The 70,870-nt window shown below is 33.8% G+C and overlaps 7 protein-coding genes, 1 long non-coding RNA gene and 2 other non-coding genes across 12 annotated transcripts in view; 3 read left to right on the top strand and 7 right to left on the bottom strand.

The window, feature by feature from the left end:
- Positions 1-15,655: 15,655 nt before the first annotated feature.
- Positions 15,656-20,415, bottom strand: LOC132054058 (basic leucine zipper 61-like). Its single transcript, XM_059446131.1, has 4 exons — positions 20,249-20,415; positions 19,302-19,392; positions 16,695-16,821; positions 15,656-15,729 (listed from the first exon to the last, which is right to left on the bottom strand). The coding sequence occupies exons 1-4, from the start codon at positions 20,413-20,415 to the stop codon at positions 15,656-15,658; spliced, it is 459 nt and encodes a 152-aa protein (XP_059302114.1).
- Positions 20,416-27,154: 6,739 nt separating this feature from the next.
- On the bottom strand, positions 27,155-30,341 carry LOC132054703 (basic leucine zipper 34-like). The gene is made up of 4 exons (XM_059446674.1): positions 30,049-30,341; positions 29,321-29,411; positions 28,521-28,647; positions 27,155-27,534 (listed from the first exon to the last, which is right to left on the bottom strand). The coding sequence occupies exons 1-4, from the start codon at positions 30,213-30,215 to the stop codon at positions 27,317-27,319; spliced, it is 603 nt and encodes a 200-aa protein (XP_059302657.1). The 5' UTR covers positions 30,216-30,341; the 3' UTR covers positions 27,155-27,316.
- Positions 30,342-34,181: 3,840 nt separating this feature from the next.
- LOC132052933 (SAGA-associated factor 11-like) lies at positions 34,182-36,914 on the top strand. Of its 2 annotated transcripts, none has more exons than XM_059444676.1 (4): positions 34,182-34,336; positions 35,161-35,267; positions 35,567-35,878; positions 36,312-36,914. In XM_059444676.1, the coding sequence occupies exons 2-4, from the start codon at positions 35,229-35,231 to the stop codon at positions 36,489-36,491; spliced, it is 531 nt and encodes a 176-aa protein (XP_059300659.1). In that variant the 5' UTR covers positions 34,182-34,336; positions 35,161-35,228; the 3' UTR covers positions 36,492-36,914. The 2 variants fall into 2 exon arrangements, with proteins under 2 accessions (XP_059300659.1, XP_059300660.1); XM_059444677.1 differs by having other exon boundaries at positions 34,218-34,373.
- An 896-nt stretch (positions 36,915-37,810) lies between these two features.
- On the bottom strand, positions 37,811-37,926 carry LOC132054971 (U5 spliceosomal RNA). The gene has a single exon (XR_009414443.1). It is a non-coding gene; the product is annotated as a U5 spliceosomal RNA (small nuclear RNA).
- A 3,802-nt stretch (positions 37,927-41,728) lies between these two features.
- LOC132052935 (uncharacterized) lies at positions 41,729-42,398 on the bottom strand. Its single transcript, XR_009414044.1, has 3 exons — positions 42,161-42,398; positions 41,950-41,984; positions 41,729-41,799 (listed from the first exon to the last, which is right to left on the bottom strand). It is a non-coding gene; the product is annotated as an uncharacterized LOC132052935 (long non-coding RNA).
- A 2,173-nt stretch (positions 42,399-44,571) lies between these two features.
- Positions 44,572-47,289, bottom strand: LOC132054057 (uncharacterized). The gene is made up of 4 exons (XM_059446130.1): positions 47,126-47,289; positions 46,399-46,540; positions 45,576-45,702; positions 44,572-44,842 (listed from the first exon to the last, which is right to left on the bottom strand). Exons 1-4 carry the CDS (start codon positions 47,287-47,289, stop codon positions 44,625-44,627), a joined length of 651 nt encoding a protein of 216 aa, XP_059302113.1. The 3' UTR covers positions 44,572-44,624.
- A 4,682-nt stretch (positions 47,290-51,971) lies between these two features.
- On the top strand, positions 51,972-56,248 carry LOC132052934 (SAGA-associated factor 11-like). Its single transcript, XM_059444678.1, has 4 exons — positions 51,972-52,124; positions 54,405-54,516; positions 54,876-55,187; positions 55,616-56,248. The coding sequence occupies exons 2-4, from the start codon at positions 54,478-54,480 to the stop codon at positions 55,790-55,792; spliced, it is 528 nt and encodes a 175-aa protein (XP_059300661.1). The 5' UTR covers positions 51,972-52,124; positions 54,405-54,477; the 3' UTR covers positions 55,793-56,248.
- An 803-nt stretch (positions 56,249-57,051) lies between these two features.
- On the bottom strand, positions 57,052-57,167 carry LOC132054973 (U5 spliceosomal RNA). Its single transcript, XR_009414445.1, has one exon. It is a non-coding gene; the product is annotated as a U5 spliceosomal RNA (small nuclear RNA).
- Positions 57,168-60,206: 3,039 nt separating this feature from the next.
- LOC132054056 (putative RING-H2 finger protein ATL36) lies at positions 60,207-63,051 on the top strand. Its single transcript, XM_059446129.1, has 5 exons — positions 60,207-60,244; positions 60,353-60,698; positions 61,858-61,928; positions 62,042-62,065; positions 62,724-63,051. The coding sequence occupies exons 1-5, from the start codon at positions 60,207-60,209 to the stop codon at positions 63,049-63,051; spliced, it is 807 nt and encodes a 268-aa protein (XP_059302112.1).
- A 1,819-nt stretch (positions 63,052-64,870) lies between these two features.
- LOC132052931 (6-phosphofructo-2-kinase/fructose-2,6-bisphosphatase) overlaps positions 64,871-70,870 on the bottom strand; it is a 16,974-nt gene continuing 10,974 nt past the window's right edge. For both annotated transcript variants that reach the window (XM_059444675.1, XM_059444674.1), the window contains exons 16-23: positions 70,836-70,870; positions 69,083-69,158; positions 67,589-67,651; positions 67,411-67,502; positions 66,690-66,758; positions 66,516-66,579; positions 66,360-66,425; positions 64,871-65,427 (exon numbers count right to left, since the gene is read on the bottom strand). The exon at positions 70,836-70,870 is cut by the window's right edge and continues 63 nt beyond it. In XM_059444675.1, coding sequence (XP_059300658.1) covers positions 65,353-65,427; positions 66,360-66,425; positions 66,516-66,579; positions 66,690-66,758; positions 67,411-67,502; positions 67,589-67,651; positions 69,083-69,158; positions 70,836-70,870 — 540 coding nt within the window. In that variant the 3' untranslated portion in view covers positions 64,871-65,352. The remainder of the gene's footprint in view (positions 65,428-66,359; positions 66,426-66,515; positions 66,580-66,689; positions 66,759-67,410; positions 67,503-67,588; positions 67,652-69,082; positions 69,159-70,835) is intronic.

The raw sequence follows: 70,870 nt of genomic DNA, 5'->3' as shown, positions 1-70,870 counted from the left end.
TTCAAGGGCATGGTTTGCCTCCTCCTCCATCTCTTTGGCCTGGTTTACCAGGGCCGGAAGATCGGAGAATCCACTCTCGGCTTCTTCGAGGGTGAGCCGCCGAGACTTCCACTTCTCGTACTCGGCGACAATGGCAGTATGAGCCTCGGCCGCTTCCACGCCTTTCCAAGCTTCTTCCAAATCAGCCTCGACTTTAGCCAACTTAGCTTCCAGCTCAGCCCGGTTTGCCACAGCAACATTCCGCATGTGAATAGTATTATACCCCATTTTAACTGGGTTAAATTAAGGTACAACATATTGGTGATTCCTATTAATTAATTTTAAGGAGTCGCCACCTAATTGATTTTAAGGTGAATTAGGGCACCTAATTATTAACTAAGGTAAAGCTACCTAAATCTCCGTTAATGGTCTGTTTAATCAGCGTGATTCTAGGTAAGGGTTCTAATTATCCTAAAGGGAAGGGGTAGGCATCTCTAGATCCGTTAACTACGGTTATCCGGCCAAACTTAGGTTAATTAATTAAGGCTAAATATAATGTTTAAATTTTAGAAAATGGCTTACAATTATTGCTAAAGTTTTAAAGGAAAATAATGTTAGTTAAAATAAGATTTACAGAAAATATAATAATTTGTACAAAATAAGAACTTTAAAGGCTATTTTACATATGACTTATAAAGGTTGTTAAAGTTTTGAAGAAAGAATATAATGGTGCTATTTACATAATACTTATGAGTATTGCTAAGGTTTTGAATAATAATGCCATTTAAACTAAGATCTGCAAAATATAATGATTTGCATATAAGTAGAAACCTTTTAAAAGAAGGCTTAGCAAATTTGAATTTGGGATAAAACTATATTACTGTGATAATGCCAACTAAAATCTAATTTTATTATAAATAGGGTACAGAGGACATGAGTTTCTTTTTTGTTGACTTTATTTAGTTATTTTAGACTAAAGTATACCTAGCTGAATAAATCTTAAAAATAATGTTTATAAAGTATACTTGGATTAGTACTTATATATTAGGGACATCTTGAAAGTTTTAAGATAGTAAAAGTGAGTCATAATTCTTTTAATTCAAAATATGTAGTCATGCTATTTTAAAAATCAATTATTCTAAGAAAGATAAATATTAGGAACATAATAAATAACTTTAAGAAAGAGGAAAATGAGACTTTATGAAATTACTCATTAGTTTTCCCTTAAATTAACTACCCTTTATACTAAAACTAAATCACTAGTTTCACTAGAATTCGTCTAAGTTAAGGAAACGAAATAAGACAAAGTGTTAGCCATACAAAACAAATCAAAATACACAGCAATAAGATAAAAGAGAGGGAAAGAAAATTTAAACGGATCTGGCCCATTTTCCAAGCCCGACTACTAATGCCGATTCAAAGCCGTCACCGGGCCTAAGCCCGTAAATTCATATCGTTGCCGCGGCCGTTTGTTGTTATTGGGCTTGGCCTGATCTCGTTTTTCCCTTTTTCTTTGTGACGAGAGGAGGGGTTGACACGGAGGAGATCATGTTGGGCTTTTGGCCCAACACCAAAATGCGGAGAAGATAAGTCCGAGGGACTCGTATGCGATGTTCGTGCACAAATAACAAAGGAAAAGGATTAGTATATGATCAATAAATAAGAAACAAATTCCAAATCAATCGGTACTCGAATATAAAATAAAATTGATCCCACAGACAATGAACATACACAGATTTGATATTGTTTGACTCTTGCATGTGATGACCATTGGCAAACTTTGAACTCGCTATGATAGATCGAGTCGCTCGGTTTATTTCTAAAACACATCAATATTTACAAGTATTCGAATAGGACGATTCCGAACTCGTCTAGTCCCATATTTGAACAACTAACGCATTTATTTAAAGGAGCCGCCCATCATTTTGGGTTGGAAAGTATAATGGTAAAGTGTGCATCCCCTTCCTAGTCTAACCCAAGTTTTCCGAATCAAACTAATGTTAGCATGCTTGGGGTTAGTTATGATGCTTGAATCTCGGACCCGTAATCAGTTCCGGGTTCATTATCGTATACTAACATATGCTATGAACTAAAATTGGCACGAAGTCATGAGTCAAGGATCAGATTTTGCTCACGTAATAAGAAAGTAAACAACATAAGTTCACATACTAGTCATATATTGTTCCGGCTATCAAACCAACAAAGTTAGCATTTCGGGCCAATGTACCAACATATGCATGACTTGAATAACAATTGCGTTAAAGACAATTTAGCATAAACAGATTAATATTCTAACGGGGACAACTAGACCAAATAAACATAAAGAAAGCATTTTGAGCTCACTAATGGCTTGGGACTATCCTAACAAATATATGATGAACGAGAACTAAACACAAACTAAACATGCTCATAATCATCCCTGGCAAGCACATCATTAACTATGATAGCTAAACACGGCGAACCTGACCAAGCAAGCAAAAGAGCCAAACATCATAGCCAGATGGACCTTGAGTTGAGCTCGAATATGACAATCCATCTTTGGTCCTTAAAATTAACTAGTATTTCAAACATATGAAATGAAGGAGCATTCTATGGGCCATTCTAAAACCAACATATAATACATGCCAAATCTTAAACGTTATTTTCTAAATGCACTAACAGTTTCAACTATAGGACGTTGATATTTCATCCGTTTGGAAGGAGTCGAGAGAGATAAAGGGTCGAGAATCATAATATAAGCTTAACTATATAGATTCCCTCAACACGAATGGCTCAAACTAAAGAAAAAAAAAACGGGACAGAGAATAGGCTAGTAACAGAAATGAATTTCGATCACCTAAGCTGACTTGTCTTGAAATTGTCATAACACTCAGCAACCCAAAACAACGCTCAAGATCAAACACTATTCTTTTAACATGGAGAGGACTCATATATGCCTGTCGTAATCAACAATAGTCACACACGCACAGATTGACTAAACCAACTTACATTAAGAGACTAAACTAAGGCCGACCCAAGATCAAAGGGCGTAGCTATCAATTGAATATATTATAAACCAAAATACCATACAACTAAGTAAAATTGAAAGCTAAACTGAGGTAAGATACAAACACTCAAGTACTCGTTAATTACCAAACCGGAATCAAATTGAAACTAGACTCAACAAACGGGGCCATGCATAATACCACCGGGAACGCTAAACCGAATTTAAGCCAACTGAACAACAATATACACGAACATATCAGGAACTTTAGATTCGAAATTAAAGCCAACACACGACCTTTTGTGGGTACGGTGAAGTGGGGATGTCGGTTCGGATCTCTACTCGACGCGACAAATTCGAACTCGAAAAAGTCCTTCGAATCGAAAATTTTGATAGAACAGAATACTTTTTTAAGTTTTGATTTTTCAATAATCTCAACACATCGCAAAAGAGAATCCTAATCGGTGTTCAATCCCCGGACATGAAAAAAGTAGGGTTCCTCCAGCCGTTTTTGCTATCCAAAAGACTCTCGCATTTAGAATAGTAATGAAAATAATGGGAAAATGTTGTTCGCAGTTCCTCCCTCCTTTTCTACGTCGATTTAGAGACGTATTTATAAAAGTAGAAAAATGGCTAGGGTTTCGATTTGCTCGGATTTTAGGCGGGGTTTTGAAAGTTGAAAAGATTCGAAAAAGGAGTCAACTTGTTCAAATCCGAACGTTGAAGTTTTTCATGTGGTTTGCTTTAGATCTTGCTCAAAAAGGACAGATCTTCTCTGGTATTGAAGATCGCCCCGCGTCTCGAAGCCACAAATGGAAGATTCTCCTCTGTCAACGACAGAGTAAGCAGGTGAAGCAGATGTGGGGATGATTCTTTGTGCGAAAATGGTGAGACGCGGCTGTGTAATATTAAAGAAGGACTGAGGTTTGTTAAATGAAGGGGAGAGAGAGAGAGGGATAGTAGAGAGAGATATTGCACGAAAATAAGGTGGCAAGGTCTGTGATAGTGAAAGGGGAGCTGAGCTTTGCCAAAGATGGAGGGGAGAGAAGAGAGAGACGAGAGAGAAGGGCTGAGGCGGCGTTAGGTTAAAGGGTTGGAAGATGAAGAGGTTAGGCCGGGTCGGGTAGAGTATTGGGCTGGATCGGGTTGAAAAAATGTGGGCTGGGTATTAAAATGTGGGTTGATTATTATCTGAATTTGATCCTTTCTTCTAATTAATCATTTTGGGCTTCTAATTTGATAATTAGTGCAAAATGTATTATGATAAATTATGATTAATAAAAATAAAGGACTTGATAAAGGATAATTAATTTATCGAAAATAAAGTGACGACGAACCCTTTTGAAATTTGTGATAAAGTAATACTATTAATATTGGTAGTAGAATAATGAAAATGAAAGTAATGGTATTAATAGTAGTAGAAATAGTAGTGAAAATAAAATATTTAGATTTAATTAATTTAAAATCCCAAGGGAATAAATTGAAATAAAGGAGGGACAAAATTGGGTGTCAACAAATAGCAGCTTCTAGCTCGGCCTTGAGAACGTCATTAGCACTGGCCGCCTCCCCCAGCTCGGCTCTTAAGCCCTCACATATCCGAGACCGCTCCTCCGCTTTCTCTTCGAAAACTCTCATGCGTTCTTTGTACAGAGCGGTATCAGATTCCAGTAGCCGGTTCCTCTCGGCTAGGCCCATCGAGATCGACCTTCACCGCATCCGCGCTCACCCCGAGTTAGGATATGGTGGTCTCCAGCTCGTCCAGCCTCGACGAGAATTGGGCTTTGTCTCGGCTAAGGCCGATCTTCTCAGCCTCGAGGCTGCGGTTATAGTCGATCATAGCGGCCAGTTCACTCTTCAAGCGATGATTTTTCGTCCCCGTCGCATCGAGCTCGGGACGAAGGTTGGCAAGAACGGCCGCCCGACCCAAATCTTCCTCTTTCTCTCGGAGGAGATGCTTATATTTCTCCGTTTCACGGCCTTGGGCATCTAGTTGGCCTCGAAGATCGTCCATCTCGTGTTGGACCCGGATGAAGGCCTCGTTGACCAGTACCACACTCTGCAAGAAAAACAAACATGCAGAATCAAACGAAGTAAGCATAAAGTCTACCAATATACAAGGGTGGCTGAGGGTCTTACCCGGTTGCCCGCATGCATGCCTTCGTTCATAAGGCACTGCCAGGTGACCCCGGTCATTTTACGCTTGTCCGAGTCGGAGACAAGAGGCCGCAAGTAGCTTGCTACCCCCACAGGGCGCGATAGAAAGCCGCAATCCTCGGGGACGGTGATTACGGCCGATCTTGTTCTACCTGGCTCTACGCTCGGGGCTGGGAAGATGCTCACCAGGTTATCTCTAGAGCCAGATTCTGACTGTCGGGTAGACGACCTCGTGACCCGAGGAATTGGAAGATGGCCGAAACCCGCAGCGTCACCGGTAGCAGGAGGAGTGGATGAAAACATATCTTCAAAATCTTCAACCCTCGGAGCCGGGATAGATGAGCTTGGCGTGGACTCAATGTTTCTGGCAAAGACCGGGGCTTCGCAGTAGAAACAGGTTCATGAACGGGAGACGAACGAGCATGAATGGGGCTTCGGTCCCCGAATCGGGGCAGCCTCTTTCACCACTGCAGGTGACAGCCGTTTCCCGGTCCTCTCTCCTCCGCGGGGGTATCTTCCGAAGAAATTTCACCTGAAATATCGACAAAGTCAACCGACCGAAGAGGAGCCGGGGAAAGGATTCCTTCCGCACCTGAAGAAAGAACGGGAATCAAGAGACCTTCGTTGATAGAGGGCAAAGGCGGAACGGAGGCAGTCTCCTCGGGTGCTGGAGCCATTGGCGGAGCCAGGTCAACCTTTCGAACTATGATGTCGGGCTCCGTTTCTTCTCTCGGGGGCCGGGCAACACTTCTTGCCTTCTTCTGTTTGGACGGTCGCCCTTTCGGAGGGCCGTTTCCTTTTGCGCTTCGGCAAGAACACGGAAAGAACCCGCCGTGTCGGCGGATGCCGGTGCAGGGGAAGCGACCCCCGACTCCGATCTGGATGCCGCCGAGCCCTTCGGCAAACCTGAACCACAAAGACATGGACAGGATTGAGAAAGCTGACGACCACGAATGGCTAAAGATGCAAAGAAAAAAACGAAGGAAAGTCAAACGTTACCATGATTTTGGGCGATCCATCGACCGCGTGACAAACGGGCCCATGTTCGGTCCTCATGAGGAAGTTGGCTAAGGAGTGTCGTGACCCATTCACTCAAATTGCGAATAACCCGGGGGAACAAATCCGTTTTCGCGAAAAATAAGGAAAGGGCAATGAGAAAACAGTACCAAAAGCGGATGAACAAGTAAGAACGATTGCTCAAAGGATCGAACTTACGCTTGTCGTTCCATTTCTCTGGGAAAGGTTGATGGGCGGCCGGGATTATGTCCTCGGTTTTTACCCGGACGTAGCGTTCTAGCCACCCCCTGTCCCGGTCTTCGTCCATCTTCGAGAAGAACGGGTTCCGGCTGCGCTTAGTTAGTTTTATGACACCACCCCGGAATATTCTCGGAGAATACAGGCGTATCAGGTGGCCCAGTGAGAATTCTTTCTCGATCCGTCGGCCGGCCCCCGGAAGCAAGCAACAACCCTCCAAACGATTGGGCCGATCTGTGCCAAAGTCACACCATAGGTCCGACACATATCCAGTATGACCGGGTCGATTGGGGGGTCGAGTTTAAGGGTAAAGGGATAAGTATACACGTACAAGAATCCTTCCGGTGGTCGGTAATGGATTCGTCCGGCCCGGTGCAAAAACCCTTACCGGGCGTGTGTTCCACCCATACCGCTTGACTATATCAAGCTTATCCTCGGTTATGGAGGAGGGATATCGACTCACGTCATATCCCCCGTCCGAGACGGCGGAGGGCTTTTCCGCCTCGAGGTCTTTATTGAAGTTAAATTTGGCCGGTATAATATTCGAGGCCGTAGTCTCGGGGTTGCTCTGTTGTTTAGACGGAGACGCAACCTCGGGAGAAGTGGTCTCAGACATGTTGAAGGAATGAAGGAAGAGGATTTCGGAAAATAATGTAAAGAAAACGAAGGAAATAGTGATTTGGAGAGCAACTGGAGCGAAAAGCAGTTGGCGAGAATGATTTGCTGTAGAAAGGATGAAGATAGAACGCAGAGGAGAGAAAAAATGGAAGAGCAGATCATAAAAGTGAAAAAATGAGGAAATGAGAGGCTTTATATAGGCGCAAGGAGGGGAACGATTATCGAGGACGGCCAATCAGGGATCGCCACGTGTCCCATCATTAATGCGAAGCGACCCGAAACGACGCGCAAAAGGCGGTTGGCAGGAGCGGACCATCCGGAGAAGGACACGTGGCCGGCAGAGGGGAAGACGTGACGCAACTATTCCCGCCAAAATAAGGAGATAAGGATAGGCCATCCGGGCGGCCGGTTGTATGTTTCATCCACTTCCCGTTACTCCGGTGGATCGTTGGTCCGGGAAGTGTGGGGGCTATCTGTATACGGTAAAAATCGAACATGAGTCAGTTCGGGGAAGGTATGGATCGGATGAAGAGAAGGGGCCGGGAATTCATACGGGTGACGTCGCACCTTTCCGGATAAGCGCTTTAATCGAAGCCGAGCAGAGGCGCCATTGGCCCGGTCTCTGTGCCATTGATGGTTCGATAACTCTTTCCGAGGGTTCGTTTGTCCGTGTATCCGTTGGTCCGTTATGACCGCGTCGAAGCGTGTCGGTGGTGTCACATCATGGTCGGCTACCAACTATGCTTGTCAAGCGGCGCCCGCGCCCAATCCCGTCAAATCCGTGCAGGGGCTGTCCTTTTTATTGCTATTTTATTAATTCATGTTGTATGAGGCCCATGGGCCAGCTACTATAAATAGGGTATATCCTCCCCCCTTAAAGGGGTTCTTTTTCTTTCCTTTTTTGGGCTGATCTTCACTTGTCAAGAATATTTGTAATACAAAAGACACATATATACAAATCTTGTCATTTACGTTGTACTTCCTCCATCTACTCGTTATATGTGTATTTATCCTGTATTCGCACCTGTCATTAGCCTATAAACAAGCATCCATATCACCTTTCCGCGATTCATATTTAGACTCAAGTACGCATCCTATACCCACATATAAATTCAATTGGTTACCAAATCCGGGGTAAACAGAGATAGCAGTAGTTGGTTTCCACCGGTGCCGTAATGTTTTTTTTCTTTTTCTTAAACTGAAATAGAGAAACCAACTTCACGTTCTTTTTGTTTCCTCCCTTTAGGCACTCCACTAGTCAGCCATAAAAGGATGTGTTTGGGCCCACTTATTAACCCATTAAACCAAGGGCATTTTACGTAAATAGCAAACATTTGGGATATAATCAAACTGCATAGCTAATATTTCAATATTTACGTTCTGTAGCAAATCAACCTAGCTCCCACATGTGTATTCAATTTTTCGTTTTTTAGCTATATTCATGAATACAACAATTTTTTTTCACTGTATTCATGAAATAACTATCTGTATTCATAAATTGGCTTGTTGTATTCATGAATACAACGAGTAAAAACAGAATACATATACACCAATAATTACACAAATATATCATATTTTCCGATATGTATACAACTGATACAGGTGAAAAATACAGTATAAAACATTCATACACCAAAAAATTAACAAATATGCCATATTGTCCGGTATGTATACAACAAATACAGGTGAAAAATACTGTATACAACATAGATACACCAAAAAATTAACAAATACGCCATATTTTCCGGTATGTATACAATAAATACAAGCGAAAAACATTATATACACGGTAAATATACAAACAAAATAAAGCGAAAGTCTGGACTTTTTCCAGATCTGACCGGAAAAAATTCCGGCGAATACAGCGAAAATCTGGACATTTTTTTTCCGACGTAGATCTGAGTTTTTCCAGATCTGACCGGAAAAAATTCCGGTGAATACGGCGACAATCTGGACATTTTTTTTCCGATGTAGATCTGAGTTTTTTTCATCTTCTCCGGCATAGATCTTAGTTTTTTCAGATCTGACGATGAAAGAGACGAATATTCTGATGAAGAAGAAATAGAAGAAGATGAATATGAACCAAGGCTTAAGTATCAACGGATGGGAGGCAGTGTACAATCGCAGTGGAAGACGAATGATTGCACTTGGAAATTACTTGTGGGCTGTTACTGATAAGACAACTCGCTATTCATTGCACTGAAGGGGCACTTATGGGGAAATTCAATAGAAGTTAGATTCTTCTTTGAAAAATTGGGAGTGAATAGTGTGATGAATATTTTATTTTGTGTGTGTATATATATAGTTATTAAATGTTATTAATACATAAATGTTTGCTATGAGAAGTAATTAAGTTAAACTATAGCTACTAAATGTTAATACCCACTCTATGTTTGCTATGTCATGTAGTTATTCCTTAAACCAATGCAATATTCTATTCACTCTTTACTATTTTCTTAAATATTATTTAGTTAGCCAATTATTAAATCTAATCCACTAACCACTAGTTATTTATGGATAGATCATATATATATACCAGTACTAATCCCTAGATTAAATATACATATACGTACATATTATATAAATATAATCAATACCCGCTTCGATATGTAACCTGTTAAAATTAGATAAACTATAAATAAGGAAGTAATTCTAAATACTTGAAAAAATATCAGGTTGTTCCAGTATTTGAGCTACTTTATCCTTATTTAGGTCAAAGTTATAATCTCTCTTCATTGAATGTTTTACTCTATTTATGTATCATCTACATTAATGAGAAAATTCTACTAAGGATAAAATGGAGAAAAAGGAATTAATTATGTCTTGAATTTCTAAAACAATAAATAATTTGAGACAACTATTTTTAATAACCACGACAAATAATTTGAGACGGAGGGAGTAGCAGTGATTTTTCAAATTTCAGTCATTACGCATACTAGAGTTAAATTTATATAACGGTGTTGGTTAGATATGAAGCTTAACATCTTAATTTGAAACGTGTGTTGAAAAAATAAACTTGTTCACATTATTTAATTTATTCACATTATATTTAATTTAGTTCATGAACTAGTAGATTAATGTATTAGGAGATACATGAATTGGTGAAAAATTCTAGATTAGTCTAGTGAGTTCTTATTCATGTACTTGGAGGATGTGAAGTGTAAAATTATTAATAGTGATACATGTATGCTAGGCTAGATACATGGATGAATTCACCTATAAATAGTCATGTAATCTAGCCATTTGAATCAAGCAAAGTTGAATAGAAAATCATCTTTCCTCTATTTCTCTTCTAGTGAGTTTTGAGTATTATCTGTGTTGTCTTGCTCTCCCAAATTTCCAACATTTAGTATCAGAGCCTGTGTGTTTGAGAGACAACAAAACGTAGAGAGAAAATGACTAACACCAATGGAACTCCATTCCAAGTTCCGATGCTCACTAAAGAAAATTATGGAAGTTGGTGCATCCGAATGAAGGCTTTGCTTAGAGCCTATGATGTATGGGAAATTGTGGAGAGTGGCGTTGATGAAGAAGATGATGCCGCTGCGACAAACAAGAAAGATCAAAAGGCACTCACACTCATCCATCAAAGTTTGGATGAAAAGATGTTCGAGAAGGTTGCAAATGCAACCAACTCCAAGCAAGCATGGGATATTCTTCAAACTTCCTTCGAAGGTTTGGATAAGGTGAAAAGGTTCATCTCCAAACCTTAAGAGGAGAATTTGAATCGCTGCAAATGAAGGAATCCGAATCAGTTTCGGATTATATTTCAAGAGTCTTGGCGGTTGTCAATCAAATGAAGAGATATGGTGAAGAGTTGAATGATGATAGGGTCGTTGCAAAAATATTACGATCCCTAGATTCAAAATTTAATTATATTGTTGTTGCCATTGAAGAGTCCAAGGACTTGGACACCATGACCATAGAAGAACTCACGGGTTCTTTGCAAGCACATGAAGAAAAGTTGAAGAAACCGAAACAAGAGTCGGTTGAACAAGCTTTGCAAGCAAAACTTTCTTCGAAGGAGAACGATGAAAGGCGTGGCTCACAACAAAGAGGTCGTGGGCGTGGAAGAGGTCATGGCGAGGAGGAGGAGAGAGGTGGTAGTCAACCTCCGACCAAAGAAAATAGAAGTCAAGACTCCAACCAAGGAAGAGGCGCGGAAGAGGTAGAGGATGGAGGTCAATCGCGAAGGTATGACAAATCAAATATTAAATGTTATACTTGTCATAAATATGGTCATTTTTCCTGGGAATGTAAAAACAATTTGGAGGAGATAAATAATTTTGTGGAGAGCAAAAATGAAGATGAAGATGACACTTTACTCATGGCATGTAAAGAAGAAGGAAGTGTAGAAAGAAATAAATGGTACCTTGATTCCGGTGCAAGCGTACCATATTTGCGGGAAGAAGCATTTATTTGCTGAGTTTGAGGATTTTAATGGTGGTAACATCACTTTTGGAGACTCTTCAAAAGTTCAAATCAAAGGAAAAGGTACGATATTAATTCGTTTGAAAGATGGAAGTCATCAATTTATCTCCAATGTCATGTATATACCGGAAATGAAAAGTAATATTCTGAGTTTGGGATAGCTTTTGGAGAAAAATTATGACATTCATTTGAAAGATAAAAAGTTGACTATGAAAGATGAAAATGGGAGATTGTAAGCCAAAGTTCCTATGGCTAAAAATAAAATGTTTGTTTTGAATCTTCAAAGTGATGTACCAAGGTGCTTATTTTCATGTGTCAAAGATTCATCTTGGCTTTGGCATATGAGATTTGGCCATTTGAATTTTGATAGTCTAAGGTTGATGAAAAAGGAAAATATGGTGAAAGGGTTGCCAACCATTAACCATCCTAATCAGCTTTGTGAAGGATGTCTTTTTGGAAAGTAGTCAAGGAAAAGCTTTCCCAAAGAGTCATTGACAAGTGCACGGTGTCCTTTAGAGTTGATTCATATGGATGTGTGCGGACCTATCAAGCCACCTCACTTGGTAAAAGTAATTATTTCCTTCTCTTTATTGATGATTATTCTCAAAAAACTTGGATATATTTTTTGAAGGAAAAATGCGAGGTGTTTGAAAACTTCAAGAATTTTAAGAGCATGGTGGAGAAACAAAGTGGCTACCAAATAAAGTCACTTCGGTCCGATAATGGTGGAGAATTCACTTCAAATGAATTCAAGGCTTTTTGTGGAAAAAAATGGAATACGTCATTTTTTTGACCGTTCCAAGATCGCCTAAAAAAATGGCGTGGTGGAGAGGAAGAATCAAACTATTCTCAACATGGCAAGAAGTATGTTGAAGAGCAAAAATATGCCAAAGGAGTTTTGGGCTGAAGCTGTTGCTTGTGCGATGTATTTATCAAATCAGCGTCACACCAAAAGTGCTCGTGGCAAAACACCGCAAGAGGCTTGGAGTGGTTTCAAACAAAAAGTTGCTCACTTGCGAGTGTTTGGAAGCATTGCTTATGCACATGTGCCGGATGAGAAAAGATCTAAGCTTGATGAAAAAAGTGAGAGGTATGTTTTCGTTGGTTATGCACAAAGATCTAAAGGTTATAAGTTATATAACCCAAGAAATGACAAGGTTACCATAAGCAGAGATGTTGAAGTTGATGAAGATGGCTTGGGAATGGAAATCTAAAGAGCAAGATTACTCTTTTAGTCCATTCCTTGATGATGAACATGATGAAGAAGTTATGGAGCGGCCTACTACACCATCTACAACACCTCTACCGCAAGTTCAAGAAGTTGGGGAATCAAGTTCAAGCAGTGTACCTCAAAAGTCTAGAAGTCTTCGAGACTTGTATGACGCAACAGAAAATTTAAGTGATTTAACTCACTTTTGTTTATTGGTGGACAGCGAGCCTGTAAGTTATGAAGACTTGCCGGTAATCCAAAATGGAGAGATGCGATGGATGAAGAAATGTGGCAATCAAGAAGAATGACACTTGGGAGTTGGCAAAACTTCCAAAAGGAAAAAGCACTATTGAGTCAAATGGGTTTACAAGCTAAAGAAAAATTCCAAAGGAGAAGAGAGAGGTACAAAGCAAGATTGGTAGCAAAGGGGTACAAGCAAAAGGCCTAAGTATTGATTATGATGAGGTGTTTGCACCGCTTGCTCGTTTGGAGACAATCTTGATTATTTCTTTCGGCTACTCAGAATCGTGGAAAATCCATCAAATGGATGCGAAGTCGGCTTTCTTGAATGGGATTTTGGAGGAAGAAGTATACATTGATCAACCTTTGGGCTATAAGGTCAAGGAGATGAAGATAAAGTTTTGAAATTGAAGAATGCTCTTTATGGCTTGAAACAAGCTCCACGGGCTTGGAATTGTAGAATTGACAAATACTTCCAAGCAAATGGTTTTTTAAAGTGTCCATACGAGCATGCACTTTATGTAAAAATTAATGAAGATGGTGACACATTACTTGTTTATTTGTATGTGGATGATTTGATCTTGACAGGAAATAATCCAAAGATGTTTGAAGAATTCAAGAAATCAATGACCAAAGAATTTGAGATGACGGACATTGGCCTAATGTCATACTATCTTGGCATTAAAGTGGAGCAGAAGAATGATGGCATCTTTAATTCTCAAGGAGAATATGCAAAGGAGATTCTTAAGAAATTTGAGATGGAGAATTGCAAGCCGGTTAACACCCCTGTGGATTGTGGAGTTAAACTGTCCAAGCGTGAAGATGGAGAAAATATCAATCCCACATATTTCAAGAGTCTTGCTGGAAGCTTAAGGTATTTAACTTGTACGAGACCCGATATTCTTTTTGGTGTTGGACTTGTGGCCGCTTTATGAAAACTCCAACAACTTCTCATTTAAAAGACCAAAAGAATACTCCAAGACATCAAAGGTACACTTGATTATGGAATTTTTTATTCATCTTCCAAGGACTTCAAGCTTGTTGGCTATTGTGATAGTGATTGGGCTGGTGATGTTGATGACCGGAAAAGTACTACCAGGTTTGTTTTCCTTTTTGGAAATTTTGCATTTACATGGAGTTCCAAGAAGCAACCAATTGTGACTTTGTTAACATGTGAAGCAGAGTATGTAGCAGCTTCTTATTGTGTTTGTCATGCAATTTGGCTAAGGAGCTTGTTGAAAGAACTTCACCAACCACAAGAAGATGCAACTAAGATTTGTATTGATAACAAATCGGCCATTGCGTTGGCCAAGAACCCGGTGTTTCATGAAAGGAGCAAACATATTGATACTAAGTATCATTTCATTAGAGATTGCATATCGAAGAAGGAGGTAGAGCTTGAGTTTGTGAAATCTCAAGACCAAGTTGCGGACATTTTCACCAAGCTATTGAAGATTGATATTTTTCAGAAGCTGCGGATGGCGCTTGGAGTAGTGAATCAAGTTTAAGGGGGGATGTTGAAAAAATAAACTTGTTCACATTATATTTAATTTAGTTCATGAACTAGTAGATTAATGTATTAGGAGATACATGAATTGGTGAAAAATTCTAGATTAGTCTAGTGAGTTCTTATTCATGTACTTGGAGGATGTGAAGTGTGAAATTATTAATAGTGATACATGTATGATAGGCTAGATACATGGATGAATTCACCTATAAATAGTCATGTAATGTAGCCATTTGAATCAAGCCAAGTTGAATAGAAAATCATCTTTCCTCCATTTCTCTTGTAGTGAGTTTTGAGTATTATCTATGTTGTCTTGCTCTCCCAAATTTCCAACAACGTGTAGCATTCCAGTGGCAGTACAGAAAGTTAATTTGATAAAGACAACATTATTTAGAACGTTAAAATTTGAATAAATTCATACATTTGAATTTTTAGAACTCGAGAAAGACACATACAACAATTTTATAACGCTCACAATGAAAGGATCGTTATATGAATTGAAACAAATTAATTACTAGACTCGTGTTGGTGGTCACGATTACAAGATTAGGCAATATGTTTGCTTTATCTATATGCCATTCGACAAGATAGCAAGTAGCATGTGGTGTCTTTTTCTTTCGCTTCTTTTTAAAAAGAGACAAACTTTGATTGCCTTTAGTACTACATACATTTTTCATGCAGTTTTTTGTTGCACGGCTTAAACTAGGAATACGATTTAGTTGTTAATGTGGAGCTGAATAAAGGGCAAATGGACTGAATTTAAATGGGTTAAAATGAGATGATTTCCTAAATGGATTATTGTCCAATTGTTTCCAAAAGTTAGCTAAGCTGGAATATGTTTGTCAAGATGGGGTTACATAACATCAAGAAAAAAAAAATTACGCTTATTTAAAAATCTTGACAAGGTTTTTCATAACATTTTCAGATCCAGAAACACCAAGTACACAACATTTTCAAACACTAGGAATGAAAATTCGACCCTTCTGAATTGCATAATGAAAATACACAACCTCAACCCCCCGGCCCCCGCCCCACACACAACAACAAACAACAACACCCCATCACATAAAAGAAAAAGAAAAGGAATAATCCCACAAAGTACATAATATTACTTGTTCATAATTGGTTCATATCACAGTCATTCTTGGGTGGGTAAAAGTTCATGGCATCCAAGCTGAGACACTGGCCTATGCCTTGCTCCATGTCTTTCACTCCACCTGATATTGACTCATAAGAATTGAAACCTTGACCCTTAATCTCCAACAAATGATCAATAACACTATGCTTTTTTCTTCAAAGCCTTTTCAAGTTCCTTAAGCCTCCTCAACTCAGGTTTCATCTCTTCCATTTGCGCTGCAACCAAGAAGTGATCAGAGATGAAATTAGGATTTAAAGTTAATAAGTATTGAATTCTATTCTTCTTTAAGTTATTGGGTTCTAAATTAATAATCTATACATATGCAATGAACTTTTAAGACAAATACAGGATTTGAACTAAAATTACTTGTTCGACCGAACCCGTAACGGACACGCGAATTCGCCCGACAAACACTCCTTGTCACGTTGTGTACACTTCACACAAAAGAAATGTGTTTTTGGGTCGTTCGGTTGATTATATTAATATAGTTAATCTCAATAGAATTCCACGTAAATAATACAATATTTAATTAGCACATAAAAAAGGAATTTGAGTTTTATACACTATTAATGTAAATAATTTTATATCATTAGATTATTCAAATGATATCTACAAAACTACACGAAAGTATTCTTAAAAGGTGAGATTAGATATTTTGAAATAAGATATATTATTTAGTACTCCAAGTAAAGAAGACCTAATGATAAAAATAATATATATTTACTCTATATAAAACTCTAAAAATTAAAAATGACCACTGAATAATTAATGCAATATTTGGTACGTAAGCCATTAAAAAAAATTCAACACAACTAATGCAGCGTCTCGTTTACAGTATGAAGTAATCTCTACATTAGGTTATGTGAGAATACATGTACTATTATTTTATGCGGAGTAATTAGAAAGTAAAATGAGAATACAAGGAGTGGTAGAAATATGTTAATAAACCATTTATAAAAAGAAAAAATTCTTTTAAAGTAAGTAATCTCTACGTAACAATCTCATCATTATTATTTACATCAAATAATAGTTTATTTATTATTAATCATCGTATAATAATTTTAGTAGTATTATTTAATTACGACGTGAATGATCTTTATAATAAAGTTCCCGCATAAGTAGAAAGAGAAAAAAAAAAAAAAAAAAACTTTTTTGTGGGAAAGGATACATATATACGTACCAGTGCGTAGTTTGGATTTGTTAGTGACACTATCCATCTGTTCTTGCAACATTTTTATCTCCAGCCTCAACATCTCATTTCTGCCATTCACATTTTCTATTTCTGGTGTCATGATAGCTAACTTATCCTGCACCAACACATATAGGAAACAAAATATTAGCGCTAATTGAGACGAATGCACCTCAAGGGAATCGTTTCATTCGACATCACTTCGTCGATTTTTTATTTTTTTACTTGTGCAACATAAGATAGAAAAAAATATTATATATCATTAGGTACGCTTAATCTAGCAGTTAATTTGAATTTATGTATAAGCAAGATCACATTTTCGAACTTGTGCACTGAATTTTTCATTTAACAAATGAGTTCTGAAATGACATTGGTTAAATTAAGACTCTTTCTTTCTCAAAAAAATTATAGTCCTAGAATTGTGAATTCAAATCCATAACATCGAATTAACCGTTAAATCTGCGTGATCACTTACACTAAAAAGTGCCCATAACATCGAATTAACCGTTAAATCTGCGTGATCACTTACACTAAAAAGTGTATGTAATTAACTTGTGTCATCGTAAATGATCTAATTTATGCCCAAAGTACTATTAGAATACCAGATTAAAGAATTTGGATTCATCAAGAACAATATATTTATGTATTTGAGAAGCAATTTATATGATCAAGAACAATTGCATATTAATGTATTTGTGTTGGGAAGAAACAAGCAATAACCAAATTTCACGACGAGGTAACAGCGGAAGAAATACCCAACTTTCCACACTATTTGAACCAAGAGAAGACAATAAACACTAGCACAAATGGAAATCCAGGCAGCAGCTATACCAACAATAAAATAGCAAAGTAAGCAAAAATAAATCGAATGGAAGAGACACCAAATTTACGTGGTAAAACCGCTTCAAGGTGAAGAGGAAACATCCACGGGACCTCCGGCCCAGAAAAGCTCCACTATAAAACAACAAGAGTTACAACAATGTTCTCCAAATGTCTACAACAACAAAGCCAAGCACGGAGCAACAATACATAAAAATAGCACCAAAACTAGTGAAGAAAGGAGAGAAATTACCCCCAAAAACGAGCTACTGTTCGTACTCGAAAACTGGAGCTACAGACCACAAAATCCGATCTTCACAGTTGAAATCGAAGAACCAGATGTTAAGAACCCCCAGTTCAAATTTTAGCACGATCCAACGGTTAACGAATCGGGAAACGCAATTTAAAGCGGACCCTCAACAAAAAAAATTTCGACGAAAATCGCTTTTTTCTCTCACGTTTTTTCTCTCTATATGGCTGCTATGAATTCACTGTTGTGTTCTGAAAATAAGACCTAAATTGATCCTATATATAGAGGAAATTTTGGGCAAAATTGGTCTGGTCCAAATTGGATTGAGTTTTATTAATCCAATTCCACATAGGAAGGGAAAACCAAAAAACCTAATTGGATTGGGTTTTATTAATCCAATTCCACATAGAAAGGAAAAATCAAAAAATCTAATTGGATTGGATTTTATTAATCCAATTCCACATAGGAAGGAAAAACCTAAAAACTTAACAATTTGAGTAGCAATTTATATTATTCAATTTGTTACTGTAATAAGAAAAAATTGGACATGCCATTGAGTTCTAACATGCCTCATAAACCAAATGCATAGATAACTCCTTAAAATAGTTACAATATTTCATTTAAACACCTAAACTGAGGCATGTACCTATACGGCACGTTAACCTCAGTCAATGTGTGTGTGTTGAACACAAATTTAACAATCTCAGAAAAAATACGGCGCGTGCAATCATATCTGATGTGGCAAGTTAACAATGAGTGAATGACAGGTGGCAACTATAAAAAAGAAGAAAGATTCATTCTAGACTAAAATCTCACCTCCCCAGCATTTGTCTTCCTATATCTCTATGTATTTCTTCTTCTCCTCCTTCTTCTACTTCTCCTCTTCTTTTTATCGAATCTATAGTTTGAATATCTGATTTATTGAGTAGACTTATTGTTAGTGTTTGGCAGTCTAAATTAGAAATAATCCTCTCCATAGTAGTTGATATAAAGAGAAAGCTATTGGAAATTTGACAATGGTCTCTAACTTCCTCTACCTTGTATTGAAATACTTATATTTTTTCTTACCAGTGATTTCGGACTATGGTGGCTGTGAAGGAAATTATGCTAGTGACCACTAGAGCATTTACGGGCTGATGATGTTTTGGTACTGAATTTGCAATAAACGGATTCGATTTAGCCGCCGGGTTTAAGAGAGAGATAAAAATTAAAGGCATGGAAAATGGAGGAGAGTCTTGTGGTATTGTGGGAGAGTAAGCCAGCGAAGAGGGTCCTTCCATGCGCTTGGGAGATATGTAAAACACAAATTGTGTCGTATCAGCAATTTGTGTTCAATAAACGCTTATTAACTCACATTAAAGTGTCGAATAGGTACATGCCTCAGTTGAAGTGTCTAAATGAAAAATAGTAACAACAAAATAGCTACTTTATTTTGAAAAAAAATTGAATATAGTGTCTCCAAACCAACCATGAAAAAATATAAATGAATCAAAAAATCGTTCAAACAAAAAGAATCATCTAGGTATTACCTCGAGATATTTCACCTTCTTTTCCAATTCAACAATGCATTCATTCCTCTTAATACGGGCTCTTTGCGCAGATAATCGATTCGATATAGTCCTAATAAAAGTCACAATTCAAAAAAAAAAAAAAATTATCTAGCCTTGATCTATATAGCCTTATAAAAACAAAGGAAAATATTATTTACCACACAACTAAAAAAAAAAATAGGAATTTCTGATGGAATTTTTCAGCAACTCCGTTGTAACTTGGATTGTTGAAAACGTGTTTGATCTGATGGATTTCTCATCGGAAATTCCAAATGTCGGGCAAAAAATCACATTTTTCTTTAGTAGTGTCAACGAAAAAATAATTATCTAGTCTTAACATATGCAACCCTAAAAAAAACAAAACATTATTTATCACACAACTAAAAAAATAGGAATTTCTGATGGAAACCCATTTAAAATTGGCTTGTTGAAAACGTTTCCGATACGATATATTTTTCATTGAAAATTCCAAACGTCAGCTAGAAATTCACATTTTTGTTAAGTAGTGTCACTGAAAAATAATAATCTAGTCTTAACATATATAACCTTATAAAAACAAAATATTATTTAACATACAACCAGAAAAAGCACGAATTTTGATGGAATCCATTGAAAAGTGGCTTGTTGAAAACGTTTTGGGCGGACTTTTCATCGGAAATTTTAAGTGTCAGTAAGAAATTCACATTTTTTTTAGTATCAACGAAAAAAAAATTGTATGCCTAATCTTAACATATAAAACTTTATAAAAACAAAGGAAAATAAGTATTATTTACCACACAACTAAAAAAAAATGAATTTCTGATGAATCCGTTGAAAATTGGCCTGTTGAAAACGATTTTAACAAACTTTTTATCGAAAATTCCAAACGTCAGTCAGAAATTCACATTTTTTTAAGTTGAGTTAATGAAAAAATAATTATATATAACCTTCTGAGCTTCTTCAAATCCACGTTGGGGTCAACATTTCCATGCTTCAATTCAAAATCAACTGCTTCATCAAGGGTTAGAACCTTATTGCTTGGTTCCTCTTGATCTGCTGGACTTTTAAGGGACAAATCCAAATCAGGCACCAATCGTTTTCCTTTTTCATCCATTTTCTTGAATCACCAAGAAACAAATCAAAACCCACGAGGAAAGGAAAATAATTGGTAGAAAAAGAAAGAAGATTGATAAAGAAAATGAATTAAATATCAATTGCGTGAACTAATAATAATACCTCTAATTAAAGAGATGTTTCTTTAGATTGTGTCTGAGGTTACAAAGATATAGAGCGGTCTTTATATAGAGAATTTTCACTTGGGCAACCTGTCATGCGGTAAAATTAGATTTCATATAAATTGTAGGCTTAAGTCATCTGCGGCCCCATAAAGTTGTCCAGAGACTCTACTTAGACACCTCAACTCAGACGTGTATCAATTGAACACCTCTACTACTCCGAATTTGAATCATTTAGACACTTTTTGCTGACATGTCTAAGTGGGTATTTTCAACTCTTCTTGAACTCATCCAGTAACTCAAAAATGGTTAATTCATATTCTTTTTTCCTTTCTCTTTCTCTTTCTCTTTTTTCATTTTTATTTCCTCTTCTTTTGCTTGATAATAATATTTACTCGAAAATTAGTTTAGAAAAGTTTCAAAAAAAAATATATTTGATTGGAGAAGTGCATGCCTTGTGGTATTATAAAAAAAAAAAAACAAATTTCTTTTTACCTATGTATTCCAAACATATATTTGGGGTAATTTTCAGGAATGATTCGTCAATTTTTTTTTTGTTATGTCAAAAGTTACTAAATTATTTGTAACGAAAAGTCAATCCACATTGTCTAAGTATCACATAAAGTTGCCTAAGTAACATAGCAATTATATTATGTCCACTATCAACATGTCTTTTTTATGTGGTACTTAAATAAAATTAGTGATTTTTTAAATTAAGTTTTTTTTCATGACGCATAAAATTACAAAAAGAAGAAGAGCAGAGGGGGAGGCTAGTCCCCAACCTCTCCCACACAAAGTGTGACAACATTCAGTTACCTACTAACGTTCTACCCTAATATTCGACCTTCATATTTTTCTATCAAGGCCATGTCCTTAGTCAACTGAAGTTGTGTCATATCGTGTCTAATCACTTGCCCCTAGTTCTTTTTTTGTCTAGCCCCACCTCTCTTAGTTCCTGCCACAACCAACATGTCACACCTCCTCAATGATGCTTCTAACAAGTTACGTTTTGCAATAATGTTACTCACAAAGTCACAAGGATTTCAATTTCTACTACGTCTTATAAATGATTTAAATCATTGATCGCAAGTACTAATTCTAGTTACTGTTACTAGGATAACTTTAATACATCTTACTTAGGGAAAATAAGACTCTTTATTACAAAATATATAGATAATTTTCCTTATTTACAAAACATAACAATATTTTACGAAACATGACGAATTATCATATTTTTTTTCTTCAGAAAATATATTTTTCTTAAAAATATTTTAAACTTTTTAAAAAATATATATATATTTTTTTAAATATTTATTTTTAAAAAAAATTAATTATTTTTTGCTCAAAGGCTTAAAAAATTACCTCAAATTTTTTGTGTATGAAAGCCATATGAAAAATGTATGAAATGCGTATATGTGAGCCAAATTTTTAATATAGTTTTCATACACAAAATTGTGAGCTGAAACTTTAAGCCTTGAATATTGTATGAAAGTTGTTAAAATGTTGTTATAGTTGTATTAATTTTCTAGAAACCTAATATGAACTTTATATACGAAAATTGTGAATGAAATTCTAAGTCTTGAGCGAGCTTTAAACATTTCATACATTTTTCATACACAAAATTTGAGCGAACTTTTTAAGCCTTGAGCAAGATATACACATTTCATACACAAAAATTTGAGCAACTATTTTAAGTCTTGCATGTTGTATCAAAGTTGTATACAATGTTGTTGTTGTTGTATTAATTTTATAGAAATCTAACATGAACTTTATACACGAAAATGTGAGGTAAATTCTAAGCCTTGACAGAGATACTAATTTCATACTGTTTTCATACACACAATTTTGAGCGAATTTTTTAAGCCTTGAACGAGATATACACCTTTCATACATTTTGCATACCGTTTTTATACACTAAATTTTGACCGAACTTTTTATGCCTTGAGCGAGATATACATATTTCATACATAAATTTTTGAGCGGAATTTTTTTTTTTTTTAAAATAAAAAATATTTTTTTATAAAATAAAAAATAATTTAAAAAAAAAAAATCTTTTTAATAAATAAAAAAATTAAAAATAAAATATATTTTTTTAAAATATATATATATATATATATATTTTTTTTTGAAATAATTCTTTTTAAAAAATAATTTTTTGAAAAAAAATATGTTTTGTATAGGGTTTGTAATGTTATGTTTTGTAAATAGAAAACTATCATCACGTTTCGTAAATATTTCTCCTTAATATATATATACACGTACTTTTCACTTTTACTTATGAAGCTAAAGCGCTTAAGGTCTCTCTGGGACCCAATTAGGCAAAGCTGGATTGGGTTAAGTAAATATAATGTCAGAATACTGGCTGCAGGCCTGAACTAAATGTAATGTCAGCTAGCCCATTTCTCCAGCCATTGCATCATTGATAATTTGAATTAGGTGAAGTATTAGGAATGAAGCACTATATAAAGAACATTTATTTGTGGTTTGGTTTAGTTCCAGACCCTTCGCCTAAAACTTTAAGGGGAAAAGAACGTAGATGCTCCCGAAAATAAAATAATTACTCACTCATATTTTCTTAATTTCATGCCCCCGGAACTTATTGCCCGAAATGCTCTCAAAATTATGATATATCATTCTGTCTCTTATATACCCTGATGGTATCATAAAGGATTTCTTTCATTTCTTCAAGGGGGTAAATATTTTGAATTAGGGGTATTTGTGTTGTTTTTCCGAACTTCCATTCCAACTTCCTGCTTTGGGCCGGCCCGTAAGCCTACAAAAGGCCTATGATCCAGCAAGTTAATATTGGATTCTCTATTGACTTGTATACCTCGACATCATACTGTTAACTGCTAACGGCTGAGAAACGCCCATCTTTATCGGCAAATAGTTCTAGTAGCCAAAATGTAAAAAGTCAACTAAAAAGAAAAAATTGAACTACTATATTATACTACCTTTTTTGGGTGCCTGGACTCCCGAAATCTATGAACAAACGGACCGGTACCAATTAGTTAAATAGTTAAAATACCCTGGTAAAGTTATGCATTCTTTTTGCGCGGATCACCTTCATATGGACTGGTCTTTAATTTTTGTCCCTCAAATTGATGGTCTTTAATTTTTATCCATATTTCTCATTTAATAAAAATTTATGGGTCAAAGTACGCGTATACGCTGGTCTATCAAACTAGAGATTCTGGGTTCGAAGACTGGCAGAGTTCAAAAAAAAAAAAAAAAAAATCGCAAGACCAAATTTTCATAGAAACTATGCCTATCGGGGTAACGTTATGCCTTAAGGCATAGTTTTATAGTATCCTACAGAATTATGCCGGACAAGATATATTTCTATGTAGTTACATAGAAATTATTCCTTAAGGCATAGTTCTGTAAAAATTAAGTTTGTATACGGGCAAAACCGAGGACAAGATATCCTCGATTTCCCGACACAAAAATTAAGATCATGATGATCATTGCTGGATCGGACGAATCCCAATCGGGGTCAAGGTCAAGCGTTGGATCGTAGCAAGACCGAGCACATCTGGTCCCGGGTCGTTGAGTTTGGTTGGAACTGAATACCGAGATAGGACGAGAAGGCGGTTAACCATGATAAATGAGGGTCTGAAATATCAGCCATCAGTCGGATATGGTGGCGCCGATCTCGCTCATTAGTTACTGAAGATTTTGTACCTTATTTAGACTTGTACTAGGGTTAGAACTCCTCTACTATATAAAGAGGAGGACCCCTTTTACTTTTGGCCAGTTCTTTCATACGCACAAAACATATTAAGCAATATAATCTGATTCCAAGTGTTTATCAATCTCTCTAAGAATTATGTAATTGTTCATTCATTGACCATTGTAACGCGAGCTCGGTTCCGAGGACTCGAGCCAGCCAATCGATTGTTCCCTAGGACCAATCATTGTTTTGTCGTGGTTTGATTGTTCCAACTTGCTTTTGCACTATTATTTATTGCTCTATAATCTTTTGTATTAAATTAAACCGCATATCCTTTAAACCGCGTATAAATTTAATTGTTATCCATTTAAGAGGTAAACAAAGTTATCCTATAGAACTATGGCGGATAAGGCATAGTTTATATGTAGTTACATAGAAACTATGGCGATAAGGAATAGTTTCTATGTAACTACATAGAAATTGTTCCTTGTTCGGCATAGTTCTATAGGATAACTTAATTTCTATAGAATTATGCCGGACAAAGCATACTTTACATAGAAACTATACCACAAGGCATAGTTCTGTAGGATAACTTAATTTCTACATAATTATGCCGGACAAGACATACTTTCTATGTAACTTTGCTCGGATAGATATAGTTTGCTATGAAATCTTATCTTGCAATTTTTTTTTTACTCTACTGGGTTCGAACCCAGAATTTCAAGGGTATTTTCGGTCACTATTTTATTACTTAAAGTGCCGAAGGGCAAAAATTTAAGACCATCCCAAGATAGGGGCAATCGTGCGAATTGCCCAAAAATATATTTACTGGTTAGTGGTGCGCATTCAAGGGTATGACTTAGCGCTCAATGAAACGGGTGGTGACCTAGTCCCTCTGTTTCAATTTGTGTGTTTGGTTTTGACTTAACGCAGAATTTAAGAAAGTAAAGAAGACTTTTGAATCTTGCGATTATGTTTTTTAATCTTATAGTCTTAAACAAGTTATGTGAAAAATTAGAATTAAAGAGTTGCCAAAAATGGAAAGGGGCATTATTTCTTAAACGTGTTAAAAAGAAAAGTATGAGATTTTAGGTTTATTTTTCTGCACAAGAAGGTACTGAGTGATTTCTTCCCAAGATGTTCAAGCTATGATGGACAGAGAGTAACTTGATACCTACATTATATTGATTAGAGATATTTTGAGAAATTAATCGAGGTGCTTATAAAAATTCAGACAAAACGATTATAAAAAAATAAAAAAAAATAAAAAAAAGTGATCGGTGGTGCACGTCGGATTTGAAGAAAAGAAAAGCAAAAACAATAAAAAAAAATTGCTATCATCATGGTCATGTGCCTGACCAAACTTCAGCTTTTGTTTTGTTTCACTATGGTATCTATGTTTTTTTAATTCTGAAAATTCGATGGTCCAAAAGGAACTCCTAATGCCTATAGTCATAATCAGAATCAATATTCATTTTTCTTATCCTATCAACAAGTTGACGAATCAGTTGAAGGGAGCAGAACCTGAAATAGCAGCTGTTACAAGTAGAATTAAATATTCCAACATATATGAAACTATTTATGTGCCACATATTCTAAAAAGTAGATCAGAAACAAGGATTGCCAATTGTCTTATTGCATTCAATTCTTACGTACCAACAGATTTCTTGTCCATTTAATTTCTCCTTCAAGATAAAATACGCAATACTGAATTAAGATTTAATTGGTATGTACAAATTTTGTGCTACCATGAGAAATGAATATCGCGCGCCTAGTTTTCTTCTTGGTTACTATGTGTCTGTGGAGGTTCCATCAACAAGCTATTCCTATAATGGCGACGACTCGGTTATTTCGAATGGCTCATGTTCGCTGATAATTGTTGCAGTCGTGCTACTTTTTTTGTTATGTACCAAAGCTCTAAGGGAAATCTTGCGTTGTGTTTTATGACACAACACGAGATTTCCCTTCGAGTCCGCATAAGCTGCGGCCTCGCGTTTAGCTTCGAAAGGACTGGACAAAGATGAGTTGAGGAATATTCGAGTTACGGTTTATGAACCAGGAGAATTGAAGATGGTTAGTGTCATTAATGAGTGTCTAACATGCCTCAGAGAATTTCAACAAGGAGAAAAATTGAGGATTTTGCCAAAATGTAGTCTTGGTTTTCATGTTAAGTGTATCGACGAATGGTTTTTATCACATTCATCTTGTCCAACTTGCAGGAAGACGTTGCTTCTACAGCCTACAACGTAACCACAAAGCTCTCCAATGGGAGAAAGGCGCTTTTTTACTTATCAAAAACGGATTCAGAATTTAAAGACACAATGTATAATAGATCAATGTGATTTATTGTAAGTAATGGATACAGCATTTAATTACTTGTTGGTTCCGCTCTAAATGCGTCTCTTACTGATCAGGTTGCCTTACTCGTCTTCTTTTGTTTTATCTAGAAACAGTCTTGAATACCAATACCTAGCTTTTCAAATGCATTTTTCTATATATAAATAGTTATATAAATAATGCTTAAATACTTTGAAAATTAATTTTCTGAAAAATAAAAAATATAAACAAATCTCAAGCTGTTAACATCGGAGATCTCGATCACCTTTAGGTTATTGGATCATGCAGGATGCCCCTTACTATAATTCTGCTGTAAAAAAGCATATTAATATACTGCTAACTATCAGAGATATTCTCAAAAGATATTAAGTTAATACAGTAAATTGATAGTCTATAACGAATTTATGTACTTGTTATTAAATTAATTTAATCAATTATAGTAAGTTATTATTTAATTTTATAAGTTATTATTTAATTTTATTGATACCTTCTCAGGTTTACTATGAAAATTATATCAGGAATTATATAGTAAGTCATTTTCAAAAATATATCAGGAATTAAAAGATCCAAAAACATCAAGTAGATAACATTTTCAAACACTAGGAATAAAAATTTGACCCTTCTAAATTGCACGACGAAAATACATAACTTCAACACGCCCCTCCCCCCACCCAAACAAACAAACAACAACACCCCATCACATAAAAGAAAAAGAAAAGGAACACTCCCAGAAAGCACATAATATTATTTGTTCATAAATGGTTCACATCTCAATCATAATTGGGCGGGTAAAAGTTCATGGCATCCAAGTTGAGATAATGGTCTATGCCTTGCTCCAGGTCTATCACTCCACCTGATTCTGACTCATAAGAATTGGAACCTTGTCCCTCAATATCCAACAAATGAATAGCACTATGCTGTTCTTTCCGAGCCTTTTCATGAAGTTCCTTAAGCCTCCTCAATTCAAGTTTCATCTCTTCCGTATAAGCTGCAATCAAAAAGTGATTAGAGACGAAATCAGGATTCAAAGTTTATGAGTTTCGAATTCTACTCTTCTTAAGTTATAGGGTATAAATTAATATTCTGTCTATATTATAATGAATTTTTAATTAAAACAAATACAAAATTGGACCAAAACTACTAGGTTCGGCTCAACTCGTACCAAATGTGCTAGCTTTGCCCCGACAAAAACCCTTCTTGTCACTTTGTGTGCATAAAAAAAATGTGTTTTTGGGTCTTTCGGTTGATTGTGTAAATCTAATTAATCCCAACATAGAATTCCACATAAATAATACAATATTTATTTAGCACATAAAAATAGAATTTAAGATTTATCTACTATTAATATATCTAATTTGTTTTATCATTAGGTTGTTCAAATGATATTTATAATACTACAAGAAAAGCTTCTTAGAATGTGAGATTAGATTGTTTGAAAATAAGATATATTATTTGTTACAACAGGTAAAGATGACCTAATGATATAAAAATTATTTATTCTTATGATATGTATAACTCTAAAAAAAAATTAAAGATGATCATTACATAATTAATTCAATACTATTTAATATGTAAGCCATAAAAAAACAAAATAATTTCAACATAACTAATGCAGCAACTCGTTTACGATACGAAGATTTTTCTGTATTAAGGTTATGTGGGAATCTGTGGATTTTATATGGGACAACTAGAAAGTAAAATGAGAATACATGTGGTAACAATATGATAACAAACCATTTAAAGAAGAAAAAAATGCTTTTAAAGTAAGTAATTTCTGCTTAACAATCTCAACATTATTAATTACATTGCATATAATTTTTTTTCATTTTTAATTACTGCATATTCTATTATTATTATTATTATTTAATTACCATGTGAATAATTTATCTATCATAATTTCTGCATAAGTAGAAAGTGAAAAGTAAAAAATAAACTTTTTTTTTTATGTAGGAGCGGAGATATATATTTATATACCAGTGCGTAATTTGGATCTTTCATGGGCTATCTCCAACTGTTCTCGCAACATTTTTCCCTCCAACATCAACATGTTATTTTTGTCTCTCTCATTTTCAATTTCTGGTGGCATGATTGCTAACTTATCCTGCATCAATACATATAGGGGGAAAAAAATTAGCGCTATCTTTGTCAATTTCTTTATTTATTTGTGAAACGTAAGAAAGAAAAAAGGATTATAGATTATAATTAGGTATGCTTAATCTAGTAGTTAATTTAAATTTATGTCCAAGCAAAATCACATGTTCGAAATTTGTGCACTGAATTTCTCATTTCACAAATGAACTCTGAAACGACATCGTTTAAATACTCTTTCTTTTTAAATAGTTATAATCCTAGAATTGTGAATTTGAACCCATAACCTCGAACTAACCATTAAATCTGTGTGATCACTTACACTAAAAGGTGTATGTAATTAGCTTATATGATCATTAATGATTTTATTTATGCCCAAAGTAATATTAGCATACCAGATTAGAAAATTTGGTTTAAAAAAATTCATCAAGAACAATTATATATTGATGTATTTGAGTAGCAAATTATATGATTCTTCGATCTGTTATTGTGATTTATTTATTTTTCTACTTCATTAAATTTTAGAATCGTCTAAACAAATTGGGCACGCTGATGAGTTCTAACATGCCTCATAAACTTTTTATTTCCGTATTTAAAACTTGAATTTTAACTGTTTTCAAACCAATCAAGAAAAAAAAAAAAGAAACGAAAAATCATTCGAATAAAAATAATCATCTAGGTATTACCTCGAGATCTTTCACCTTCTTTTCCAATTCAGCGATGTATTCAGTCCTCTTATTCCTGGCTCTTTGCGCAGACAATCGATTTGATATAGTTCTAATAAAAGTCACATTAAAAAAAAAAAAGTTTCAACACATAGTACAACCTTATAAAGAAACAAATGAGAATATTATTTACCACACAAGTAGGAAAAAAAAAAAGGAATTTTTGATGGAATTTTCCGGTGTAATCCATTGTAAATTGGCTTGTTGAAAACTTTTCCGATCCGATGAATTTCTTATCAGAAATTCCAAATGTCCGACAGAGATTCATATTTTTCTTAAGTAGTGTCAATGAAAAAAGAATTATCTAGTCTTAACATATATACAACCTGCTAAAAACAAAGGAAAATACAACTAGAAAAAATACGAATGTCTAATGGAATCCGTTGAAAATTGGCTTTTTGAAGACATTTTTGTCGGACTTGTCATAGGAAATTCCAAACATTTGTCAAAAGTTCAAATTTTTCTTATGCAGTGTCAATGAAAAAAGAAGTATATCTAGTCTTAACATATATACGACCTTATAAAAACAAAGGAAAATACAACTAGAAAAAACATGAATTTCTGATGGAATATGTTGAAAATTGGCTTGTTGAAAACATTTTCGACAGACTCATCCTCAGAAATTCCAAATGGCAGTAAGAAATTCGCATTTTTTAAGTAGCGACAATGAAAAAAGAATTATATATAACCTTCTGAGCTTCTTCAAATCCACATTGGGGTCAACATTACCCTGCTTCAGTTCAAAATCAATTGCTTCATCAAGGGTTAGAACCTTATTACTTGGTTCCTCTTGATCAACTGAACTTTTAAGGGACAAATTCAAATCAGGCTCAGATCTTTTTCTTTTTTCATCCATTTTTCTTACGCAAATTTTCTTGAATCACCAACGTAAAAATGAACAAAAACCCCAAAAAAGGAAAAATAATTAGCAGAAAAAGAAAGAAAAATGATTAAGAAAGTGAATTATGATGTGCATGAACTAGTGTATACCTCTCTAATTAAAGAAATGTTTCTTTAGATTTTGTGTGAGGTTACAAAGCTATAGAGCTGTCTTTATATAGAGAAATTTTCACTTGACAGCCTGTCATGCAAGAAATTAAATTTCTTATAAATTGCATCTTTAGAATAGAAAGGTAAACAAATTAATTTTTCTTCTATTTTTTACTCTTTATAATTATCCAAAAAAATTAAGTGAGGACATGATCTTGAGTTCAAAAACTAACTATTTGATGGGGTTATAAAATAAGTTGATTTTTATAGAAATATAGTTCATCAAATCATTTGAGAGAAGTACTTTAAAAAAATTAATAAGGTGAATAGTAATATATATTTACTCTAAATTTTTTGAAAAGTTTCAAAAAGATATTTCAATGGAGATGTAGTGCATGCCTCGTGGTACTTTAAAAAAAAAAATCAAATTTATTTTTACCTAAGTATTCCAAACATATATTTGGGGTAATTTTATAGATGGTCGCTCAATTTTTATTTTTAAAAGTTACTAAACTTTTTTGTAACGAGAAGTCGATCGATATTGTCTAAATATCACAGAAAGTTGTCTAAGTAACATATAAATTATATTATGTCCACTATCAACATGCCTCTTTTATGTTATATTTAGACAAAGTCGAGTGATTTTTTAGTTAAAATACTCAAATAATAACTTTGGTGTAATAAAATAAAATTTGAGTGATTTTCCACAATGTAATTGGACACGTTTCTCCTAGTAACAACATTTTTCCTTTCAATCACGCCTTAACCTCGTTAAAAAGCGGTGCTGACTCGTTAAAAAGGCGGCGTTCACTCGTTAAAAAGCTGCGCTGACTATTTATCGACATTTCTTTTATATCATTCGCCATGTCATCCACAACACTTCAATGCATCACATTTGGCCGGGCTGAATCCACTTTCACGAGCGATCGCCCTTCGCTCACATATATAATGTCAACGCTGATCGACATTAGTAAGTTAATGAAATTAATATTCCCTCCGTTCACCTTTATTTTTCCACAATGGACTTTGCACACCTTTTAAAATTAGAAATAATAAAAGAAGTATATATTTTACCATAATATACATATAAATTGATGTACTAAGTCTCGGGAAATAATTTTGGAAATAAATAATTAATGTTAAGAGTAAAATATTAAAAAAAAATAGTTTAGTTAAAGTAGAGAAGTAAAAGTAAAATATATTTTTAATATAGGGGACAAGTAAAAGTAAACGAATAGAGTAATAAAGATTACATGGATGGATTACTTATGCCCATAAATAGATTTTCTCAGATTACATACATTTTTGTTGACTAAAAGTAATTTGAGAAGTTGGTTAGTATCATTTTGAAATATTATTCTCATTTGTTTGGAAAATTAATTAGACAACAAGCAAAGACCACGAGTGCCAAGGGTATTGATCCTAAGAGCTTATCTCGAAAGAAGTAAAAACAACATTTTATTGGAATTTAGTGCACTTCCTCGCACAAAAAAACAGTAAAAAGCAAATTAAAGTTGTCACAAACGAGAAACACACAGGTCAATCTACAAAAAGAGCAGTTAAAGCAAGTAATTAAGGAAGCCTAATCATGATGAGTCAGTCAAATGGCGTAGTGAATTGTAGTGAACTCCATAGATTTAGATCAAATATATAGACGATCCCGTTAAAGCTAGACATTATTTTTTATTTTAATATTTTTGTAATGTATGTATCGATTGAACACTCTAATTTATCGAACATACGATTATCACACGTATGGCTCGTTAATAAGTTTTCACTACCTATAGCAGAAGAGTAGCGCATGATCGTCTTCAGTTTATGTTAAGACATTAAACATTATCTTACATCGAAGTAAAAATTATCTCATGCCGAAATCAGTTCAATTGGATCGACAGAATCTGGATCAATCAATGCTCATTTTATCAAATGTTTGAAACTTTTAACACCTATCTAGGTCTTCTGCATGTCATTAATATCTCATCAAGTTGGATAAAACGTGGTAAAAATGATGCGAGCTTACCACTTGTGTCCATTAATTAATTTTTGCCAACGTTTGTAATATCGTTGAATAATAGCAAGTTTTAAATTAATAAGACCTTGTTGCTTTTATCTTCTTCATTTGAAAGTGACAAAAACCAATTTCAAACATCAATATTTTGTTAATATTTTGTTCTAAAAATTGAATTGTCACAGTTCAAACTCCCTAATTCTTTGATGGAGTTTTGAATTTACACGGTTCAAACTCCAAAAACTTTTTTCTGGTTCTAGGGACAAATAATTTTGCTCATTTCAAGATAAGACACATTTAGTTATATGAATATCATTTGCATAAATTCAGTACATGTGAATTGTAAGTTAATGACGAAAGAGCTATAAATTAAACAAAAAAGAAGATACTTAATGAAAATAACACCGATATCATATTTATATTACGATAATCTCCACAAAATTAAACATATTTTTTATACATTTAACTAATATGGATTAGATGAATTGATTTTTGCCATTGCCGTACTAAGCGATATTAGTTCGAATAGAATGAACTTCTCGCCCTTTTATCATGAAGCTATATATTCTCCAACAGAGTGTGGTGTAGATTCACTTGGAGTAGTTTGAATACTGAGATACTAGCATGGACGTCAAATTTATAAAAGTAAATCTCTAGGATAGTATTTTGAAATTCAAACTTATAAAAATCCAGGACAACAGGTAAATGCTGCATGATTTACTCAAACTCAAAAAAGTTTTCGAATGTTGAACTGATAAACGCTCAAACTCTAAGATTTTCACATGTGTTGAATTTTCAAACTCTTGGACAGTGTCCATTTTTTAGTTTGTTCTTTAGCTTCGAACTAAAGGCTCAAACTCTAGGAGTTTCACAAGCATTGAGTTTTCGAACTCTAGGATAGTGTTCCTCTCTAGTTATTTTTTTGACCTCGAACTCCAGGATAAAGGCTCACACTCTGAAAATTTCACATGTATTGAGTTTTCCAACTCTAGGACAGTGTCCCTTTTTAGTTTTTTTTTTGGCCTTGAACTCCTGGATAAAGGCTTACACTCTTGGAATTTCACTTGTATTGAGTTTTCAAACTCTAGGACGTCCCTTTTTAGTATGTTCTTTAGCTTCAAACTCTAGACAAGTAGTTTTGGCCACAAATCCTAGCAATCTATATGGAATATTATGATCAAATTCTGGCGGTCCGACATGATTTGACTAAAATGAATGGTTATAAGGAGCCAGTTTGGATGGGCTTAAAAAAACGCCTTAAATTTTTCGAACTTATAATTTGTTTTAGATAAGTTAAAAGCCCAAACGGGTTTAATTATTTTTTTTTTTTTTTTTTTTTTTTTTTTGAGAACTTTATTTTAAGCACAAAATGCACTTTAAATGTTAATTTGATAGTAGAAACAATTTCAAAAAAAAGTTGAAAACAGCTTATAAGTCAATCCAAATGGGCTCAAGGTAAGTTTTACCCATCAATCTAAAATTGTAACGATCATTTGGATGTCACTACCCAATATCAATCGTAAATTCATTTTTACAAAACTTTTTCAAACGAGATAAAAAAATAAACATTGCACTAAAAAAATCTCGTTTGTACAAATCTCCCACTCAACATTTCTAGTAAGTAGTATTCCTTCGGTCCCAATATATGTAACACTATTTTCTTTAATCAGGCTTAAAAAGATTGATATCTTTCTATACACAGCAACAAGTTAACTTTAAACTTTCATTTTATCCTTAATGAAAAAATTTATAATCATTTAAATATTAATAGCCTGTGTTGGACATCAAATTTCAAAACTCATTTTTTTTCTTAAATTCCGTGCTCAATCATATAAAGTGAGACGGAGGGGCTTGATGGACAAAATTGGCATTATCATGGCCAAAAGTGGCATTTCACTGGGGGGACACAGTAACCGCCCGTAGAGCTCGATACACCAGATCTTCGAAACCCATCTTCCAAACCATTTTTCTTTTGATCTGTAAGTTTACGAAACACAGTAATTCTTTCTCTTATCTGTAAGTCTTTTTTTTTTAATCGTTTTGATGGGTGTTCATTATCCTCTGTCTAATCAGTGATTAACCGCTAATTTGATGAAAAGATTTTAATCAGAATATTGGAATGAAAGGGTTAGTTGATTGATTGGTGCTTGATCATGGTTGAGATGCACTTTTAAGTAGTATTAAATTGACCAAATGAAATTCAGCTTATGGATTAATGGGCGATTGTAATTTTCAAATAGCTAGAATTTCTTGTAGCTCTGTAGAGCTGTCTGCCCTTTATATTTCTGATTGATACTTAGGATTTGTATGTTAAATTTCTTGAAGATTTTAGTTGAAATGTAACTTGTGTTGATGGGTGAGTATAATTGATTTTGTTTGTACAGTCATATAATAATGATGATGACCTCAGCATGTAACTTGAGAAAGTCACGAATCCATTTGTTCGTTAACGTTGTATTTTCATTTCTCATATAGTATACAACAACAACATACCCAGTGTAATCCCACAAGTGGGGTCTGGGAAGGTAGAGTGTATGCGGACCTTAGCCCTAGCTTTGTGAGGCTGTTTTTGATAGACCCTCGGCTCAGATTAAAGCAATAACAAAGCAGGTCAAGTAAAACAGAATTTCTCATATAGTATGTGTATAAAATCAAGAAGATGACGTAGCCAACTCAATTTGGAAAAGTGTTTTCCCTTTAACATATTAATCTACGTATTCTATTTCTTCCCTTTGTTATTTGTTTATATTTTTCTTCTATTCTGTGCTCAATCATGTTCTGTTGTAGTCTATCTGGGTTGCAGATTTTGTTCCTCTACTGAACTTTTTGGTGTGGGTTTTTACTGCTCATTGGATTTGTGAGGCAAGACTCATGTCTGCACCAAATGAGGATAACGTCTCTCAACCGCAGGTAATCCACATTTAAAATGAAACCAAAAACTTATGTTCATTGATTATCTTGCTTAATTGCTATAGAGAATTGTATGCTTCAGTTGTTTGTGAAGGTAATTTGGAGAATCTTGCCTAATATTTGGACGCTATTGTTTCTTCTTCGTATGGCCAAGCATGATTGTGTACTTCTCGTCTTTTCCCGTTGGTGATCGGTGTGTGGGGTGTGGAACTCCGTATTTAAGATTATTTCTGTATGTTGTATGCTGTCAGGATGTTGTTGATATGTAATTTTTAGTCTACTTTGTGATCTATGTGCAGTTGTCGTCACACGTTTTTGATGAGCTTCTTGATTCCATCATTATTGATGTTGCATCTGAGTGTCACCGCGTAGCGAAACTAGGCCTTGATCGTAATTTAGAAGAAGAGGAGGAAGAACTTCGGTTGTCTGCACAAGCTCGGGCAAGTGTAGCCGATCCTAGCAATATTAGTGAAACAAATGGCAAATACATTGTAGATATATTTGGGCAAACCCATCCTCCTGTTGCAAATGAAATATTTGAATGTATGAATTGTGGCCGATCTATCATGGCTGGGCGGTTTGCTCCTCACTTAGAGAAATGCATGGGAAAGGTATATTCTTTCCTATTTCAGTGCCCAGTCCCAGATTACCCCATATCAGTATATCCAAATTATTGACTGTTAATACTGCTATGCACTCTGCTCCCTCTTCCCCTTACCAATATTATTATTATTAATATTCTAGCATTATCTTATTCTTCAAGTTTAACAATAGTATTACTATTGTTGTTTCTTTTACTTTGGCTCTCTTTACTATGTTTGTTGTCAATACTTTTCTTTTCTTCGATAATTCCATCATTGCTTTTTACTCGTGTATTTTTCAAACCTGTTTTGGAAAACGCTTTTCTTGCGCCGAGGGTCTATCGGGAACAACCTCTCTACCCACAAAGGTAGGGGTAAGGTACTACTTGTCTGTCCCTCCCTCAGACACACTTGTGGGATCACACTGGTATGTTGCTTAATACTTCTATGCACTTGACTGCAGGGGAGAAAGGCCCGTCTTAAGGCAACAAGAAGTAGCACTGCTCAGAATCGGTATACACGAGCCAGTTCTGCTTCAACTAACTCCCCTTATTCAAATCCCACCAGCACGAGTCGACAGCCAAATGGAAGTTCCGGAGTTGCAGGTCATGAATACTCAAATGGCTCCTTAGAAGAGTTGTGAGGCCTTGGAGGCAATCCAGGAAGCTGATTCATCTTCAGGTGAAGGATTGAACTGAGAAGACAACTTGGAACTTTACTCTGATGTTTCATCCTCCCCCTTAGTAGTCGTGCTGTAGCTGAGCTGGCGGAAGCAGTTATGCTGGTTCGTCAGATAAAGCAGATGTTGCTCACAGTATGGTTTTGATAATAACTAATATGCAAACATGTTTTCCGATACAAATGGTTTAGTGCGCATTGGTTTCACAAGCCAGAGTTTAGCACTGTAAAGGAGACTTCACTGTCTCAACATTCTAGTTCAAAGTCATAACTTCATTACCAGTTCTTTGGTCCTATTCTTCCGAGGGTTTATAAGCAATATAGAGTGAAAGAATATGTAAATTTTGCACTATTAACAATTGATCCGATCAAGACGGTATGTTTTCTATATTGTCATATAGTCTTTGATATTGAGAGAGTTATACGTAGTTGTAGTTAAGGAAAAAAAGACATATCTAAGAATACGTAATATCTTGAGAGCTATCAAGAAAAGCCTTACCGGGAAAAACCGTGGGACAAAATCGTGGTTAAGGGAAAAAGAGTGCAGCGTGTATTTTACTCCTCCTGATGAAGACCAAATTCAGATGTCGAAATCTTCGCATTTCAATCTTGAATATCATTTTCTCAAGAGTTGAAGTTGGCAAAGATTTGGTGAACAAATCTGCAGGATTGTCACTTGAATGGATTTGTTACACATCAATATCTCCATTTGTCTGGAGATCATGTGTGAAGAATTATTTTTGTGAAATGTGTTTCGTTCTCTCTTTTTATGAAACCACTTTTTAATTGAGCTATGCATGCACGCAAAATTTCTACTAAAGACTGCTCGACCTTGTAAACCAAGTGACCTCTTTAACCCTTTTGCATCAATTATACTCTCTTTCCTCAAAACTTTTTACATGGAGGATATAACAAAAGCAAACCTAAGATACATATTAAAAGAACATTTACACAGGTATATAGGTGGTGAAAGTACATAAGATTGTTCTGGTCATCAAGTGACACAATATTATCTAGTCAGGCGGTAAAGAACACTCACATCATCAACTGTGTGTCACAAATTGTTTTGAGACTGACCATGACTTCCATTTGATAAGGAATTAAATATAAAGGCACCAAAGAAATATTAATTTCCACATAGCTCAGGATTAGACCAGTTTAAGCACAACCTATCAATATTCTGGCATTCTTAAACCTCGGAGGAAAGAAAAAACTCTATCAAACTTCTGGTGAACAATTCTTCACCCAACTTTTCACAAAAATTTTAAACTAGAATTGTAGGGGATCCTCTGTAAAGAGAACCCCTCCAAAAATTGGCGTATGCCACTATTTGCAACGCACACACGGTATTCTTTAGTAAAAGGCGAAAGAATAGTTCGCTATGTGTTCATTGCGTGGCTGCGTGAGTTGCTCTGTGTTGAACGAGCTCTTTATATAGTCCTTCAAGAAGCTCTCTTCTTCACTCAACTTTGATGTGGGACTTCCTTCTAACCAGGTTTACCACTATGGGCCCTGTTGATATGGGCTCTGTTGGGCCCATGTTGGGGATTGAGGACAATAATATTTGGGCCATGAACATGAGCTCATTGACTGAAACTTACTCACAGATCCAGATAGTTTCTTATTCTTCATTAAACAATAATATATTTTTGCTATTCAATTTATACGACAGTAATTTTTTTGTTAAAAAAAAGATCATTCTTGTGATGTTATGTACTTTTGGAGACTTCTAACACGTTTTACAATAATGTTTTACAAGCATTCCAATTTTCGTTACTTTTGCTGGAAACAATGCCTTTTGACATAGTTCTATAGGATAACTTAATTTCTACAGAATTATACTGGACAAAGCATACTTTACATAGAAACTATGCCTTGTGGCATGGACAAAGCATACTTTACATAGAAACTATGCCTTGTGGCATAGTTTTGTAGGATAACTTAATTTCTACAGAACTATGTTGGACAAGACGTACTTTCTATGTAACTTTGCCTGAATAGACATAGTTTGCTATGAAATCTTGCCTTGCGATTTTTTTGACTCTGCTTGGATTCGAACCCAAAATGTCAAGGGTATTTTCGGCCACTATTTTATTACTTAAAGTGCCGAAGGAAAAAAAATAAAATAAAGACTAACGATTTGAGGGGTAAAAATTAAAGACCACCCCAATATAGGGGTAATCGTGTGAATTGCCCAAAATTATATTTACTGATTAGAGGTGCGCATTTAAGGGTAGGACTTAGCGGTCAATGAAATGGGTGGTGAACTATTCCCTCCGTTTCAATTTGTGTGTTTGGTTTTGACTTAACACGGAATTTAAGAAAGTAAAGAAGATTTTTGAATTTTGAGATTATCTCTTTTAATTTTATGGTCTTAAACATGTCATGTGAAAAGTTAGAATTAAAGAGTTGTCAAAAAAGGAAAGAGGCATTATTTCTTAAACTTGTTAAAAAGGAAACACATTGAAACAGAGAGAGTACTATGAGGTTTTAGGTTTATTTTCAGCAGAGGTTTTAGGTTTATTTTTCAGCACAATAAGGTACTGAGTGATTTCTTCCCAAGATGTTCAAGCCATGATGGACAGAGAGTAACTTGATAGCTGCATTTATTAGATATAGTCTCTGAAATTAATCGAGGTGCTTATAAAAAAATTCAGACAAAACTATTATAAAAAAGAAAAAGTGATGTGTGGTGCACGGCAGATTTGAAGAAAAGAAAAGCAAAAAAAAAAAAAAAATGCTATCATCTGATCATGTGCTCGACCAAACTTCAGCTTTTGTTTTGTTTCGCTGTGGTATCTATGTTTTTTCAATTCTGAAAATTCGATGGTCCAAAAGGAACTCCTAATGCCTATAGTCATATAATCAGAACCAATATTCATTTAACTTTCTTATCCTATCAACAAGTTGACGAATCAGTTGAAGGAAGCAGAACCTGAAATAGTAGCTGTTACAAGTAGAATAAAATATTCCAACATATATGAAGCTATTTATGTGCCACATTTTCTAAAAAGCAGATCAGAAACAACGATTGCCCATTGTCTTATTGCATTCAATTCTTACGTACCAACAGATTTCTGTTCCACACCATATTTTTAATCTTCTCCATTTAATTTCTCCTTCAAGATGAAATAATACGCAATACTGAATTGAGATTTTATTGGCATGTACAAAATTTGTGCCACCATGAGAAATGAATATCGCGCGCCTAGTTTTCTTCTTGGTTACTATGTGGAGGTTCCATCAACAAGCCAGTCCTATAACGGCGACGACTCGATTATTTCGAATAGTTCATGTTTGCTGATAATTGTTGCAGTCGTGCTACTTTTTATGTTATGTACCACAGCTCTGAGGGAAATCTTGTGTTGTGTTTTACGAAACAATGCGTGATTTCCCTTCGTGTACGTAGATGCTGCGGCCTCGCGTTTGGCTTCGAAAGGACCGGACAAAGATGAGTTGAGGAAAATTCGAGTTACGGTTTATGAACCAGGAGAATTGAAGTTGGTTAGCGTTATTAATGAGTGTCCAATATGCCTTGGAGGATTTCAACAAAGAGAAAAATTGAGGATTTTGCCAAAATGTAATCATGGTTTTCATGTTAAGATGTATCGACGAATGGGTTTTATCATATTCGTCTTGTCCAACTTGCAGGAAGACGTTGCTTCTACAGCCTACAACGTAACCACAAAGCTCTCCAATGGGAAAAAGATGTTTTTTTTCGAAAATGTTATTTGATTAATTTAAAGACATAGTATATAATAGATCAATGTGATTTATTGTAAGTAATGGATACAGTATTTAATTACTTGCTGGTCCCGCTCTAAATCCATCTCTTACTGATCAGGTTTCCTCGCTCGTCTTCTTTTGTTTTATCTAGAAACAGTCTTGAATACCAATACCTAGCTTTTCAAATGCTTTTTCTATATATAAACAGTTATATAAATAATGCATAAATACTTTGAAAATTAATGTTCTGAAAAAAAAAATAGAAACACATATCAAGCTGTTAACATCGGAGCTCTCGGTCACCTTTAGGTTATTGGATCATGCAGGATGCCCCTTACTATAATTCTTCTGTAAGGAGGCATATTGATATACTGCTGACTATCAGAGATATTCTCAAAAGATATTTAGTTAATACAGTACATTGATAGTCTATAAAGAATTTTTGTACTTGTTAAATTAATTTAATCGACTATAGCAAGTTATTATTTAATTTTTATTTATACCTTCTCAGGTTTACTATGAAAAATTACAAGTTATTGTAAACTTAATCAGATGAGAAAAAAAAAATCTGGACATTGACAATATACATAACTGAAACTCATTTTCAAATACCAGGAATTAAAAGATCAAGAAACACCACACTACAACACAAGGCATATATTGCTACAAAATACGTTGTAGCTAAATATGAAATTTTCCACAAACACAACAATTTTTTTTTTCCGTAGCATTCGTAGCAAAATGTGTCTAAAAGTTAGCTACAAACTTTACATGGTTTGGCTAAGGACTTATACTTATTGCTACAAAAAAAAAAAAAAAGTACCATGGCGAGATAAAATTCTTGCCACGAAAAATATACTTATGTAAGTGGTTTTTATTCTTTTGCCACGACGAACAAAATTTGTAGCTATCTTCATATTGTAGCCACAAGTTGTTCTCGTAGCAAAATATTTAATTTATCTACACAAGCACAAATTTTATGGCTATTTCTATAGCTTAGTCTTGAAATAATAATCATGTTTAGCTTAATTAAAAAATCCATACTATGAATTAAAGTATTTGCCACAAATATTTTCTTATGTAGCTAAGAATTCAAACCTTTAGCCATGAAATAAATAGCTTTATGGCTAAAAGAATTTTTATTTGCTACGGAAAGTGAAATTCCATAGCCATGTTCTTGATACGTGACAATTATAGGAGTATATATGTCTAGCTACGAATTCAAAAACTCATAGCTAAACTTCCATACTTTTTGTCACGGGGGATAAATTGTGCAAAATATTTTCTTCATTTGCTATGGAAATAAAAATGTGTGTCCATGTTCTCTATAATTATATTTATGTTTAGCTACGAATTCAAAATTTCATAGCTACTAATTAAAAAATTTATACAATTATTGTTAGCCATGATAATTTGAGAATTCATATTTGGCATAAAATATATAAACAATTATAGCAGAATATACTTAATTATGTAATAAATGCAAGAAAAAAGAATGATTATTCATGTGCCCGTCGATTTTGATGCTTTCATTACTCATCCAAAAGCTGCAACAACAATTGAAAAAACAAATAAGAAAATGTTAGAATAAAGTATTTTCGTTCAAAAATTAAACTTTATTTGTTTATATGAATACTTTTCTAGAAAAATCACATATTACTAGATTAATAATAAGAAAATATAAATAAATTACTTACTGTTGGATTTGCATCATTTGATTGTTGACCTTGAGCTGCAAGCATTATTTGAATTATAAAATAATTCTAAGATACATAAAATTATACAAAAAATAAACATACAATTCAAGAACAAAAGTTAATACTATGAGTTAACAAAATTGTGCATTGGACAAGAAGTAAAAAAAAAAATATATATATATATATATATATACAAGAACGAGAATATTACCTCTTCCTGATCAGCAACTCCATGCCCATGGCTAACAAAAAATCTGTCGACGTTTCCTAACCCATGTGGGTCATAAAAGATGAAACAAGTTTTCGGGTACAAATATTCATTGGCAGGCGTATTCAATTCTGGATCATAAAAGAGATTAGTTGAAGTTGAGGCTAAAAGGCCTAGTTATGGAGTTGAGAAATTTGAAGATTGGTGACGGCACCTTTCTTTTTCTTTCTTTTGAGTGATTAGCTTTTTAGGGTTTTGGCTCTTTAATATAAAAAAAAAAAAAAAAAAGCTTTGATTTAGGCATAAAATAATTAGAGGGAAATAGTTTGGAGGGAACTCTTTTTGTCTTTGTTTTTGTGTTGTTAATTTAGTGTTCTTTTCAAAGTTAGGCACAACTTTTTCTTATTTATTTATTATTATTAATTTCATAATTTAGAGGGGAACTGTTATGAATTCATCATGTTTCCCTGCTAAATCATGATAATTAGAACAATAAAAAAAAGTTAGCTAAAAATTTTCTTAATAAAAATACATTGTAATTTGATGTAAACTAATTAAATATATCCGTTTTAGTTTATAACTTATTAATCATTGAACATTGTTTGGAGTTAACACTTATTAATTTGATATAATTACTTAATCATAGGTTACATCTAACCATTATGTATTGCTTTAAAAATTAAATTACTCCTCAATTTTGAACAATAAACATTCTCCATCCTTATCCAATACATTTTACTCTTGACATTTTCACTTGTATAAATAGATAAGAGTTTGATTATTATTAATAAAATTATCTTTTTATTCTGCTCATTTATTTCATTATAAAACGTTACTAACTTATATGCTCAATCGTAAGATTTCACTTTTCTTCTTTGGTCCGAAAATAACATTTATTTTTCTCATAGAAAATTTGATACATAGATTAAAAAAAAATAGTTTTTTAAAGAAGTAAAAAAAAGAAGAAGATAAAGGTTGATAATGTAAGGGTATTTAGAAAGGTCAATCGTGAGAGTGTGTGTGGGGGGGGGGGGGGGAGGTAGGGATGTCTATTGTTCAAAATTGAAGGGGAGTTTGATTTTTAAAGCAAAGTTGGGTGATGTAATTTTTATTAAACGTTAATATTACAAGTACAATAATCCTGGAAAATCTAATGTTATTTTGGTATTACATACAGTAGGCATGTATATACATGTTTCAATTATTTCTTTTCTCTATTGTCTGTATAGATAAACGAATTTTGGTTGTCACTAATGAAATATTTTTTAAATTATAAACTTGAAATTTATTTACCACATAAATAGATAATTTTAGAAATTTATTATAAAATATATTCCTATTTTTATATTAGCTGCAATAAATATGTTTGCAAAGCTGTTATTACTTTATTATTTTCACTTGCATAAATAGATAAGAGTTTGATTATTATTACTAAAATTGTCTTTTCATTCTCATTTCATTTATTTCATTATAAAACGTCACTAACTTATATACTCAATCAGTATTTCTCACTTTTCTTTTTTGGTCTGAAATAATATTTATTTTTCTCATAGAAAATTTGATACATAGATTAAAAACACCAGTTTTTTAAATAAGTAAAAAAAAAAAAGATAAAGGTTAATAATGTAAGGGTAAAATAGGCATTTAACTTGTGGCAAAAGTTAATAATTAGCTATGAAATTTTGTTAAAGCAAAAAAATTTGTGGCTATAATATTTAACTATTGCCACAACTTTTTATAACTTGAAGCAAAAATATTAATTTAGATACAACAATTTATTTCAAATGATTTATTGTAGCTAAAAGGTTACAGTACAAAGAAGTTTCAACTCGTAGTAAAAATTACTTATTAGCTACGGAATTTTGTTATAGGAAAAATTTGTGGCTATATTATTTAACTATTGCCACAAATTTTTATAACTTGAAGCAAAAATATTTCTTTAGCTACAACATTTTGTTTCAAATAATTTATTGTGGCTAAAAAGTTACTATTGCTACAGTAATTTTCATTGCGTGGCAAAAACTTATTATCAGCTACAAAATTTTATTGTAGCAATAAAGTTGTAACTATTTAGATTATTATTGCCACGATTGTTAGCAATTATAACAAAAATAAGGAATTAGCTTTGCCAATTTGATTTTCGTGGCTAAGAAATTTCATGAATTTATAAATAGCTACGGAATTCAAAATTTTGTATTATTCTAGGTAATACCACGCTTTTTTAAATGCATAGCTTAAATTTTAAGCCTATAAACATCAAGGTTAAGACATAACATTTTCAAACACTAGGAATGAAAATTTGACCCTTCTAAATTGCACGACGAATATACATAACTTCAACCCCCCCCCCCCCCCCCAAAACCCCACCCCAAAACCCAAACAACAAACAACAACCCATCACATAAAAGAAAAGGAAGAGGACCACTCCCACAAAGCACATATTATTTGTTAATAAATGGTTCGCATCTTAATCATAATTGGGTGGGTAAAAATTCATGGCATCCAAGTTGAGATACTGGTCTATGTCTTGCTCCACGTCTATCACTCCACCTGATTCTGACTCATAAGAATTGGAACCTTGTCCCTCAATATCCAACAAATGAATAGCACTATGCTTTTCTTTCAGAGCCTTTTCATGAAGTTCCTTAAGCCTCCTCAATTCAAGTTTCATCTCTTCCGTATACGCTGCAACCAAGAAGTGATTAGAGACAAAATCAAGATTCAAAGTTTATGAGTCTCGGATTCTACTCTGCTTAAAATAATATAAGATTATACGCCATTAATATAACTAATTTGTTATATCATTAGGTTGTTCAAATGATATTATAAAACTACAAGAAAATCTTCTTAGAAAGTGAGATTAGATTGTTTTTGAAAATAAGATATATTATTTGGTATAACAAGTAAAGATGACCTAATGATATAAAAATTATTTATTCTTATGATATATATTACTTAAACTTTAAAATAAATTAAAGATGATCATTGCATAATAATTTCAATACTGCTTGACATGTAAGCCATAAAAGAACAAAATAATTTCAACATAACTAATGTAGCAACTCGTTTACGATATAAAGAAATTTTTGTATTAAGGTTATGTGGGAAGCTGTATATTTTATATGGGATAACTAGAAAGTAAAATGACAATACATATGGTAACAATATGATAATAAACCATTTAAATAACAAACAAAAAAAAAGCTTTTAAAGTAAGTAATTTCTGCTTAACAATCTAAATATTATTAATTACATCGCATATAGTTTTTTCCATTTTAATTACTGTATATTCTATTATTATTATTATTTAATTACCATGTGAATAATATATATATCATAATTTCCGCATAAGTAGAAAGTGAAAAGTGAAAAAGAAAAAAACTTAGTTTTGTAGGAGAGGAGATATATGTTTATATACCAGTGCGTAATTTGGATCTGTCATTGGCTATCTCCAACTGTTCTCGCAACATTTTTCCCTCCAACATCAACATGTTTTTTTTGTCTCTCTCATTTTCAATTTCTGGTGGCATGATAGCTAACTTAGCCTGTATCAGCACATATAGGAACAAAAATTAGCGGTAATTGAGAAAAATACACCCCAAGGGAAACGTGTCATTCGACATCGATTCGTCAATTTCTTTATTTATTTGTGAAACATAAGAAAGAAGATAGACTATAGTATATAATTAGATACGCTTAATCTAGCAGTTAATTTACATTTATGTCCAAGCAAGATCACATGTTCGAAACTTGTGCACTGAATTTCTCATTTAACAAATGAGTTCTGAAACGACATCGTTTAAATAAGACTCTTTCTTTTTAAATAATTATAATCCTTGAATTGTGAATTCGAAACCATCACGTCGAATTAACCGTTAAATATGTGTGATCACTTACACTAAAAGGTGTATGTAATTAACTTGTATTATCATAAATGATTTAATTTATGCCTAAAGTACTATTAGCATACCAGATTAGAAAATTTGATTTAAAAAAATCATCAAGAACAATTATATATTGATGTATTTGAGTAGCAATTTATATGATTCTTCGATCCGTTGTTGTGATTTATTTATTTGTCTACTTCATTAAATGTTAGAATCGTCTAAAAGAAATTGGGCACGCCGTTGAGTTCTAACATGCCTCGTAAACTTTTTATTTCAGCATTTAAAACTTGAATATTTACTGTTTCCAAACCAATCAAGAAATCATTTGAATAAAAACAATCATCAAGGTATTACCTCGAGATCGTTCACCTTCTTTTCCAATTGAGTGGTGTATTCAATCCTCTTATTCCTGGCTCTTTGCGCAGACAATCGATTTGATATAGTTCTAATAAATGTCACATTAAAAAAAAAATTTAGTCTCAACACATAGTACAACCTTATTTAAAAAACAAAGGAAAATATTATTTACCACACAACTAGAAAAACAAGAGTTTCTGATGGAATTTTCCTGGAAATCCGTTGTAAATTGGCTTGTTGAAAATGTTTCCGATCCGTTGAATTTTTTATCCGAAATTCTAAATGTCATATAGAAATGCACATTTTTTTAAGTAGTGCCAATGAAAAAAGAATTATCTAGTCTTAACATATATACAACCTGATAAAAACAAAGTAAAATACAACTAGAAATAATACGAATGACTCATAGTATCCATTGAAAATTGGCTCGTTGAAGACATTTTTAACGGACTTTTCATAGGAAATTCCAAAAATTAGTCTAATGTTCAATTTTTTCTTAAGTAGCCTCAATGAAAAAAGAAGTATTATCTAGTCTTAACATATATACAATCTTATAAAAACAAAGGAAAATACAACTAGAAAAAACCCGAATTTCTGATGGAATCTGTTCCAAATTGACTTGTTGAAAAAGTTTTCGACAGATTTTTCATCAAAAATTTCAAATGTCAGTAAGAAATTCGCATTTTTTTTAAGTAGTGACAATGAAAAATGAATTGTATATAACCTTCTGAGCTTCTTCAAATCCACATTGGGGTCAACATTACCATGCTTCAGTTCAAAATCAGTTGCTTCATCAAGGGTTAGAACCTTATTACTTGGTTCCTCTTGATCAACTGAACTTTGGGACAAACTCAAATCAGGCCCGAATCTTTTTCTTTTTTCATCCATTTTCCCTTCAATAAATTTTCTTGAATCACCTAAGTAACAATGAACAAAAACCCCAAAAAAAGAAAAATAATTAGCAGAAAAAGAAAGAAGAATGATTAAGAAAGTCAATTATGAAGTGCATGAACTAGTATATACTTCTCTAATTAAAGAAATGTTTCTTTAGATTTTGTGAGTGGTTACAAAGCTATGGAGTTGTCTTTATATAGATAAATTTTCACTTGACAGCCTGTCATGCAGTAAAATTAGATTTCTTATAAATTGCATATTTTGAATAGAAAGGTAAACAAACTATTTTTCTTCTATTTTTTACTCTTTATAATTATGTAAAAATTTAAGTGAGGACATGATCTTGAGTTCAAAAACTAACTATTTGATGGGGTTATAAAAATAGTTGATTTTTATAGATATATAGTTCATGAAATCATTGGACAGAAGTACTTTAAAAATTTAAATAAGGTGAATAGTAATATGTATTTACTCTAAAAGTTTTGAAAAGTTTCAAAAAAGATATTCGAATGGAGAAGTAGTGCATGCCTCGTGGTACTTTAAAAAAAAAATCAAATTTCTTTTTACCTAAATATTCCAAACATATATTTGGGGTAATTCTATAGATGGTCGCTCAATTTTTATTTTGCAAAAGTCACTAAACTATTTTGTAACGAGAAGTCGATCGATATTTGTCTAAATATCACAGAAAGTTGTGTAAGTAACATATAAATTATATTATGTCCACTATCAACATGCCTCTTTGAGTGAGTTTTTAGTTAAAACACTTAGAAAATAACTTTGTTGTAATAAAATAAAAATTGAGTGATTATCCACGATATAAATGCACACGTTTCTCCTAGTAACATCATTTTCTCTTTCAATCACGCCTTACTCTAGTTAAAAAGCGGCGCTGACCCGTTAAAAAGTGGCGCTGACTATTTTCGACATTTCTTTTGTATCATCCGCCACGTCATCCACATCGTTTCAATGCATCACATTTTTGGCGGGGCTAAATCCACTTTCACAAGCGATCGGCCTTCGCTCGTAGATATAACGCCAACGCTGATCGACATTAATAACTTAATGAAATTAATACTCCCTCCGTTCACATTTACTTTTCCACAATGGACTTTGCACACCCTATAGTTAAGAAATAATAAATGAAGTATATATTTTACCATAATACATATATTAATTGATGTATTAAGTCTCGGGAAATAATTTTGGGAATAAGTAATTAATGTTAAGAGTAAAACATGAAGAAAAAATACTTCTGTTAGAGTAAACAAGTAAAATTAAAATATATTTTTAATATTGTGGACAAGTAAAAATAAACGGAGGGAGTAATAAAGATTACATGGATGGATTACCTAAGCCCATAAATAGATTTTCTCAGATTACCTACATTTTTGTTGACTAAAAGTGATTTGAGAAGTTTGTTAGTATCATTTTGAAATATTATTCTCATTTGTTTGGAAAATTAATTAGACAACAGGCAAAGACCACGAGTGCCAGTGGTATTGATCCTAGCAGCTTATCTTTAGCACACAAAACAGCATTTTATTGGAATTTAGCACACAAAACACAGTAAAAAGCAAGTTAAAGCTGTCACAAACAAGAAACACGCAGGTCAATCTGCAAAAAGAGCATTTAAATCGAGTAACTAAGAAAGCCTAATCATGATGAGTTAGTCAAATGATCTAGTGAATTGTAGTGAACTCCATTTAGATCAAATATATAGACTGCCCCGTAAAAGTTAGACATTAATTTTTATTTTAATATTTATGTAACGGATTACGTATGTATCTATTGAACACTCTAATTTATCGGACATACAATTAGAACAAATGATGACCCGTTAATAAGTTTTTACTAACTATAGTAGAAGAGTAGCAAGTGTGCGTCTTCAATTTATGTTAAGACATTAAACATTATGTTACATCGAAGTAAAAATTATCTTATGTCGAAATCAATTCAATTGGATCGAGAGAATCTGGATCAATCATGCTCATTATATCAAATGTCGGAAACTTTTAACACCTATATAATCTTCTGCTTGTCATTAATATCTCATCGAGTTGGACAAAACGTGGTAAAAGTGACGCGAGCTGACACTTTTTGTCCATCATTTAACTTTTTGTCTAGCGTTTGTAATATAGTTGAATAATATCAAGTTTTCAATTGATAAAACCAAAAAGGTTTTATCTTCATTTGAAAGTGCCAAAACCCAGTTTCAAACATCAATATTCTTTTTTGAAAATCGAATTGTCACATTTCAAACTCCGAAAATTTTCCATGAAATTTTGAACAGACATAGTTCAAACTCCAAAAGTGTTTTCCTGTTTCTACGGACAAATAATTTTGCCAACTTAAAGATAAGACATATTTAGCTATATGAATATCATCCGCATAAATTCAGTACCTGCAAATTATAAGTTAGTGATGAAAGAGCTATATATTAAATAAAAAATAAGATACTTAACGAAAATAGTGTCAATATCATAGTATATTACGATACTCTCCACGTAATTAAACATATTTTTCTATATATTGAACTAAGATGGATTAGATGAATTGATTTTTGCCATTGCCATACTAAGCGAGACTAGTTCAAAAAGAATGAACTTCTCGCCCCTTTATCATGAAGCTTGACCAAAATATATATTCTTTAATAGAGTGTGTTGTAGGTTCACTTAGAGTACTTTGAATTCTAAGATGGTAGCTAGAGGTGTACAAAGTAAACTAATAAATGACACCAAATCGATAAATCGAGTTAAACAGATAAAAAAAATCCGACTAGCGGTTTGGTTTGACTTAGTTTGGTGTTGAAAAAAAAAAAGGGACCATAGTTGGTTTGACTTGGTTTTAGCAAAAATAAGTCAAACTGAACCAAACCAATCCGACATTACATGTATTTAATTTTAAAAATATTTTATACGTAAAAATATTTATTTGTAATATAATTTATAAATATTTCTTAAATTTTTTGCATTTTTTTTTGTCTTTTATCATATTATTTCAAGCTTGAACTTATAATTTTGAATGTCAATAAGTTTTATATCCCATGGATGTTAGTAACTCAAATAACGTCCAAACCAAAACCAACTCAACACTAATGCTAACAAAAGAAATTCAATTCTACCACTAGGAATGACAATAATGTTGAATGTATATTCTTTAGTTTTGCATAATTCGTTTAGAGAGTGAAAATACATAACTTATTTTTTTTCTTTGTCATGTAATTAATACTTATTAGCCGTACTTATTTTAGCATGACTTAGTATTTTTAGACTATGGTCATTTTCTTTATGGCTTATTAATTAGCAATATTTATTTTAACCGATTTTATTATTTTTTTGGTTGAATATTTTAATACAATGTCATCACTCATCTCACATTTTGTGTTATTTTCTTAAGAAACACCTTAATTAAATAGTTGTATCTTACTAGAACTAAAGAAATATTTGAAGTAAAAGTTATATCTTTTGTATGAAGACTTTTGCGGAAAAAAACCCGAAAAACCCGAGAAAACCTGAGGTTGAAAAACCCGAATTTTATTGGTTTGGTTTGGTGTATAAATTTAAAAACCCGATGCAATTGGTTTGGTTTGGTATTTAAAAAATTCGAACCAACCCGATCCATGTACACCCCTAATAGTAGCATAGATGTCGAATTCATAAAAATAAATCTCTAGGATAATATTTTGAAATTTGAACTTATAACAATCCAGGACAGTATTTTGAGCTAGTGAATGTTGTATGATTTATTTACACTCAAAAAAGTTTTCAAATTGATAAACGCTCAAACTCTAGGAGTTTCATATGTATTGAGTTTCGAACTCTAGGACAGTGTCCCTTTTTAGTTTGTTCCTTAGCTTTGAACTTCAGGATAAAGGCTCAAACTCCAGGAGTTTCACATGTATTGAGGTTTCGACCTCCAGGACGATATCCCTTTTTAGTTTGTTCTTTAGCTTCGAACTCTAGGAGAGTAGCTTTGGCCACAAATCTTGGCTATATATAAGGATTTATGGCCAAATTTTGGCGATCCGACATGATTCGACTTCAAACAATCATGATGCGTAATAAGGTAATTTGTGCCCATCAATTTAAAATCGTGACGATTCGTCTGAATTTCACTACCTATATTCAATTGTGAATTTATTTTTACAAAACCTTTTTCAAATGAGGTAAAAAAAAAAAAAAAAAAAAAAAATATTGTACTAAAAAATCATGTTTGTACAAATTTCCCTCAAATATTACTAGTAAGTATTCCTTACGTCCCTTTTTACGTAACATGCTTTCCTTCTAATCGGTTTAAAAAAGAATGATATTAATCTATATTTAATAATAATTTTATTTTAAATTTTCTTTTTATCCTTAATGAAATGATTTATAATCATACAAATATTATAACTTTTTCTAGAGAGCAAATTTCAAAACTTTTAGTCCCTCTTTGCAATCTAATTGTCTTACTTTTCTTTTTGGTATGTAAGAGTGACTCTTTCTCTATTAAGTTTTTCAATTCCAAGACAAATTTAAGACCAGAAAATTTAAAAGATTACACACATCTTTTATTTAATACCATAAGTTTTATTTTATTTTTTTATTTCTTAAACTATGGTTAAACAAAAACACATAATTTGAGAGGGGGGGGGGGAAGTATTTTATTTTTCTTTTCTTAAATTACATGTTAAGTCAAATACTTGAGATAGAAATAGGCCCATACATTATCATTGCCAAACGTGGCATTTCAGTGGGGGAACACAGTAGCCGCCGGTGGAGCTCCAAACACCAGATCTTTCCACGAACACATCGTTCCAAAGCCATCAGACCAAAGAGAAGAATCAGGTACACAAAACCCTTTTTCTTTTGAAGGTTTTACGAAACACAGTAATTCTTTCTCTATCTCTAAGTTTTTTTTAACCGTTTTAATGGGTGTTCATTTCTATTGCATATATAAATTCATTACCTGCTTTCTAATCAGTGATTAGTCGCTATTTTGATGAAACTTTTGAATCAAAAAGATTTTAATCAAGGATACTGGAATTAAATGGGCCTGAATGGAGCAGAATGAATGTGAAACACTCTGAATAAATTAGTTTGGAATTAAGGCGTAATTGATTGATGATTGATCATGGTTTAAAGTTTTAAATTGACCCAAATGGAATTCAGCTGATGGATTAAGTTTGTATCTGTAGCAGTGTTTTAAAAAGGCAGTTTCAGGACCCCGGGCGAGGCATAGGCAAAATGCCCCGGGGCTCACGTGCGGGGCTTAGTTCCTGTGAGGCTTATGCCCTAAGCACCCGACTGTACGGCTAAACACGCCTAACGCCCAACACTTGGGGCTCGCCTAACCGTTCTTACCCAAATTATATGTTAAATTCCTTAGTTAAAAGCATTGACCCTCGTAATTCTTTAACAAATGAATGATACTTAATAGTTTCTCATCTATAAAAATAAGAATATTGGGTGTAATTCAAATACCAAATCATAGTATTGCGTATTTACTATTTGAGAACATCGTAAGGGTGAATATCACTTGATATTTCTATTAAAAATACATAGCCGAATTGTACATTTTCATTGGTCTTTTGTTCTATGTATCAAAATTATCATATTTTATTATTTCGCTATTTGAAAGTAATTTTATTTTTATTCGTGAAGGAGTTACATTTTAGTTATAATACTGATAAAGTTTATTGATTATTTGCTTATAGGGAGATAAAATGAATACTATGATAGTAATATTGTTTTACGAAATTGTGATATTTTCATTGTTTGAAAGTTAAGATGTTAGAGTGGTTTGCATTTCATAATAACTTTTATTTCATTGTATTTTTTATACTTGTAAAATTATGTTATGTATAATTACAAGTTGTAAGTGGCATATAATGGATTGCTTTGATTAGTTTTTTGTGAGGATCAAGCACATCTATATTTATTGTAATTATATAGATTTATTTACAGTTTTCTTTTTATTTTTATTTTTATGCAATTTTACCTATTTGAAAATAGGAATTTTTACTTGGTGTAGCTTCTTCTAAGAGGTAATTATTGATAATAAATACCTTTTAATTTATTTATATTTAGTAGATACGTTGATTTTGTAAATTACCATTCATAGCTACACCAAAATACATAAAGTTGGAGTGAGTTTGAAGTGGTTATCTGGGCGAGGCTCTCACATTTAATGTAGTTGTCGCCCGCCCGAATATACAAAATACTCGAACTCGGCCAACAACATTTAATGTAGTTGTCGCCCAAATACACCCGAATACACAAAATACACAACGTTTGTATGAAATACTAAAAATTAAATACCCATGGGGCTTACGCCTCGCCAAGGCATATGTAAAACGCTCCCTCCTTTTAAAACACTGATTACTATGAGCCGAACCATGTGTTTTAACGGGCGAGTGTAATTGTCAAATAGGCAGTAACTATTGCATATATACAGTACTAATTTACTAGATTTGGCAGGGATTCGTTACCCGCTGTCTAATCATTGATTAATAGGTAATTTGATGAAACTTTTATAAAAATATTCTAATCAGAATGTTGGAATGAAATTGGCCTGGATGGAGCAGAACGGATGTGAAACACTCCGAAAAATTAGTTCGAAATTAAGGTGTAGCTGATTGATCGATGCTTGATCGTGGTTGACATCCACTTTAAAGTTCTAAATTGACCCAGATGAAATTCAGCTTATTGATTAATGGGCGAGTGTAATTGTTAAATAGCTAGTATTTCTTGTAGCTTCATAGAGCTGGACAAAAAGGGTGCCTGCTCTTCTTTTATTAGTTTGATTGATACTTGGATTGGTATCTTTATATTTCTTGCAGATTTTAGTTGAAATGTAACTTGTGTTGTTTGGCGAGTGTAATTGGTTTTGTTTGTACAGTCATATGATATTGATGACCTAAGCATGTAACTTGAGAAAGTCACGAATCCATTTGTTCGTTGAGATTGGATTTTCATTTCTCATAGCGTATGTATATATAAAATCAAGAAGATGACATAGCCAGCTCAATTTGGAAAAATGTTTTCCCTTTGACATATTAATCTACGTACTCTATTTCTTCCATTTGTTATTTGTTTATATATATTTTTCTTCTATTCTTTATCTAGGTTGCAGGTTTTTTTCCTTTGCCGAACCTTTTGGTGGGTTTTTTACTGCACATTGGATTTGTGAGGCAAGATCATGTCTGCACCAAATGAGGATAACGTCTCTCAACCGCAGGTAATCCATATTTAAAATGAAACCAGAAACTTATATTTACTGGTTATATTGCTTAATTGCTATAAAGAAGTATGTGCTTCAGTTGTTTGTGAAGGCAATCTGGAGAATCTTGCTAATATTTTGACTCTATTGTTCTTCCTCGTGCGGGCAAGCACGATGAGGTCTGCATACATCCTACCCTCCCTTTCCTATTGTTGGAAGCTGGGTGTGTGGGGTGTGGCACTTATTATTTAAGCTGAGTTCCATATGTTGTATGCTCACAGTCAGGATATCTTGTATATGGGTGATTTTACTGTATTCTGCTTCAGCCTTATCTTGTTGATACATAACTTTTAGTCTGCTTTGTGATCCATGTGCAGTTGTCCTTGCACGTTTTTTATGAGCTTCTTGATTCCATCATTATTGATCTCGCATCTGAGTGTCACCGCGTGGCGAAACTAGGCCTTGATCGTAATTTAGAAGAAGAGGAGGAAGAACTTCGGTTGTCTGCACAAGCTCGGGCAAGTGTAGCCGATCCTGGCAATAGTAGTGAAACAAATGGCAAATACATTGTAGATATATTTGGGCAAACCCATCCTCCAGTTGCAACTGAAATATTTGAATGTATGAATTGTGGCCGATCTATCATGGCTGGGCGGTTTGCTCCTCACTTAGAGAAATGCATGGGAAAGGTATATTTTTTCCTATTTCATTACCCAGTCCCAAATTACCCCATATCAGTGTATCCAAATTATTGACTGTTATACTGCTATGCACTTATCTGCTCCCTCTTCCCCATGCACTTACCTTCTTCTTCTAGCATTATCTTATTCTTCAAGTTTAACAATAGTATTACTATTGTTGTTTCTTTTACTTTGGCTCTCTTTACTATTTTTGCTGTCAATATTTTTCTTTTCTTCGATACTTCCATCATAGCTTTTTACTCGTGTATTTTCCAATCTGTTTTGGAAACGCTTTTCTTGAGCCGAGGGTCTATTGGGAAGAACCTCTCTACCCACAAAGGTAGGGGTAAGGTCTGCGTACACCCCACCCTCCCCAGACCCCACTTGTGGGATCACACAGGGTATGTTGTTTAATACTTCTATGCACTTGGCTGCAGGGGAGGAAGGCCCGTCTTAAGGCAACAAGAAGTAGCACTGCTCAGAATCGGTATACACGAGCCAGTTCTGCTTCAAACTCCCCTTATTCAAATCCCACCAGCACGAGTCGACAGCCAAATGGAAGTTCTGGAGTTGCAGGTCATGAATACTCAAATGGCTCCTTAGAAGAGTTGTGAGGCCTTGGAGGCAATCCAGGAAGCTGATTCATCTTCAGGTGAAGGATTGAACCGAGAAGACAACTTTGGACTTTACTATGATGTTTCATTCTCCCCCTCAGTGGTGGTGCTGTAGCTGAGCTGGTGGAAGCAGCTATGCTGGTTCGTCAGACAAAGCAGATGTTGCTTATGGTATGGTTTTGATAATAACTAATATGTAAACATGGTTTCCCATACAAATGGTTTAGTGCGCATTGGCTTCACAAGCTAAGAGCTTAGCACTGTAAAGGAGACTTCACTGTCTCAACATTCTAGCTCAAAGTTATACCTTCATTCGCAGTTCTTTGGTCCTGTTCTTCCAAGGGTTTATAAGCAATGTAGAGTTATAGAATATGTAAATTTTGCACTATTAACAATTGAACCGATCAAGACGGTATGTTTTCTAGATTGTCATAAAGGCTTTGATATTGAGAGAGTTGTACGTTGTTGTAGGTCAACTTAATTTTGTTTGTCAATTCACAGAGCAAAATTTCTACTAAAGACTACTTGACCTTGTAAACCAAGTGACCTCTTTAACCCTTTTGCATCAATTATACCGTCTCTTTCCTCAAAATTTTTAAATGGAGGATATAACAAAAGCAAACCTTAGACACCCTTGATCTCTTATACGAAAAGAACACTAATCACAGGTGGTAAAAGGGTGGTGAAAATGGATGAAGTATTGTTCTGGTCATCAAATGACACAATATTCTCTAGTCAGGCGGTAAAGAACGCTCTCATCAACTGTGTGTCACAAACTGTTTTGAGACTGACTATGAGAACTTTTGATCCCCCTTGAGGATGTGTTCATGTCTCCAAGACTTTTCACCCCAAATTTCTGTACAGATGATGTAGAAGGCCTGTATAGGGTTAGACTCCCATAGGTATTTGAATCATCTCAATTGAAACGAATATAGCATTTAGCTATTTCCCAAAGTAGTTCTGCAATGTTTGTGCTTTCCCCTCGTATCAGCTGGCTGTAACACTTCCTACTTTCTGGAGATGAACAAAAATGCAATGTTTTAAAAAGAAAAAGAGCTTCATTTGATAAGGAATTAAATAGTCATGCACCCAAGAGAATTTAATTTCCACATAGCTCATGTGATAAAAAATTGACAGCACAACCTCTCAAACTTCTGGAATTTCTAAAACTCTGGGGAAAAGGAAAGACTCTTCTCAACTTTTGGTCAGCAATTCTACACACAGCTTTTCTCAAAATTTTACAACTCGAATTGTAGGGGATCCTCAATCAAGAGGGACCCTCCAAAAATTGGCGTATGCCACTATTTGCAACGCACACACGGTATTCTTTAGTAAAAGGCGAAAGAATAGTTCGCTATGTGTTCATTGCGTGGCTGCGTGAGTTGCTCAGTGGTGAACGAGCTCTTTATATAGTCCTTCAAGAAGCTCTCCTCTTCCCTCAGCTTTGATGTGGGAGTTTCTTCTAACCATGTTTACCACTATGGGCCCTGATGATATGGGCTCCGTTGGGCCCATTTTGGAAAATTGAGGATAATAATATTTGGGTCATGAACATGAACTCTCTGACTGAAACTTAATCATTTTTTTGTGCGGATTGACCTTCAAAAGCACTGTTCTTTAATTTTTGTCCCTCAAATTTGAAATCTTTAGTTTTTGTTCTTCGCCTAAAAATTCATAGGTTCCGGGTTCGAACCCCCATTCAGACAAAAAAAAAAAAATATATTCGCAAGGCAGATGCCTGAAGACAAACTATGCCTGAGGCCTAACTTTGGCTCTTTAACTTGCAAAACTATGTTTGAGGCCTAACTTAGGCTTGTAAAACTTTACCTGCAAGTAGAGTTTTGCATTCAAAATTCTTCCAGAGGCTTAACTTTTTTCCGAATAAGCCTAATTTTGCTATAAAACTTTACCTTGCGATTTTTTTTTTTTTTTGACTAAGTCGGAGTTTAAACCCCAAATATCGCAGATATTAGGCGAAGAAGAAAATTAAAGACCACCAATTTGATGGATAAAAATTAAAACATAGCTTAAAAATGAGCAATATTCCTGCGAATTGCCCATTTAATCACAAATCCAGATACAGTCTCTTATTCTTCATTAAACAATATACTCCCTCTGTTTCAATTTATGCGAACCTATTTTCTTATTAGTCCGTGCAACAAATAATGATACCTTTCTATATTTGAAAATAATTTATCTTTATGCAATGACTGATAGCACACAAAATTTTTGTGACTCATTTAACACCACAAGTTTAAAAGTTTCTCTTTTTTCTTAAACTCCGTGCTCAGTCAGATAGGTTCACATAAATTGAATCGGAGGGAATAATATATTTTTTTCTGTTCAATTTATACGACAGTAATTTTTTTGTTTAAAAAAGTTCATTCTTGTGGTGTACTTTTGGAGACTTCTAACACGTTTTACAATAATGTTTTACAAGCATTCCAATTTGCTGAAGGGTGTCGATCATAAGAACAACTCTGATTACTTTTACTAGGAAACTATTTGTTTCATTTTAAATTAACTTTCTTTTTCAATATTACTTTTTGACCATGTGTTGGGAGCTATTCATTTTATCTTTTGAAAATAAATCTAGTGATTCAAAAATAAGTGAACGTAAAAATTTACATTTGGAAAGATAAATATTTTTCCCGAGTTTTTTGGCACTCGATAGGTTCACTTCCAAGTAAAAGGAACTACAAGTATCAGTAGGATCAATGAATGTAGCAATGCTTATGAACGAGTAAAAAATACGAAAGCTTCTAACTCGGTGCAAAAATCAGAAGTACTTAACCAGCTTAATATTCAGTAAGTTTAATCCTTTATGCTCCGTAGTAGCTTAATTACTATTTCCACTAGGTTATCAATTCCATTTATCATAAAATTTATATGTAAGTATTCTATAAGTGATCTGATTGTATAAATATTTTTTATATAATTAGTGGATAGTTAAGCCCTATTTGAAAATCCATATATATCCTCCAATTGTCTATTACTCCCTCTGTCCCAATTTATGTTATACATTTTACTGTTTAATCCGTCCCAAAAAGAATGATACTTTTCCTCATTTGACAACAATTTAACTTTAAATTTTACCTTTTACATTTAACGAGATGATCTATAACTACACAAATATCTTTGACTTATTTTAGACCACAAGATTCAAAGTCTTCCTTCCTTATTTAAATTCCGTGTCGAGTCAAAATATACCACATAAATTGAGACGGAGGGAGTAATAAGTTGCGTTTGCAATAGAAACTAGACCCGCTCCAAGTTGTTCTGGTGAAAAGAGATAACATTACATAAAACAAACAAACAAGATGACTATTACCTGAGCTGTCGCTTTGTCTTCATTCCTGAAAAAGGAGAGGAAAGAAAAAGGCCAAGCAATCGTTTTTTATGTGATGAATAGATGATATCTTTCTGTGACAAATCACAACAAAAGCTCAAATATATATTAACTCTGTTTATAATTATTTTTTGCACATACATATAAAATTCAAAGGGGAAACACTGAGTTTTGCCGACTCGCGAACCGATCACTATAAATAAAGAGAGTGAATTCTGAAATATATATCTAACTCTATCCCGATACGGAGCTACCTTTGTTGGAGGGTCAATTGACACCCCTTCATTAAAAAATTACACTGTATAGATTGGTTAATATTTATTTTAAGCATATATACGGTATGTTGAATCCTTTCGACTTTTTTAAGTGTTTACTTCGTTATATTTTGAATTCTCTTAGTGAAATGTCTGGTTCCGCCATCGACTCTATCTTGTTTTTTTGCGCGAGTAATTTCATGAGGGGTCATCGAGCTTTGTTTTCATTACACAAACGTCATTCTTCCTTCTTTTGTTACATAAAAATCATTTTACTTTGCTCTAATTGTCACAAAATCACTTTAGCCGAAGTTTTATAAAACTTCTACCTGAAAATTAAAGTGATGTGGCTACATTAATTAGTGCTCGATTTTGGTTTAACCCATCTCTTGATACAAAGCAGAAGTAAAATATCTTGTTTTTGGTACAAACGTGTAAAATATCTTGTCCTTAGCACAAATGTATAAAGTTCAACCCTGAAACACTATGTTATACCGAACTCACGAACCCATTAGAAGTTCAATACTTTATATTCAGAAAGTGAGATGCGGATCTAGGATTTTCATACAGGGTGTTCGGAAACCGCTGAGCTAGCCTTTTCCATGTTGTTGAGGGTGTTCAAAACATATATATCTACATAAACTCAGAAAATTTACCCTATATATTCAATGAAATTTTTTGCCGAGGGTGTTAGGGTGAACACCCTGGACTAACTTTAAATCCGCCCCTGTGAGACCCTTCACCAATACTCAATTTTCACTTTCATCATCCATTTAGAGTCTTGTCTAGCTCCAACTTACTTTTCAATACTATGGGGTCATTGACAGAGTACTCTGAAAAATTCCATTGGTACTTCAGCAAAGCAAGTTTTCATATTCTTCTTCTTTCCATCATCTTTTCCTTGGCCATATTTTTCCTACTTACGTTTTTCTTATTTCGTTTTATTCATAAAAGAAGTTGTCAAGTGTTTGATGATGAAGAATCTAGAGGCCAAATTAGACAAGGAGGTGTTGAATTTGTAATAAGCCCAAAAGAACATCTTGGTCTTGATGCCAAGACAATTAGTGATTTGCCTATTTTCATGTTCAAGTTATCTTCTTTAACAAATGACGTGAAGAAGCTGGATAATTACATGGAAAGTGAGTGTTCAATATGTTTGGGATGTTATGAAGATGAAGAGATTGTCAAGATGATGCCTAAATGTCACCATGGCTTTCATTCACCTTGTCTTGATAAGTGGCTTGGTAATTGTTCAACTTGTCCCCTTTGTAGATCCTCTGTTGATTCTTCCGCAGTTCTACTGGTTGATTGTGTTGCACTAATTACATGATCAGTGAAGGTTTTTTGGACATAGTCATGTTGAAGATATAGTAGTAAATCAAAGTGTATTCTCTTTAACAACTTCAGCTTTTAGAAGAGATGATCAGACAATTTAATATAGTATCTGAGTAGGCGGAGGTCAACGGTTCGAGTCTCACCGTCACCCTTTGTCAAAAAGAATTTCCACGAGTACTTGGCCAGGAAAAATGAATTAGGCCTGCACGTGATAAGGTGGTGTGTTGAAGACATAATTATTAAGTAAACAAATATGCACTCTTGAGCAGCTTAACTTTTAGATGAGAAAGACAATTGATCAACATGTCATGCCAATAAGGGTACCCCAAGACAAAGGCCAATTTTCTTTCGGGATATCTTTATGACTTCTTGGATGTACTGTACTTAAGGATTTACACTAATAATATGACACTTTATATTATTAGTGAATTTTAACCTATGATAGAAAATTTGTACGGAGTATATAACTTAAGTTGTTCTTTTAAACAGTTTAATTTTAATTCAACAGGTTTTTTGAGTGTCTGAATTGGACAAGTTATTCCTCCATATACCTTTTGCCACAACAAAATGGTGGAGGAGATGAGTAACATACATACATTAGGGACTTCTTTTATTTTTATTTTTAATCTCGTCTTTTTCCTTTACACTGAATCTGTCTCTGATGGATTCGTACATTGAAACTCTGAGCAAACCTTGTACTCCATTTGGTCGAGCTAGTGCACCTGCACTAGACCGCGGCTTGGCTAATCATATTTTATGAGCTAATTTTGTCATTTTTAATTATTTTTATAATTTGAATGATCATTTAAGTAATTAGCTTTGGGTCTGAATATATATAGGCAAAAGTTGGCATGCAATACGTTAACTATTATATGATCTTTTTATTTTCCTCAATAAATAAGCAGGCCAATTTGGGTTTATGTGCAATCCAACTATAGCCGTTTCAAGATTGTGACTAAAGAAAATCTTTGTAGCACAAGGAATTTCTTTTCCTAGTAATTTGTAATTCTTCATCTCAAATATTAAATCCAAAAGGATGCATGTAACACCATTCACACTTATTCATTTTGAATCTTTCACGTATGGGCAATGGACCTAATTAGCACTATGGGAATTAAATGAAACAGTTGAAGCATGATGGAACTGATAGCGAAAGGCTGAAAGAGTGTGAGTTAGCCGTAGGAGTTATTGCTCTACTGTAACAGATGAAAAGAAGAAAGAATTAAATTTATATACATGTTTTCAAAAAATTATGTTATCAGTGTAATTTAACCTATTATATGAGATTGTGTTGTCTGTTTTGCTTTTTAGGTTATTAGTTTCACTTATTACCAGGTGTTACATGTACTTATTTTTAGATGATTTGATGATATAAATTATTTAGGGGGCCGCATAGGCATTAAACCATATTTTAATTATCAATGTATAGAAGTTATAATAATAATAATAACAATAATAATAATAATAATAATAATAATAATAATAATAATAAACGTTTTGGTATGTATAGTGGATAACACTATGGCCTGATAAAGGAAACTCCCGGATTTAAATACGATGAGTTTGACTATTATATTCTTACGGATAAACCTAGTATATTTTTGTTCGAAATTTAAGATTCCGTCAAAATTTAATTAAATTTCACATGTCCTATCCATACTTCATGTCGAAAATGCTCGATTTTATTGAACCTAGTAATTGTACTCTCCAATCTCCATCCGTCACAGTGGCATCCTCTTGTAGTAATATAACTAACTTACAAGTAATAAGTAGGCACCAGAAAGTCCATACTTTTTTTCCCACAACTTTCATTTCAGTTCCCCATTGTTCAATTCGTCATGTCTTTACAAGATTCTCAAACTTCAAACTGGTACTTCAGCGACCTCAAATTAATCACCTTACATCTCCACAACCATGGTCTTTCGATCATCTTTTTCTTCTTCTTAATACTACTCGTTGCATTCTTTTTCTTCTATTTTGTTTGTAAATTTAGCTGCTTTTCCAGTGAAATAGTATTATCAAGTTCTGCATCTGGGGATGCAGTTTTGGTCCAAATAAACAAGGGGCTTGATGAAGAATCTATTCAAAAGCTGCCAGTTTTCTTATTTGGTGAGACATGTACAGGTACTGTTAAAGAAAGTGAGTGCCCAATTTGTTTGGGGTTATTTAGAGATGATGAAATGGTTAAGTTATTGCCAGATTGTCACCATACATATCATGCTGAATGTATCGATAAATGGCTCTCGTGTCACTCCAATTGTCCTCTGTGTCGAGCTTCTCTGCAACTCAACTCTACTGAAATTTCAGCAGTCACTGCATGAATTGCACCAACAATGAAGCGGTACATGGATCTAGGAATTGAAATTTATGAGTTCTGAAGTTTATTAAATGTACATATCAGTGGATATATCTCAACAAATATATAAGATTTGGACCAAAGATATTTGACCTGTACTTCTCATGCTAGCTCCGCTCCTAGTGATCAGCGAATGGAATCTATTTTATTTCGTGTTCTTTGGTTTGCCAGCTAGCGGCAATATGCCAATTTGTAAAATCAGCTTATTGATTTGATAATATAGCAAGTTGTCACTCTATTCTTATTGTATCTTGTTTGATATTTAGAGTAACATCATGTTATACTTCAACTGAACTTGATAAGTATAAAAGGTTTTTGTTTAGTAGGCGTTTGGACATGCGATTTCATCTCATGAGATGAAATCCCAAATCATCCAAAAAGGCATGATTTGAGATTCCAAATTATGATTTCAAATTTTTTAAATGGAAAAACTAACCCATAAATTTATATTTTGTAAAATAAATCCATAAGTTGATAGATATATTTACCAATCATTTTTACCAACCATTTATATCAAATATTAAAAGATCTACAAGTTGGTAGTATATTTATAACAAATTTACTTTTACCAACCATGTGAGAATTATATTAAAGAGTAGTTACACTACAACTCATGTTCAATTTTCCATTTTATTAAACTAAAGTTTGATCAATTGATGTTGTATTTTTTTAAAAAGCCTTCTAGTAGCGTATCAATTTTGTTATGAACTATGACTTGGTCATTTGGTAAGATTATATAAGAATTGAGAAAGTTTTGATAGTTTTAACAACTTGTGAAGTTTTTATGTCTATAAGAAAAAATACAACTTAAAAAATCCAAATTGCATGTCCAAACAAAACTTCAACTTCAAATCATCATGATTCCATCTCATGATTTCAAATCATGTCCGGCTCCTTATACTGTCAATGCATATAAACATAAAACTCTTAGATGTATGGTCAGTTGGTTCATAACATGGGCACGTATCATTAGCGTTTTCACCATTAAGCATAGATACTTCTTTCTTTTTCTCTTGCTAAGAAGCATAGATCATTGCACGATTCAAATAGTAGGTTTATAGGCAAGTTGAGGATAAATCGAAGCTTGTAACTTTAAGATTCTTTAATTGCACAAAGTAAAGCGAAAAAAACCTTGATTAAAGTTTAAGTTAAGCATACATCACAAAGTAAAAGCCGTAGAAGCTAAACAAGTTAGCTTGATTTGTTATACTAACACCAAAATTATAATTTTTAACCAACAGTTATGGAACTGTTTTTCTTTTGGGTGCTCTTTGTCCTATTTTATACAGCTAATAACGTTTCTACAGTCTGCACGGAATGCATGGTAATATACTTTGTTGACTTCTGCACACGCCTTCGTCTTCCAACAAATTCACAAGTCACAAATGATATACATTCCAATGCGTTCCTCTGTATACGAACAGCGGAATTGAAGAACTCACCATTTTTAAGAGACCCTTTGTCGGATAACTCATATAGATCGTACTCCCTCCAATCGGTTTATGTGACGCTATTTTCTTGTTAAACATTTAAAAAAGAATAACACATTATTATATTAGAACAAATTAACTTTGAACTTCACACTTTACCCTTAATGACATACTATTATAGCCACAGAAATGTCATAGCATATTCAAAAGACCACACGTTTCAAAAGTGTTTCTTTTTTTCTTCCTTAAGCTCCATGTCTAGCCAGATTAGACCACATATATAGAAACAGGAGTATCACTTAACAATGCAGAAAGCTAAATGATGAAAAATAATAAAGCAAGTACTGAAAGATGAGGCATGGAAACAGAGGATCGATTCGTATGGCGACCTTGCACCAAAATCCAAGAACCAATGCATGTACTGAAATAAAACAAGAATTACCAGAAACAGTGATATTAATACATTTTATTGGGAATAGCATGTCTAGCTCTGGTAGTTGCCATTGAGTTGGTTCTCTCAGGGGTCCCATATGAATTTGGACGAGGAAAATAGAATTTACATCATATTAAGGATCAGAGTCCATATTTTGTGGGTAACTAAACTACACTCTTTTCCTGAATATTTTGGGTAAAGCCGGATATTTCCACAACTTTGGAGAGATTATTTGCTCGTCACAAAAAAAAAAAAAAAAAAAAAAAAAAAAAAAAAAAAAGCCCTTCAAAATAATACACTTTAATTCAAAGTCTCATCAATATACAGCTTTTTGGTATCAATTACAACTTAAAGAATGAGAGAATTGCTGCATTTATGAATTAGCAAGTCAAGTTGCAATGACCTACATCAGTTTGTATCTCTTCTCCTGCACTCCTGTAACTCCCATTTGTATCTCTATGATTGTATGAAGTGGCATCTGGATGTTTAAGAAAGAAAAGGGTAAAAGACGGTTTTATTTCTGTACTAGTTCAGGAAAGAATATAGCATAGGTTTCTGTTTTAGTTTCTTCGTTGAAATGATTAATTCTTCCGTCAAGTTCAAAGTTCACTAAGTAAAAATGCACAATGCATAAATGAAGAAAATCAACACCTACAGCCACTACAAGACTTTGGCCCCTTGTCTCCCAGCCACCAGAATATATATAATCAGTAGAAGAATCCAACTTCAAGGCCATTTTCCTGGTTAAATGATGAGTAATGGGTGTCTTTGGTGAAGGAAAATATTTCCCAGTGGAAATCATTTTCCAGAAGAAACCGTCTCACTATCCAACACACTCTAAAATTTTAAAATTATTTCAAATGAACTATCGGAGACATACATAAGCGAGGAAAGTTGTTTTCTCCCTCTTTAATGAAAAATATTTTTCATTGGTGTCTGGTTGCCAGAAAATGACTTATTTTTTAGAATACATTTTCCAAAAAGTATTTTTCTTCGTACTAAACACACCAAAAATCTCAACTAGCATTTAGCACCAACCATCTCTACAACCTTTGAAAAGATAACACCCTAATACAGGTTTTATGCTCAGCATCTTATTTAGAATCATGTCAGTGTCTTATCTACCCATACTTCAAACCAGGGTGCATATTTTTCCTAGAGGAACCTTAATGAACTTGGTTTCATTCAGCAACTTAATTAACCAATCAAGCAAGACAGATGGAATGGAAAGAATGAAAAAGTAGCCCGCAGCTCGCCCAGAAGAAGATAAATATCATTTTCATGTCTAGAAGATATGTTCAATACGCTTAAACTACCAAATCAGCACGAATGGACATGCAACCCCGTTCATTCTGGAATATAATATGACGATCCTCATCAAATTCTTCACACGCAGGATCAAGTAATTACCTCTATGTGTGGAATTTCACTCAAAGGCCTATCAGCAAAATAAGCATACAAAGCCCTCAATACTGCCTACAAGAGATTTAGAAAGGAAAAAAAACCAATGTCATGCACATCCACATGGAAGCGAGGTAATTTCATGTTTCAGCAACATTTACCAACCTGGTGAGATACTACCACCACTGGTGCTCTCTGTCTTTCAAGCTCGATAATCACCGGCTCCAACCTGCAGCATGTTGAACGTTAATTAGAACGTATCGAGAAAATTGCAGAATTCTAGATTTAATTTATTAACGACAACAAACCTTACAGTTTAAAGGGTTATAAATAACAAACCTTTGTATGACATCAAGATAAGACTCGCCTCTAGGGTATCTATACCTCAGCTTGTCCTTTTTGCGTGACCTATATGTACTTATAAATAAGTAACAAGCAATATTTGACACTAACTAATTGATATTTAAGACAAAGAATAGAGTGTTGTTCATTAGTGCATCAGTACAGGAGAATGGTGGAGACCAGCTTCATTTCTTCGGTCATATCAACAAAACACTATTATAATAGCATGCAAAAAGAAAGAGTAAAACACACAGCCAGTTAGTAAATAATGAAGCAGAAAAGTCTTTTGATTCCATGGAGATGTTTTTACTCAAAACGGACTCTATCATCAGTTGTTCAACGGATTACTCACAATCTAGGACAGGTGATGTTCTTGCCATCACGGAAACCTTTTCCAACTCTAACTACATTTCAGGGCAGTTCAATTCAGTTGATTGCCTATACAGATATATAATGAAAAAATAAAGAACTATGCCACTGGAGCAATCAATATGAAATTAAGTTCATTCAGTAGACACCAAACTCTATGGCCAATTCCCGTCTTAGCAATATCACTTTTCTGTAGCTGCAGAGGCATATTTGCCCTGCAGTATGTGTTCATAGTTTGCTGACTGTTCCTATAAACACCACAGAAAATCTACTTGGGACAAAATCCTACTATGTCACAAACAAATGGACAAGCGTGGATCGTGAAAGGTAAAGAAGAGTTATAGCATACTCATATTCTTCGGGCATATTTTTCTTTATTTCTTCATATGTCATCCCGTCACATACGCCAGAATTTATTTCATCAAGGGCTCGCCATTGTATCTGAAAAGGGAGTGAGGAAAAGGAAGAACCCTACTAAGTCAAAGATAGGATTTAAAAACAAACAAACGATGGTTCAACAAGCTAACCTTGGGAAACCCAGCAATTGGATTAGCCGTCAAAATTGTTCTTTGCAATGTGCTGGTCCATATCTAAGTAAAAAAATATATAATAGAGAATTTTATACAGCATTCTCTAGCATATATCTAACAATCTGTGCAGAGTAAGCACTACTAGCTACCTACTGAAAGCCTAACAAACAATTAAGGAACTTAAAAATGCATTTTTCAAGGTTCATGGAGAAATATAAGAAAAATAGAAACTTTTGAGCTTAATAACTACTAGAGACCATAAACTCTTTATATGCTCAAACTTTATTAAAAAAGAACTGTTTATATGCTTATGCCGATTTTTTCTTCATGCACATTGTGTTCTTCAGAAAAAGCAAGCTTTTAATTCTGAAAAAGCAAGAAATTTGAGAAATTATCACATTGCACATTTCCAAAGAGCTGCAAGACCGCAAATCCAGTCTTTTAATTCACCTCCTCCCAACCCCCACAAAAAAGTGAAATATACCTGAATTTATTTTATTTTTCTTGACTTCTTTTTTGAGGAGAAAGTGGTTTTTTTTTTTTTTTTTTTTTTTGGGTGCAAACAGCTGTATTAAACTGCTAGGAAACCACATTTTCCATATAGAACTGGGTTCCTTATATCTTAAGATCAGTGTAGAAGTTTGGAACTGTCCGACTAATTAGGAGTTGCGTAGTTACCGCTGGTACTAATTTTTTATATTCTGGAAGCGATATAAAATGGTGCTTCCCGTATGAGCCGAAAAAGTTGGCTGCTAATGTTTCATGCACTTTGCTTCGTGATTTTTAGCAACCATTAATCCTGCTTCAAGTTTGTGTAAGAAATGATAGAAGTTTAAGTACTGCTTTGGGATTCTTTTACTTCAAAACTATATCTGACATGTGTGACCATGCTTCTTCAAGAAAGCTAATTTTCCAGTTGAAAATATCAAGCCAAAAAAGAAAAAAGAAATGCTTGCTCGCCTTGGGGTAAAAGATCAAAGGTTCCTGCTCCTGGCACAGATTACAATCCAAAGCAGGGGAACTACACTTTTTTTTCTTTTATTTATTGAGATGTGGGGTTATTTCAAGAAAAAGGAAGTGTTTTCATCAACGATTAGAGGAAGCTTTCTTCTTTAGCCAGAGAAAAAAAAAAATTCACAATGGGTTTCAAAATGAAGAATTAGCTTTTCTTAATACGTTAATGGTAACACAATAAAAGGCCAAAAACAGACAGCTAAGCACCCTAGGTTGCACCCATCTGATTCAGCGGCTTCTAATGCTTTTCCAACGTTAGTGCTTTCTCCTAAATGTACAAGTCACTCCTAATGCTATCTCTACTGCTTTAAGGCCAATCTTTCTCCCAGCCCTCCCCAACCCACCCAGTGATAGCCCAACCAGAAGCGGTAGGTCAGTTCCCATTTTTATCAATTTCAATAAAAGCACAAGTTAAAGTCAGAAAGGAAGGGGAAAAGAAAACATTATATAATTGAATCATCAATAGGTGGAACTTACAGAAGCAGCCTTTTCATTTTTCAGTCGTTTTTCAACAAAATTTGCAAGCTTCTTCGCATAGAGCTCCCCAGTTTCACTGTTAGAGAAGTTTGTCAGTCATAAAGGAAAAAGAAAATTTTGAGCTAGTCTAAATTGCAAATACATCGAGAAAATAGAGTAAAGATTTCATTACTTGATTAACAGTAACCAAATCACAGCATATACAAACAAAGTAAATATTTCATCAGAATTTATCATCCAATCCTTACAGATAGCAGAAGACAATCTCAAACGAGTAACTTTTATGACCTGGAGGCAAATTCTACATTTTATGACTTTAAACTACACAAGTAAATAGTACTTCTACAAGACCAGTAAAATCTGAAGAACCCATGAAGGCTCCATGTCCTATGATAGTTTTTGTACCACTAAATAATGTGAGAAGCCATGAAAACTCCATGCCCTATGGTAAATTTTTGCATCTTCCAAACAAAAAATTTGTCTATGGTCCATCACAATCATAGGTAAACTCGCGGGACACATGCAGCAAATTCAAAGAAAGTTATCAATTGCTTTCAGCATGCAGGGCCATGGAGTACATCTCTCTGTGCAGATTTAACTTCTCGTACCAGCAGGATTTCTTAGGCTTTTCATAATTCTAAAAATCACAGGTGGAACATATTATGGTTCCTGGAAATGGAGACACTCAAGCTTTTGCAGAAGCGAGAGATGTATTTGTTCAACTATTCTTTAAAATACCCCTTTATGTAATCTATATTCTTTTCTTGTTGCGCCAGCACATAGAATATGTAATGATGAAATGGAGATAAGTCTCTAACTCTATATCTTTATCTGCTTTGTTACATGTTAAATTAAAGGGCACCTTGCTTATAACCTTTAAGTAATTAGGCAGGAGGCCTCCTTGAAGAAAGAAAGTTTGCGGCATAGATGATAACCGGCTTATACAAAGGTTTGTTTGTTGGAATCTTCTTCTGTCAAAAATATTTGGAAGGCCTTCGAATATTTCCTTGAAGCCTAAATATGCAATGCAAGGATATTTACAACTTTTTAGAAAAATCCCCAGACCAGATGTTTAAAATCAAACAAGCTACTTATTAAGCTACAGTTTCAGCAATAACATTCTAGAAATTTGAAATCCATAATATTCTCGAATTTGTACTTGCACAAGTGTCCCATTTGATTTATCTATAATCCAGCCATTACGTGCCATATAGATCTACCAATCTAGCCAACTGAAGTAAGCTAAAATACAAGTTAAGCCTTATAAGTTAAAAATCTGAAGCTCCGTCGATGTTCAAAAAATTGTTGTCTTACATAGTAATTTGGATGGATTATAGAGTGTTCACATTTTTCTTGTGAAATTCAGTATTCCAACAGCCATAACCCTCCCCAAAAATAAAATCTTCAAGCAAAGAGATTATTAGGTTTTGTTCTCTCATTGAACAAGATCAAATGCAAAACCCGGCTTTTGGCTGTGAGAGGAGGAGAAGTCCATTGGATGAAGGCAACTTAAATCACAGTGGAATGCACTAATTAAAAGAACAACGATAGTCCCAGTGAAAATTGAACATTGCTGGCAATTTAAAATGTAAAAGAGAGAGGCTAATTACACATATTATCTCAAAAGAATAGGACAAACATAAAAACAATTAAAAATAGCAACTCCAATCAGTTATTACTCAATAAATAAACAAATAAATATATATATATATAAAGAGAGAGCACATCTTCAAGGTGTTTAGAGGATAGAAACCTTATGGCGGTGTCACCACCAATTCTGCCTCTAAC

This window comes from Lycium ferocissimum, chromosome 4 (assembly GCF_029784015.1).
Source record: "Lycium ferocissimum isolate CSIRO_LF1 chromosome 4, AGI_CSIRO_Lferr_CH_V1, whole genome shotgun sequence".
Taxonomy (NCBI): domain Eukaryota; kingdom Viridiplantae; phylum Streptophyta; class Magnoliopsida; order Solanales; family Solanaceae; genus Lycium; species Lycium ferocissimum.
Note: the sequence above shows the minus strand (reverse complement) of the source record. Positions and strands in the feature narration are given on the sequence as shown.

Coding starts and splice junctions, on each gene's coding strand:
- LOC132054058 (XM_059446131.1), bottom strand. CDS start 20,415: ATGGATGAAAAAGGAAAACGATTGGTGCCTGATTTGGATTTGTCCCTT. Junction 16,822..19,301: donor AGAAGGTGAAATATCTCGAG/GTAATACCTAGA, acceptor GTGTTGGTGCAG/GATAAGTTAGCTATCATGAC. Junction 15,730..16,694: donor CAAATCCAAACTACGCACTG/GTACGTATATAT, acceptor TCTTGGTTGCAG/CGCAAATGGAAGAGATGAAA.
- LOC132054703 (XM_059446674.1), bottom strand. CDS start 30,215: ATGGATGAAAAAAGAAAAAGATCTGAGCCTGATTTGAATTTGTCCCTT. Junction 28,648..29,320: donor AGAAGGTGAAAGATCTCGAG/GTAATACCTAGA, acceptor GTATTGATGCAG/GATAAGTTAGCAATCATGCC. Junction 27,535..28,520: donor AAGATCCAAATTACGCACTG/GTATATAAATAT, acceptor TTTTGATTGCAG/CTTATACGGAAGAGATGAAA.
- LOC132052933 (XM_059444676.1), top strand. CDS start 35,229: ATGTCTGCACCAAATGAGGATAACGTCTCTCAACCGCAG. Junction 35,268..35,566: donor ATAACGTCTCTCAACCGCAG/GTAATCCACATT, acceptor ATCTATGTGCAG/TTGTCGTCACACGTTTTTGA. Junction 35,879..36,311: donor TAGAGAAATGCATGGGAAAG/GTATATTCTTTC, acceptor ACTTGACTGCAG/GGGAGAAAGGCCCGTCTTAA.
- LOC132054057 (XM_059446130.1), bottom strand. CDS start 47,289: ATGGATGAAAAAAGAAAAAGATTCGGGCCTGATTTGAGTTTGTCCCAA. Junction 46,541..47,125: donor GATTTGAAGAAGCTCAGAAG/GTTATATACAAT, acceptor TTTTTAAATAAG/GTTGTACTATGTGTTGAGAC. Junction 44,843..45,575: donor CAGATCCAAATTACGCACTG/GTATATAAACAT, acceptor TCTTGGTTGCAG/CGTATACGGAAGAGATGAAA.
- LOC132052934 (XM_059444678.1), top strand. CDS start 54,478: ATGTCTGCACCAAATGAGGATAACGTCTCTCAACCGCAG. Junction 54,517..54,875: donor ATAACGTCTCTCAACCGCAG/GTAATCCATATT, acceptor ATCCATGTGCAG/TTGTCCTTGCACGTTTTTTA. Junction 55,188..55,615: donor TAGAGAAATGCATGGGAAAG/GTATATTTTTTC, acceptor ACTTGGCTGCAG/GGGAGGAAGGCCCGTCTTAA.
- LOC132054056 (XM_059446129.1), top strand. CDS start 60,207: ATGGGGTCATTGACAGAGTACTCTGAAAAATTCCATTG. Junction 60,699..61,857: donor ATTCTTCCGCAGTTCTACTG/GTTGATTGTGTT, acceptor TAAATGAAACAG/TTGAAGCATGATGGAACTGA. Junction 61,929..62,041: donor GTAGGAGTTATTGCTCTACT/GTAACAGATGAA, acceptor TTTGCTTTTTAG/GTTATTAGTTTCACTTATTA.